Source organism: Hibiscus syriacus, unplaced genomic scaffold, assembly GCF_006381635.1.
Source record: "Hibiscus syriacus cultivar Baekdansim isolate YM2019G1 unplaced genomic scaffold, ASM638163v2 tig00112230_pilon, whole genome shotgun sequence".
Classification (NCBI taxonomy): Eukaryota; Viridiplantae; Streptophyta; class Magnoliopsida; order Malvales; family Malvaceae; genus Hibiscus; species Hibiscus syriacus.
The window spans coordinates 166,376-238,464 of NW_024063275.1; the positions used below are offsets into that span (position 1 = coordinate 166,376).

The window sequence follows — 72,089 nt, forward strand, 5'->3', positions numbered from 1 at the left end:
TGTTAATAGACTAATTCAGATTGAGTATTGCAGAGGCAAAAGTGATCATGTCAATCCAGTTTGCTCCACTCACAAACACCAAGAAACTTATATTTTATATACTAAACAAATTAAATTTTTAACCTAGTTTATATACTTTACCTTAAATTATAATAGTCGGAGATCATTTGTGTACTTTACCTTAAGTGTTTTAATTTCATAAATTTTAAAAATCTTTTTTATTTTCACAAATATGATAAAGTAATGTATAAAATTATAGCTTTTATCATAATCGTTTTTTGTTTCGTAAGCGGTATACATTTATACTTCTTGAACAATTTTTATTTAGGTGAAGAAGAATTTTGTTCTTAATATTAAACTCACAACTTAATAAAAAAAATGTTAACTAAAATCTTTTAATCAGCTACTCAATAAAATTATATGTATTTTAATGGTTTCGTGGTAAAAAATTGAATTGAGATAAATTTTTTTAAACCGATGATCAAAATCAAAGAATTAAAAAATAAAATAGACCAAAGATTAGGGATGAACACAGGTCGGGTTTGAGTCAACCCAACATAAAAATTTTATATCTTTCACCTGCCTTGAACCAACCCGACTCTAAAATTTTACATTCTTCACCCGACTCTGGCCATATTTTTTAAGATAAAATTAGAACTCGACCCTAAATAATATTTATTAAAAATGTTATTTTTATTGAATAAAAATATGGATTTAATTGAAAAAAATAATATATAGAGATATTATTGTAATTATCCCTAAATATATAAAATATAATTATATTTTTCGGATATTGTCAAATTTAGATTTAAGATTTAATCCGAATCATTTTTAAAAACTTAAATCAAATCTAATTAGATGGAAACCAGTTAAATTCTGGTCCATCCCTACCAACGGTGTTTACCAAAATAAAATTGGATTTGCAACGCGTTGCCATTCGTTAAATAACGACTTCTTTATCCAAAACAACTGGAGACGGTTAGAGGAGTGCCAAATGGCAGAGCCACTGTCACAGCTGAGCTGCCACTTAAAAGCTCCGAGCAAACTCCTCAACCACCGCAGTTGCCGTCATCCAATGGCTTCGTCTTTAGGCACCGCCGCCTCTTCCCTAATCTTAGGACCTTCCTCCTCCGAAGTTCGACTTTCTCTCAGTTTTTCCTCCTCTTATTCTTCTTCTCTTCTCCTCTCCTTTCTTTCTCTTCCTTTTTTAACTCTTCCTCTCCTCTTTGTTCCCATTTCTCTCGCTACCAGGTTAATTCTTCCTTTCACATTTCATTTTTCTCCTTTTCTTATATTAATGTTCTTACTTTTTTTTAATTAGTTTTGTTTATATTGATAAATTATTAGAGGAGATCTGCAGTTAATGTGTCGAGTAGAGGAGGATTCAGCTAAGTAGCCAGTCCGAAATGTGTAGCTTCGGATCCTGTTCAGTTGAAGAGTGCTAGAGAAGATATCAAGCAACTTGTCAAATCTAAGTTCTGCCATCCTATTCTGGAATTATTCCCTCTTCTTTTTCCTCAATTTATTCACTTTGTTCCTTTTTGAATAAATGTAGCTGTTTTCTTTTGATTTTTTATCGTAGAAAAATAATATCCTGGTTTATTTGAAGAAATTAAGTACTTAACCATTTGGTATGAAAGTGAAAGATGATTAAAATGATTTTTTTTAAGTGTGTTTACTGTTTAGTCTGATAGCTGAGCAATAAGAAAGAAAATAAGATTACTTTTCATCCTAATGCATAAAAATAAATTATTTCAAATTAGAATGATAAGAAAAGTAAAAATTGAGAGAGAAGTGAGTTTATGCATAAACTTCCAAGATTATTCATCATTTTTCAAAATGTATCTTTTTATCTTAATTGCAAAGCACATAATGCTAAGATAAATATAAATTTTATTCTCTCTCCCATATTTTTTTGTTCCAGTTTTCTGTAATTCCTACCAAGAACATCGTGTAAAGAATAATTGCGTTTCCTATATGCTCACTCTTGACTTCTCTCTTCCTTCAGTTTTCCTTCTTCCCCAAACTTCTTTATATCGCCAAGCAAAGCCTAATAAAAATATAATTGTACTTAGTTCAGTTGAGAAAAAAATTGTTTATTTTCATTTGTAATTTGTTTTTACACACACCAGATTCGCCTAGGATTGCATGATGCTTTCACCTACAATAAGAACATTGAGGAATGGCCACAGAGGGGTGGAGCGAACGGAAGTCTTAGGTTTGAAGTTGAGCTAAATCATGCTGCCAATGCTGGTAGCATATTCCTTTCCTCTTATAACATTTAATTAGCTTCGTTGGTAATTGTCAGCGCCGTTGTCTCATAAGCTTGCGTTTCAGGCCTTGTGAATGCATTGAGTCTTATTCAGCCTATCAAGGATAAATACTCTGGTGTTACTTATGCTGATTTGTTCCAGTTGGCTAGTGCTACTGCTATTGAGGTCTTGCTTGCTATTCTTCTCCAAGAATATCTTTGCATTTTATACATTATGTAGTTGTTGTAATCAGAATCAAATTGAAATTCAGGAGGCTGGAGGACCCAAAGTTCCCATGAAATATGGAAGGGTGGATGTCTCTGGTCCTAAAGAGTGTCCTGAGGAGGGAAGGCTACCCGGTAAGTGAACCTTATATTATTGCATGGTTTTTTCATGGCTAATTAAATTGTAGAAGAACATGGTGTGTTGGATTTCCAAAATTAAGAATTGTAACTAGAAACTTGAGGCACCTAATCCAATATAGGGGGTGAGCTACTGAACTGGCTTGAATGATTGGACAATTAATCCATGTAATTCTGGACTTTTGGGTGGGTCATTGAATTGTTGTGAAGTGTGTCATGGTTAAACAGATAATTTCTCTTTATCTGACAAAACTAAAAAATAAAGGCTACCTGTAGGCGTTCCATTATCTAAAACATATAGCAAATACCTGAAAAGATATCATTATAGATTAATAAGAATGTTGGGAACTTTAGGATTTTCAGAAGAGTAATACTAGGTTCTTATAAACAGATTGGCCATTTTTTGCTTGTCATTTGTGTGACGGTTGTTCACTTAGGAACCTAGAATATTATTAAGACAACTTTATGTTGCAGACAACTTTATGTTGCAGACTTTTGTAAGTAATGAGCCTTTAAGTTTACCTCTTCCAATATTTTGAAGCTCTAAAGTATGAAGTGCAATTTCATCTTCTCATCATTAGATGGCTAAAATTGGCAGTTTTCATACTTTTAGGTTGTTTAGGCTTTAGAACTGCTAGAATATATCCAAGTCATTTGGGCTTGCTTTTTGCCCCGGATTCCCTCATAGGTATCGATATGTTCACTTATGCTTTTGTCTACCACTAACATTTATAGCAATATCTCTGCTACTTAGATGCTGGACCACCTTCGCCTGCTGATCATCTACGAGATGTTTTCTATCGAATGGGACTAAATGACAAGGTAAAATTGATTGTAAAACATCCTTGATAATTATCTTCCTCATGGAAAAATTATATTAATCATCTGACCAATCGATATGTAGGAAATTGTTGCATTATCTGGTGCACACACACTTGGGAGGTCCCGGGCAGAACGTAGCGGTTGGGGTAAACCAGAAACCAAGTATATGGTATTTAAGCTACCTGTTTTGATTAATATGAAAAATATGTTTGTCTTACTATGTTCAGTTGGCTATTTGTCATATCCAAATCTTGATTGAGGCTAGAGATTTATGTAGCAAACGTTTAGCAATTAGCATTATAGTCCGTTATATTTGCCATAGAATTTAGCTAGTTCCTCGTAGAAGCAAACCCATTATCCTGGTTGCATTTTGCATCAACAGTGTCATAACCGTCCTTCGGGTAAGTCCAGAATCGGGCTTTGACTTAATTAAAATGTGTTAGAGCCGCCATCAATCATTTAAAAAAAAAATAGGTTGATCGGATACCTTAATTTATCATCTTACCTGATTTGTGTTTTTACCAAAAATATGTCGGATTCAGGAGTCGATTACAGTCAAGGAAATATTAGCACCCTTGTACTGCCCTTTCGGTACCAACCTAATTTTTCGGTTGTCTTAATTGTGAAAATTAAAAGTTAAATTAAAATTTAAAGATTCGATTTGAATTATTTACCTTTGATCGATTAAAATTACACCTGAAAGATCAATAATGTTAGATTGTAAAATAAATTGAATATTAAATATTAAATAAATCAAAGAGAAAAAAAATGTTAAATTTAAAAAATGTTTAAAAATGTTGAAAGAGAAAAAAATAAATAAAATAAAGAAGATATTAAATTTAAAAATAAACAAAATAAGTAAAAAAATGTTAAATTTTGAAAGAAAAAAATGTCAAAAAGAGCATGTTAAAATCTTTTTTTTAAATGTTAAAAAATAATACTAAAAAGAGCATGTTAAAATCTTTCTTTAAAAAAGAATAAACAAACAAATATATAAAAATTAAGGGATCAAATTGAAATGAATTGAAATTGATGGACCAAATTAATGTTAAAAGTGAACTGCAAGAAAAAAAATAGAGAGATAGGGGACCAAATTACAGAATACAAGAAGTATAATCAGGAACTAAATTGAATTAATTGAAAATTCAGAGGCAAAATTACAATAGGTGACCAAAATGAATTGTGCATCAAAAGTACAGGGACTGCAAAAATAATTTAACTTTCTTGTATTTATAACCTGATCCCCCCTATGAATAGCCCAAAATCAATAAAAAACATTTTCATTCCATTTCACAAAAAAACCAAAAAAAAAAACTCTCATATATCCTTTCCCCCAAAATCATCCGGACACTGGCCGACCAGCCCCCGACGAGCCCCCTCCGCCGCTAGTCGCCGTGTCGACCGTCGTTCCGACAGCCGAAAAAAATCCAAACCACACCCAAAAGCTTCTTCTTCACTCCCCGATATCGAAATCGAACCCCAAACCCCTTAAAACACCCTCAAATGGCGTAGATCTAGGATTAAAGCCCCGATTTTTACCTAGTGACTTTTCGTATTCTGGCATCCTTGGCTCCTCGCGGTTGTGCTTTCCTTCGTGTTGTCGAATCTCTTCTCTCCTTGAGTTTTCTCTTTGCAATGGATGTTCAAATACGCTTTATTATTTTTTTTTGTGTGATGTTTGGGTTGCCTCGGTCTTTCTTGTTGTTGTTACTTGATTGTTTTCGATTGTTATCTGCTTTTCGGCCTCCCCGGTGAGGCATTTATAGCCCCCAATCGGGGTCATTTTTCATTTGTTTCGAGGGTCGTTTATCCCGGTTTCTTGATTTAATCGGGATAGTCGATGTTGTTGCTGAAAACTCGGGATGATGCAGTCTCGGGCTGCCCCGATTCGAACTCCGAGAATCTCGGTCGGCTCGATTTAGGTCTTTGGCGACCCTTCGGTTGTTATCCACTATGCAGCGCTAGTGCTAGGGTTCCCGAAACCCTAATCTGTTGGACTGGTTTAAGCCCATTTTCCTCCAAATCGGGTTTGCTTTGCTGGGTCAGGCTAGCATGGCACGGTTGGGCTTCATTGGACCCGAATGAACTCTTCATTGGACCTAAACATAAAAACAAAAAAATGATAAATATATATGTATAATAAAATATTATATAATATATAAATATATATATTCACTATATAATATATAAATATACTATATCATATATAAAGTATAAATATATAATGATATATATATATATATATAATATAAATATACTATATAATATATATAAATATATAATAATATAATATAAATATATAATATAATATAAATATATAATCATATAATAAGTATATCCTATATAATATAAATATACTATAAGATATATAATATATAAATATATAATAATATAATATACTATATAAAAAGGGTCGAACAAAAATGTGTGTCTACAGTTGTCCCTCTTTTCCCATAGTCGTGTAACGAGAATAGGGCAAAGATTAAAAGGCACTATTTTTGTCCATCATAAATGGATCACCGAGCTTAACATCCTCCATTATAGGGGTCGATTCCTATCTTATTGAATATCCTCCGTCGCAGAGTTGAAATTCGATCTGAAAAACCCATGTTGTGATTGGTTTGTTGTAGTTAATTTGGACTAAATTACGGATGACTCTCTTACCATGAAGTTGAGTCGATCTTGAGATGACTGCTTGCACGATATCCGTCGTCATAACCTTGAAATCGTGGTTGACTCATTCGCTATGAAGTTGAGTTGAACTGAAAAATCTTGAGTACGATATCCTTCGTCGTGAAGTTGAAATCGTAGACGTCTTGAACGTGGTAACCTTCGTTGTGAAGTTGAAATCTAGCTCGAAATATTAACTTGAAAGTAGTTCCTGAATCTTCTTCTAGCCCAATATTCTTTGTCGTGAAGTTGAGTCCAGATTGAATAAATTTGCCTTGGGTCAGATATCATTCATTGCGAAGTTGAATTCTAACTTGGATAGGTTGCATTGTTTTTAATTTTGAGCTTCCTTTGAATTTAGTATTCTTGAAATTGATTCTGACAAAAATATGCAAAATTACGCATATATACTATGCTATGGATGCAATGATCTTATGTATGCCTAAAATGCATATGCAACATGTTATTTTAGGGTTTAGAGAGAAATCTCAATCTCCTGCTATCGGTCATAATGACTTTCGACTTTTTGACAAACTTGAATTTCTGATTCTTGATTTTAGATTCTCTGGTCTTTAGCAGGTTTTTGATCTAACACCCACTCTGGTCTTTAGCCTCAATGAACTAGAACTCATTATCTCAAGTATGGTGCAAAAACCTTTATCAGCTTCTGAGCACCTGTACCTTTCGGAAAACCTTTGTACAGTAATACACAATTATCTTTTCAAAAGTGAATAAATCATTTTTATTTAAATTCAATCTAAGATGCTTGAAAGGAATTGTTTTTTAGAGAAATTATCATATTTATTTATGAGGAAAAAGAAAAAAAAGAATACATGGCAAACATTCTGAAAAGTCAATACATAAAAGAAATACAAGTAGGTGCCCTAGATCTCGACAATGTAGACGCCTTTGAACTGACACACCGTTAGATGACTTTTGAGTACAACTTTTGTCAAGGGGACTTCGAAGATGTGACAACATTCGGGAGAGTGCAAAGTTTCTCCGAATTGTTAAGTCTATGGAAGACTTGGATGCAATGATGATTTACTGCCTTGATATGGAACCCTTCCTATGCGCGAATCCTGTATCATTATCCAGGCTGCCCTTTCGAATTTTCAACTTGGATCCATCCTTGGTTTCAAGACGCCCTTTGCGGGTTTTCATCTTAGACCCACATTGTTCTTGTTTTTTGTTTTTTATTTTTCAATTTAGAGCGCCCTTTCAGGTTTTCACTCTAAACGTTTTATTTTGCTTCAACTTAGGGTGTCATTTCTGGTTTTCATCCAATGCGAAGTATTTATTAACGTGATTAGGTAGTTCCGGCCCGTCCATTTCAGTCAGGATTAGCGCTCCTCCGGAGAAGGCCTTTTTTTTACGATATAAGGCCCTTTACAATTTGGCATCCATTTTCCTCTGAAGTCTTTTTGAATTGGCCAAATCCTCTTTAGTACAAGATCTCCTTCACATAATACTCTTGGGCGCACCTTCTTATTATGTGCTCGAATCATTCATTTTTTGTAGAGTTGACCATGGTGAATAGCCTTAAACCTCTTTTCTTTTATTATGTTCAACTGATCATATCGAGTTTGCACCCATTCTTCATCATTCAGTTTAACTTCCGAAAAAATCCGGAGTGATGGGATCTCTACCTCAATGGGCGATATTTCCTCCATCCCATATGCTAAGGAAAATAGGGTTACCCCAGTAAAAGTTTGTACCAAAGTTCGGTAAGAAAACAAAGCAAAAGGCAATTTCTCGTGCCAATCATTGTATGTCTCACCCATTTTCTCCACTATTTTCTTGATATTTTTGTTTGCTGCTTCTACCGCTCCATTCATCTTTTGTCTATAAGCAATAGAGTTGTGATGTTTTATGTTAAATTGTTCACAAGCAGCATCCATCATTTTATTGTTTGAGTTTGTTGTATTATCGGTAATGATTCTTTCGGGTGAACCATACTAACATATTATCTTTTTCAAGAACTTACAAATAGTAGACTGAGTGACACTGGCATATGTCGCAGCTTCCACCCATTTGGTAAAATATTCAATTGCTATAAGAATGAACCAATGACCATTTGAAACTTTTGGGTGGATTTGTCCAATGATATCTATGCCCCACATAGAAAAGGGTCATGGTGTCGTCATCACATGAAGAGGGTGAGGAAGAACTTTTATTTTATCCCCATAAATTTGGCATTTATGACATCTTCTAGCATAGTTGATCGCTCTCTAACGTGGACCAGAAGTATCCATATCTCATAATTTGTCTTGACATCATACGTCCATTTGCATGAGTTCCACAGACTCTGTCATGTACCTCTTCCAAGATCATCTTTGCTTCTTCTGCATTTACACATCTTAACATGACTTGATCATGGCTTTTCTTGTATAAGACTTCCCCATTAAGAACATATCCGGTCGTTATCCTTCTGATTGTTCTTTTATCAGTTTTGGTGGCTTCTTCTGGATAACTTTGATTTTTAATGTATTGCAGGATGTCGTGGTACCAATGTTTGGTATCTTTTATCTCTTCAATGTGGTAATAATGAGACGGGTACTCATATGACTGCATGTCAATTGGCATCATGTTAGATTCCCCGCCAGCCTTGAATGCTACTGTCAAGGTAGCTAAGGAATCGACCATTTGATTTTCTTCTCTAGGCACATAGTGGAAAGTGACTTCTTCAAACTCTTCAAGTAAATCCAATATGAGCTTTCCGTATTCCACCAGCTTTACATCATTTGTCTCCCACTCTCCTCAGAGCTGATAGATTAGTAAGGCAAAATCTCCATATACCTGTAAGGTCTTTATATTATGTCAAATAGCAACTCGAATCCCTAAAACACAAGTTTCATACTCAGCCATTTTGTTAGTGCAATCAAAATTCAATCTGCTAGTGAACGGATAATGATTTCCTTTGGGTGAGACTATGATAGCTCCAATGTCATGCCCTAACATATTTGATGCACCATCGAAATGCATTTTCCAGGCATCACATGTGGAAGTGCTCGCTTCTTCTAAAGATATGACCATCAAATCTTTATTTCAGAAGTTCTACTTACTAAGAAGTTCGATATGGCCTTTCCTTTTATAGCTTTTGGCTCACGTATTCAATGTCAAATTCTGATAAAAACATCTGCCATCGTGCTAACCTTCCAGAGAGAGCAGACACACCCAACATGTACTTAACGGATCTAACTTGGAAATCAACCAAGTGGTGTGGTACAATATGTATTATTTAAGCCTTTGTGTAGCCTAGACTAAAGCACAACAAACTTTTTCAATGGGTGAGTATCTAACCTCGCAATTAGTGAACTTCTTGCTCAGGTAGTAAATGTCTATCTCTTTCCTTCCGGACTCATCATGTTGGCCCATGAAACATCTCATTGAATTCTCAAAGATGGAAAAATACAGGAATAAAGGTTTGCTCGGGATGAGAGACATTAAGATAGGACTACGAGATAAATACTCTTTTATTTTCTCGAATACAGTCTAGAAGTCATCATCCCATGTTCCAGAGTTGTTCTTTCGAAGAAGGCTGAAAATTGGGTCGCACTTATCGGTTAACTGAGATATGAACCGCGCAATATAATTCAATCTACCCAGAAAAGCTCAAACTTCTTTTTGTGTTTGTGGGGAGGTAAATTCTAGGTGGTTTTGAATTTATCCGTATCAATCTCGATGTCTTTCCTGCTAACCACGAAGCCTAACAACTTTCCAGATATTACTCCAAAGGTACACTTGTTGGGATTTAGTCTCAACTGGAACTTTCTCAACCTTTAGAAGAATTTTCTCATATTCTCGACATGTTCTTCTTCTTTTTGTGCTTTGACAATCATGTCGTTAACATAAACTTCAATTTTCTTGTGCATCATGTCATGAAACAAGGTCACCATAGCTCTTTGGTACGTTACCCCAATATTCTTTAATCCGAAGGGTATCACCTTGTAGTATAAATTTCCCCACATTTTGATGAATGTGGTTTTTTCCATGTCATCTAGATGTATTTTAATCTGGTTATATCTTGAGAATCCGTCCATGAATGAAAAGAAAGCATTTCCTGCCATGTTGTCCACCTGAGTATTTATGTGCGGCAAGAGGAAGTTTTCTTTAGGACTTGGTTTATTGAGGTCTCGGTAATTGACGCACATATGTACTTTTCCATGCTTCTTTAGCACCAACACTATGTTAGCCACCCATTCCGGATACTTGGCTACTTGAAGAAAGCCAGCATCAAACTATTTCTTGACTTTTTCCTTTATTTTAAGGAGCATTTCAGGTCTCATCCTCCTGATCTTTTATTGTACGAGTTTGCATTCTGTCCTGATGGGTAGTTTGTGGACTACCATATCTGTATCTAGCCCATGCATGTCTTAATAGGACCATGCAAACACGTACTTGTACTCCTAGAGTAAGTCTATCAGGCTTTGTCTTGCTTCAGACGGAAATGTTGTGCCAATTTTAACTTCATTTCCTCTTTTGTGCCCAAATTCAAAACTTTGATTTTCTCTTAATGTGACAATATTTGTTTGTCTTCTTTTCCACCATCCTTAATAATTCAGAAGGTAAGTTGCACTATTCTTCATTTTCACATTCATCAATTTCCCCAAGACAATTGAGCTGTTCAAAATCTATCTTCGGGTTAGAATCATCATTGTCTGCATCATTAATATCTAGGGACCTAAAAGGGAAATAATAAGAGAAATGTGTATATGCGAGAGGAAGGTATCCTACACAGAATGAAGAAAAAATAAATACAAAAGAAAAGGAAATGAAGAATGAAGAAATGTTTGTCGGAAAATAAACTGCTTCTTTTATTGAATATGAATAAAATCAATTTATTAACCCTTACAAAAAATACCTATTGCCCGGGTATAGGAAAATAGAGAAAGTTTGAGTATTACTCTGAAAGAAATTTGAAAACCACATGTTAGTCGTCCAGTTGTTAAGCAAGAACCCCGACGGTAACGGATGGATTCTGGATCTATCAATGTTTTCACTGTTGTTCGTTGTTATGGTATTGATGCTTAAGTCTTTCAAAGCAACCTCCAAGTCTGGTAAGGTCGTTTCAAACACATAGCCACCATATCTAAATGTATCTTGAAGAGGAGGAAATATCATTGGTTCCCATTGAATTTCATCCTCAGTCAATCTTGTCAATCTTCTTTATCAACACTTCCAAATTTCATTCTTTTTTTATTGGTGATTGGGCTGAACCCCAAGCCTAAATTGATCTAGCTTTATGACAGGAAAAATGGGATCAATTCTACCCTGCAAAAGACTTTCAAATCATTTTCCTATCTCAGTACATTTTCCCAGGGTATGTTTTAGCTCCATCTTGGTGCATTCTGAGAACCTAGGTCTGAAAATCTTTCCACATTCAGCCACGAATGTGATATTTACAAATTTCAAAGAACGAAATGAATATTCTAAAATGTCTTCATCCACCTTATTGTATGTGGCATCAGTGGTCACACTTACCACTATATCTTCCTCAGTGTTGATGATGATAAGGGTTTCATCAATGACAAACTTCACTTTCTGGTGAAGTGTTGATGGCACCGCCCCAGCTTGGTGTATCCATGGCCTTCCTAAAAGGCTGATTACCTCCCTCTTTATTTCGTCAAATGCTCGGATCATACTCTGGCATGCTCGCATGTGGGAGGTATCCATTGGTAGTCTTTTCAAAGTGACACATTCAGACCAAACCTGTTGTTGATTAACACACTTGGCAAGGCATGTCCTTTACAATGAGTTGTAATGTGCAATGCTTTAGCCCAACCTCTTCCTCCGGATGGGATATTATCATCAGAAAATGAGATAATATTGTCAGCCTGAGTGTTGTTGACCAGACTGTCTAGTTTATTGACTGGTATGTCTTATGGTACAAAGGTCTGATTCAAGACCTTCAACAGTGCATCTCTATGTGCCTCCGAATTTAGTAGCAGTGCCAACATCAAAATACGTGCTGGAAAACTGTGTAGTTGCTCCACAACACTTTATTCACTATGCTTTAGGAATTTCGGAAACTCCATTACTTTCTCCTCTTTAATAGGTTTATTTACCACCGGTTCGTCTCCCTCTAATGGCTCAAGTGGTCTCTGGGGTGGATGAATTTCTGGGAATAATACTTCCCACTTCCAACAGCATGCCCCACTTCATGAGCATCTTCTTTCACAGTGCTCACTTAGAAATCGTATTTCTAAGGCACTTGCTGATCATTTTTATAGGGAAAGGTCTGGGTGCTACAATCACTACCTTTGTTGGTGTCTTTTCTATCGACTGCACCTTAGGGGTGATTATCAAAGGGCACCTAGCGCCATATCCTTGATCAGATACTTCTTTAGTTGCACATGTGTCTGCTTCCGGAGTGTTCTTGTTCTCTTCATAACATTCCAACTATTTTCTGTCCATCATTAGCTGGATCAAGGCTCTAAATTATGGACATTTCTGCACATCATGTCCCTCTTCATTGTGATAGTAGCAATAATTGATACATGTATCCTCTGTTGCATCGGGATGTGGTGCAAGAAATCCTACCTTCACCATTTGTCTCCACATCCAAGCCAAATGAGACTTTACTTCAGAAACAATGGTTTTAACTTTCCTACCTTTCTTTTCAGTGACTGCATTAATCCCAGACTCTTGATGATTAGGCAAAGGATTTTGTGCAACATTTGGTGCTCCTGAGTTGTTGAAGTGGGTCCAATTTTTGTTGTGGATTCTCTGCACAATCCTCTTGAATGTGAGGCAGTTCTCAATAGTGTGCCTTAGAACACCGCCATGATATTTGTAATGTGCGTTCTCATCATATCACATGGGGTATGAGGACTTCATAAGTTCCACCGAATATGGTGACACTGTATGAGTGTCAAAGAATTACTGATAAAGTTCTTTGTAAGTCATGTGAATAAGATCAAAATGTTTCTTTTCTTTTTCTTTCCTGGGTTCCCTTGTATCTAGTCTAGAAGTACATGATGATACAACTGCAGTCAATTTTAAGTTAGAGATTGTAACACATTTGTTGGTGTTGTAGGTGTTGATCTCTCTATCCCTCTTCTTTATAGGAGTTTCTTACTTGACTCCCTTCCTTCGATCTTGTCTTGTTTTATAGCCATTTATATCATCTCCCCGACCATAACCAAGTCAAAAAAGTTTCTAGATGTGATTGTAACCAGGTGCCCGAAGTAAGGAGCCTTCAGTGTTTGAACAAAGAGCTTTCTGGTTTCCTTCTCAACCAAATGTTGATGAACTTGCACAGTTAAATCCCTCAATCTCTGTGCATATTGTCTGAAACTTTTGTTATGCTTCTTCTCCATACTTTGCATCATAACTCAATCTGGTCTCATATCATTTACATGTTTGTATTGTTCTAAGAATGACTTGGCCAGATCCTTTCAAGTTTTGATATGAGATCGGTTCAGCTAGTTGTACCACCGGATGGCTGAACTTGATTGACTCTCCTGGAAGCAATGAATCAGGAATTGTTCATTTCCTACGTATCCTGGCATCTTTCGACAAAACATGGTGATGTGGTCTGAAGGGCAACTATTCCCATCGATCTTTTCAAAATCTAGGACTTTAAATTTTGGAGGAAGAATCAAATATGTGACTAGGCTTAACTCCAAGGCATCAACTCCATAATAGTCGTTATCCCCTTTAACCGTCTTCATCTGATCTTCCAACTGCTTGATTTTTTCCTCCATTTTATTTGCCTTGTCGTCTTCATTAAAATCCGGTATATGGTAGTTATTCGGATTATTCTAAGGATTGGATACAACAGTTTATACTTTTACAGCAGACGAGGCTTATGTTTTTGCAGCGGATGAGTCCCCTTGAAGTCCTGGTAGGATTCCCGGTGAGATAAACACCTGAGTGGTAGGTGGCACAGTTACTCCTTCAGATGTCTCTGCCCTAGGAGTACTTGCCTGATTCAAGCCAGATAACTTTGGGACGATTTGATCAACCAAAGACTCTTGGCTTTTAGTGATCGATTCCAAAGTGCTTTGATTATTCTGACTTATTTTTCTTCAAGCTCCCTTTGTAACCTCATCATGTTCTCTTCGAGTTGAGCAATCTTAGCTTCCATTTTCTTATTCTTTGAACAAATATTATGAGGATGAGGTGTGTCCAATGCTTGAGGTGGTATATCCAATGTTTGTTCCTTTTTTTGATGAGACATTTTCTGTTAGTTAATGTGAATGTAAAGAAATGAAGGAAAAAATAACAAATGCAAAGTATGTAAAAATGCATGATGTATTAAATTTTCGAGGCACTGATCCAAAAATGCGTATGTTATTATAAAATATTTTTTATTGGGACAAAAGTGTTATTTCTTAATAGACTAAAAACATCTCAAAGTTACATTCTGACTAAGTCCTCTAGACCCCGAACAACTTCTAACAGGTTGACAAGTCTTCTTCCTTCATTTGTCACCGGTTGAATACCTTGTCGGACTACTCCCGCTTCTTTCACCAAACTGTGCAAGTGTTGTGCTACTGTCTGTACTTTCTCTAAGAAGTCTCGAATGACCATATCTCTGGCTTTCACCCTTTGTTGAGCTTTCTCCCAACGAAAACGCCATTGAAACCCTCCATCAAAGGGAACTATTTAAAGCTCACTTGCTTGTTTCTTAAACTTATCCACAATGGCCTCCAACTTAGCTATGGTTTTGCCATCCTGTTCTTGTTGTCTTTGAAGAGACCTCTCCAGATTAGCTACCTTATTGTTCAACTGTTTGTTCTGATGTTAGCTTTCTAACAAACATCTTTGGGAAGTCTTTAAATGTTCTTTCAGTGTCTCATTTTCATCTTATCATTCATACTACCTTTTCAGGTTGCTGGCTTCACCTTTTCAGTATTCGGAAGATCTTTTCAGAGTGGAATTGTTCTGAACTTGCTCTTGATACTCCTTTCCCAAATCTTCCAACACAAAGCATACTTTATTCTGTTCTTTTTCTAACCTGTCTTCCAAATCTTTCTGAGTATCGACATCTAACTTCCATTGGAATCTTTCAGCCTCGAGTTCCCTTAGCCTTTGTTTCAGTTCCTCATTTTCAGCTTCGAATTCTTTCTTTGCTATCTCCGATTCGGAGGGAATTGGTTTAAGATGCTTTTTCATGGTCTGAGTGTCTTCATTATCTGGTACGGGAATGGTGGTGTTCTTTCTTAACTTTTGCCATTCTAAATAATCTGGTGTAAGCATGTCCTTAGCAGCCACAACATCTATATGAAATATCTTCTTCCATGACTCAACTACATCTTTGACCTTATTCTTGTAGTTATTCTCATGGTATGCAAATTCTGATTCAAATATTCCATGTGTAGTTGTGACAAATTGGTGTGCCCCATACTGCTGAAGTACCAAAAGTGGAGAATATCCGACTCCTCCCCATAATCCGAGTAACATCATGGTTTTTTAGTCTACACATCGATAAAGGATATCACTATGGGTTAACCAATGGGCTCTCCAGACAATGTCCTTATCTTGAAGGTGCGTGAATATCTTTACCCATTTTTCTTTTGGGATGCATTCTTGTCATTTTATTGTAAGGAATTCCCCTAAAAGAGAGTAAGTGGTGTTGAATCGGCAGTAAGAAATCCCGTCAGTCTTCCAGAAGTGACTATGGATCCAGACCTGAAGAAGCTGAGTGCACCCTATAAATCTTCCTCCCCAAGTATTTCTGCAATGGTTGAATGAACGAAAAGTTACACTAATATTGTTGATTCAGGGTTCACTCGCTTCGATAGTTATTCGAACAGTTCCACCACAACCGCCTCGATTTATCCCAAAGTTTTTGGGAAGATAACCAAGTCGTAGGGACCTAGTGTGAAATGGTTTATCACCTTCCATTCATCTCGATGATTCTTCATTAGTTGCTTGATATGGGTCCAAGCAATTCCCTCTCATTTACCTTGTGCTGAATCCGGATAGTTTCCCACTTTTCATCTACCCCAACAACCTTTGCCAACCCATTCTTGAAAGGTTAACTTTTAATGTGCTTGGTGTAGAATCGGTCCATTCTGATCCCTTCATAACGTAGTAAAGTAGTATAATCTTCGATTGTGGGCACCATGTATTCTTGATTAAATGCAAAATAGTTGTACCCCGGATTCCAGAATTGCACTAAGGCTCGAATTAGGGGCTCATCTATCTTGACATAGAGTAGAAGCGTGATATCACCATACCACTGGCAGAGTTTCCTTTTCTGGTCATTTTTCCAACTGTCCTAAATGCTTAGCAATTCTTGAACATCATTCTTCTTAAGGCTGACAGAAGCATAACTAATCAGATCTAACACATAGTTGTCTTGCAGACTGTCTCCCTTTTCCTTTTGAGTCTTTTATAGTCATAGTCGGACCTATGCATTTTTCACCTCTTGTATTACAACCCCTTTGTCCATTAATGCAAATTATTTATGTCTAACGAACACTTTTTATGGATCAATCACCTTTTTAAAATGATGTGGATGGACAAAAATAAAAGAAAACAAAAATAATGAAAGGAAAACAAGTTAGTAAGATAAAAATAACAATCAAAATAATAATGAAAGTAAAAATTCCTACCTTACATGATATCTACTCCACATGCTTTTATTCTTACCCGGACATGATTTCTATCCCTCATGTTAATTTTTTGAGCAATTCCTAACCCATATTTTCCTAGTTTGCATGCTTTGAACAAAAAATAAAATATGAAATAGCTCAAACATCCTAGGTTTTGAAATGAAGTTTCGGGGTGGGCCCTAATTCCTTGTAGTCTCCCGGTTTAGGTCCTAAAAAAGGTACCCGAGTTCTCCTTGCTAGTGCCCCTTAGGCTTGTCAGACCCTCAGTCCTAAGCCCATTACAAGCTTATGTGGACTGAGTTAAACTCGAGAGGACACATTCCCTTATGTCTGTACGGAGAATAAATTCACACGAAGACATATGGTATATGAATCTCGAAGGTTACTTGCTAGGCCTATACAGAGAATAAATTCCCACGAAGGCGTCGCTTTCACATCCACTTACAAAAGGGTTTGGAGCTCGGGTATAGAGCCTGTGATGAATATTTGAAAAGCTGAAATCATTAGAAAACATTAGTACAACTATTTATTTGAAAAATAATAATCAAAGGTAAAAAATAAGAATAAAAATGTTAAATTAAAATTTAAACTTACAATTTTCGCTTAAGAAGACAATCGAAAATTAATTTTGGCCTGACCCACTTACCTGACCCAGTGGAGCCGCCAAACTGTCGTAACCGTCCTTCGGGCGGGCCATGAATCGGGCTTCGACTTAAATAAAACGTGTTAGAGCCTCCACCAATCATTTTTTTAAAAACAAATAGGTTGATCGGATACCTTAATTTATCATCTTACCTTACATGCATTTGACCAAAATGTGTCAGATTCGGGAGTCGATTACAGTCAATGAAGGATTAGCACCCTTGTACTGTCTTTTCGGTACCAACTTAATTTCTCGGTTGTCTTAATTGTGAAAATTAAAAGTTAAATTGAAATTTAAAGATTTGATTCAAAATACTTACCTTTGATCGATTAAAATTGCACCTGAAGGATCAAGAATGTTATATCATAAAATAAATGAATATTAAATATTAAATAAATCAAAGAGAAAAAAGGTTAAATTTAAAAAAGGTTTTAAAAAGTTGAAAGAGAAAAAAATAAAATAGAATATAATAAATAAAGTGTTGGCACTGTCGGCGCACCCCATGGAGTAGCGGAAACAAAACTCAACGGTCTCACCAGCGATCCAAGTACGAAAAATTGAAATCGGGAGGAAGAGATGCGAATACTTACAGTGGGTTCCTTGAAAAACAGCAAGAACGACAGTGAATACTGGTTTTGTAGATCGGTTCGAATCTCAAGCCTCCACGAAATCACGTCTCGGCCTCTACTCAGTTCACCCGATTGAGAGTAATCTTTGTTTTCCCCCAAAACTCTTTTGAGAGAAAACGACTGAAGGTTTTGAGTGTGTGTTGTAACATGGCTGCTAGACCTAACACACCCTTTTATAGCCAAGTTACCCTAATCATATTAGGGTTTTATTATTTCAAGTTAATTAAATCTGTATTTAATTAATTGGAATTTAATAATCCTTTTATATCCAAGTTACCCTAATCATATTAGGGATTTTATTATTTCAAATTAAATAAATCTATATTTAATTAATTGAAATTAAATATTCGGGATTATTAAAACATATATTTAATTAACTCTAGATATATAATTTAGTAACATACAACAATTGTACATCTTTGCTCGTTTCAATCATAGGGTGTGACCTTGTAGGTTCTTGTAACGTTAGCAGTAATTATTAGAACAATTCTAATATTACATACAATGAGTGACATCTAGCAATATATCATTGTCGCCTAAGTTACAAGAAAATATGATTCGACATATCATCTTGGTGATTACTCTTTTATGTATTACATCTTTATGTCCTTTATATCTAGAATAGGCACAAGTATTGGAATAGTCACACTTGTATAGCCCATCTATTGTTTCTTGATATCAAGAGTAGACTTTAATTAACGATTAGTTTATGATATCTCATATCAACTTATTCGAGCATGGCCATGCGTTTCTAGTCTTACTCAATCAAGTGGCCTGTGATATATTTCCTATTATGTAGGAAGGACAAATCATATCTTAATCATACACACCCACTACATATATTGAGATATATTCAATAACATTCTTTATAGAGCAACCAATTACGGAGCTTGTTTAGCTGCATCAAAACATACAACAATATATGTTGGGATAAGTAAAAAAAATGTTAAATTTTGAAAGAAAAAAAATGTCAAAAGAGCATGTTAAAATCCTTTTTTTTAAAAATATTAAAAAATAATACTAAAAATAGAATGTTAAAATATTTTTAAAAAATATATAAACAAATAAATAGATAAAAATTGAGGGATCAAATTAAAATAAATTGAAATTGATAGACCAAATTAATGTTAAAAGTGAACTGCAAGAAAAAAAAGGGTTAGGGGACCAAATTACAGAATACAAGAAGTATAATCAGGAACTAAATTGAATTAATTGAGAATTCAGATGCAAAATTGCAATAGGTGACCAAATTGAACTACGCATCAAAAGTCCAAGGACTGCAGAAATAATTTAACTTTCTTGTATTTATAACCCGGTCCTCCTATAAATAGCCCAAAATTAACAAAAAAAAACATTTTCATTCCATTTCATAAAAAATCCAAAAAAAAAAAACTCTTATATATCCTATCCCCCAAAACCATCTGGCCACTGGCCGGCAACCCTCGACGAGCCCCCTCCACTGTTAGCCGTCGCGCTGGCCGTCAAAAAAATTCCAAACCGCACCCAAAAGCTTCTACTCTACTCCCCGATAGTGAAACTGAACCTTAAACCCCCTAAACGCATAGATCTAGGATTAAAGGCCCGAGTTTTACCTAGTGACTTTTCGTATTTTGGCATCCTTGGCTCCTCGCGGTTGTGCTTCCCTTCGTGCATCCGAATCTCTTCTCTCCTTGAATTTTGTCTTTGCGATGGATGTTCAAATATGCTTTGTTTTTTTTTGTGTGATGTTTGGGTTGCCTCGCTTTCCTTGCTTTTGTTGCTTGGTTGTTTTCGATTGTTCTCCTCTGCTTTTCAGCCTCCCCAGTGAAGCATTTATAACCCCCATTCGTGTTTGTTTTCCATTTGCTTCAGGGCTCGTTTACCCCCATTTATCGATTTAATCGAGATAGCATATGTTGTTGCTGAAAACTCGGGATGGTGTAGTACCGGGATTCCCTGATTCGAACGCCAAGAATCTCGACCGGCGCGATTTAGGCCATTGGTGACTTTTCGATTGTTATCCACTATGCGACGCTAGGGTTCCCGAAACTCTAATCTGCTGGGCTAGTTCAGGTCCATTTTCCTCCAAATCAGGCATGCTTTGGTAGGTCAAGGTGGCATGGCTCGGTTGGGCTTCCTTGGACCCGAATAGACTCTTCATTGGACCTAAACATAAAAACAAAAAAAATGATAAATATATATGTATAATAAAATAATATATAATAATAGTAATATATAATAAATAATATATAAATATAAATATAATATATATATATATATAATATATAATATATAATATATAAATATACTATATACTATATATAAATATAATATATATATATATATTATATAATATAATATAAATATATATAAAAAGGGTCGGACAAAAATGTGTGTCTACAAACACTATAAATATCAGACCTCCAAGTATTTTCTCAAATATGAGCTTTAACTAAGAATTGCTTACCTAGTCTGTCAACCTCTAGATGTTCTTGATGCTAAACTTGTCAATAGATGTGATCAGTGACTAATACATGAGGTTAATATTTCACAGGAATTGAAAGTACGAGAAGAAAACACCAACCCATTCCTTTTAGTTTAGTGTGACCAATATAAGAATCTAAGTACCTCTTAAGCTATCTTGGTTGTTTTCTGGGCTTATTTATCTGATCATTTATTAAATGGGAGAAGATGCTTCAGTCGATGGCTGAGTTTGTTTATAAGGAAAAATTTGTTGTCAAACATATTCCAACGGGTCGTAATTCAGCAGCAGATCAGTTGGCAAAATTGGCTTCATGATATTCCCCGGGCTAAATGTTTTCTGGTTTATGGTTGATGCTTTTCTGTTTTTTTTCTTCTGGTTTTAGTGCTTTGCTGGTTCTGTTTACTTTTTGATTGTAGGGTGTATTTAGGTTGCTTTTGGTTGTCTATTGAACTTGTAGGTGGTTGTCTTAGTACACTGCTCAGGTGCACTCTTTTTCCTCAATTTAGGGTTAGAGAGATTTTTTAACAAGGCCCTGAGTAGTATGGTATATTCATTGACGAATAATAAAGTATTATTTTTCAGGAGAAAAAATGAAATTGATACCCAAATCCATAATCTAGAAAGAAAAAAAAAGCACTATACCAAGTACATATGGTCGATTGGCCAAGCTACTCATTTTTGTTCCCTCATATTCTCTTAAGTCATGAGTTCTAAACCCATTAAGAACACTCATCCTTCTTATAGAGTTCCCCTTTTCTCCCCTGAGGTAGGAATAAGATTAGGATTAAATTTAAAATTTATAAAAAAATTAAATCACTAGATCATCCGCACATTTGGAAAGCACTTTACGTAAAGCATATTTTTTTTATTAAATAATACCACATTATCTCAGTGATGAAGGCTTATGTTAATTATGATTGAGTGTTAGATTTAAACTCTACTATTTTATTTTTATTATTATTTGTGCAAATTCTTTTGCTTCCTAAATACAATTTACTGTTAAAGTGATTTTATTCATGTTTTCTTCAGTTTTAGGAAGCAAAATTGTACGTTATTGCTGAGGTTTCCAGTTGTATTTTCTTTTGAAACAGTTTCCAGTTGTATTATATGTTAATGTCTAGAATGATATGTTACTTCATGTGGAACACAAATTCCGGTGGTTCTAGCAGTTATAGGCATACCATTTCCAACAATTAAGGATTTAAACTGGGTTTCCCTCTTGAATAACAGAAAGATGGGCCAGGAGCACCAGGAGGACAGTCTTGGACAGTGCAATGGTTGAAGTTTGACAATTCATACTTCAAGGTTTGAACATGAAATCAATCTCTTATTGAGTAAGAAGGCATGCAAAAGCGTAAGACTCTCTTTTATCCATACAGGACATTAAAGCGAAAATGGACGAAGATCTGCTTGTATTGCCAACTGATGTTGTTCTTTTTAAAGATCCTTCTTTCAAGGTAAATATATACCAAGAGTTCAATTTAAGCCAACAAGAAAACATAATTGCAGTTCTGGCTTAAACATTACTCTATTTGTAGGTATATGCTGAGAAATACGCTGAAGATTAAGAGGCGTTCTTCAAGGATTATACAGAGGCTCATGCCAAACTTAGCAACCTCGGGGCCAAATTTGATCCTCCAGAGGTTTGTTTGCATTGGATAGTTGCATGTCACTTTTATGAATAGGAGAAGTTTAATTAGTAAAAAGTTATAGGCTTTTGTTACCATTTATCCCACTTTTTCCATTAATATATAGCTGAAAAGTATAAAAACATGGATTTATCATATCCAAATTTATATTAAGAATATCAAAATCATTACTAAACAGTCAACTAACAAATCCATTGATTTGAGAAATAATAATGGTGAATATTGCATTTTTTAAGTACTTTAATATTGATTTGCTACATATGGTGATCAGGGTATTGTGTTAGATGATAGTCCCATTCAAGCTGCACCAGAGAAGTTTGTAGCTGCCGATTACTCAACAGGAAAGGTTGTAACATCAAATACCTTATCTGGGTAGTTTCTTTGAAATAATTATATCTTATACCCATGTTTAATACATATTTGAATATGATATAAAAGTAGCATAAAAAAAATTAGTATTGTTTTTCAATACCCATATCAGATACTTTATTTATGTTCAACACTCACTCCCCAATACAAGAACCACAACTAATTTCCTTATAGCTAATGACTTCTAAAATTCATTTAAGCACTCATGGTGCAAACTGTTCATCTTTGTTTGTTTTCCATGATTTTTATTTTGAGGAGCCTGGCTTGTAACAAATCAATTGAATGAATATTTTGAAACTTGAATTGCAGAGAGAGCTGTCAGATTCTATGAAGCAAAAGATTTGAGCAGAATATGAATCATTTGGGGGAAGTCCAGATAAGCCTCTACCAACCAACTATTTTCTAAATATCATCATTATTATTGGTGTTTTGGCCATTTTGACATCTCTTCTTGGTAGTTATTGATTAGTGTTTGAGCTCTCGTTTTACTACTTTTTATTTACCCCATTTTGCTGCTGTTTTGTATTTTATTCCGTCTGTGTAAATATAAACATAACACATTAAAGTTTTTAACACAAGATAGTGATTTTTTTTCTTATGTTTCTGAATTGTATTGTATTTTTATAGTATATTCAAATTTATGAGGCCCAGTTCAACCTCACCCCAAAAAAATTACAAAAATCATTGCAAGCAGGTTTCTAAAGGTACTTGAGATTCTAGGTTCAAATACCGTATATATAAAGATATAAATATTTATTGTTAAATGACTTAGAATTTTTCAGAAATCATCTTGTATTCACAGGGGGGAAAAGTCAACTTCAACTCAATTTATTGTTTTACAAGTTGAGGCTTTGAACGAAAACTAAAGTAGGCCAAAAGTCCAACGCCGAAAGCCACCACTTTGGAGGACCCAACGGTGACGAATCAAATACCAATTAAACATTTAAATGATTCGTGATAAAATTCAGGTACATTAGGAGTATAGTGTTGTTGTGGATGTAACCGTTTGTATTTGATCTAAATATTATGATCGAATTTTGGTGATTATATTTATTATTAATATAATTTATAATTATTTTACAAAATTTATAGGAATGAAAGTTTAGATATTTGGTTATTTATTAAGCAATAAACAAAATATACGTCAAATTCACGTATGCATTAGTGTAATGAAAAACATGTGTAAAATGTCAAAGTAATAATAATGATAAATTCATAGTATCAAAATCCTAAAAGTAAAAAATAAATATGACTGTCAACGATTTCTAAAAAAAAAACTGGGGTCAATATCCAGTGAGAGCAAAATTCCCCTTTCTCTTCTATTAGTTAGAAATTATTAAAAAAAAGAGTATGACCATAAAATGATAAAAATAATAATTTTTTTGAAAATACTAACAAAATATCTCATATTAAAAATATAATAAATAATATAAAAATGTCTTTACTATAAGACAAGAAAATTGAGATTATATTATTTCGAGTGACGAACAGAGTCTGAGTGAGTGATTTAGAAGAGAGACAAAAAAAAGAAGAAGAATGAATTATAAAGCTCAGTAAAATCTAAAAAATAAACTATAATAAACACATAAATAAATACAAAAAAAATCAATATAACAATTTAGATTTAACTAGAAATCAACATAACCCCAACCATCAACTAAGCTTCCAAGACAAAATTCCCCGAAATATCTAACAACAAAACACAGAAAAAAATACAGAGCCAATATAATGAATGTTACCAACCAATACATGGATGAATCATCGAAATAAAGTGGACGTTACCAGTAAGAGTATGGACGAACTAACAATCGTGATAGGAACAATGAATGTAACAGTAAAATTTTTGAGTCAATATATGAGAGTTGATCTGAGATAGCCTTGGATCGGTATAAGATCTTAATTGGATCATTGAGGCTAGTTGGGGTAAGAATTAGGCCCAATTGGGCATAACAAAAAGTTTTTTATGAAAACTTTAAGATTGACGGACTAAAAGGGTAATTAATCCATTAAAAAAATTTAACAGCTGAATTGATGAAGAAATTATGATGTCATTGTAGGAGATTATGAGGGGGGGTCATATTTTCTCCTTATTTGCTTCATCTTCCTCTTTCTCCCCTAATTTTAAAGCCCTCATTTTAGCATCTTAGATGTATAATCTCACCCTCTTCAAGGTAGGATGCATATTCCCCATATTGAAAGGTATGAGCTTGAAGATGGTTTTAATGAGGTTTAAACCATAGGGCTAATTAGTGAGTTCTAGAGCATGTTTATGTTTTAAATTCGTTTCTTAACATTTGCATGATCATTAGAGTAATTAAAAATCATTTCGATGTTGATATAAATACATATAATTCATTAAGTATTTTAATCAAAACATATAACTTTATCAATAATTAAAATATTTTTAATTTGATAAAATTACTTTAGTATAAGAAAGATGGAGAGTTTGATTATGATATGAATTTTGATTGGAATTTATATATTTTAATTTTGTTGTCATTTATGTTTTTATTTATTTTCCAAAGCACAATAACCCTTAAAAACACTACGGAAATCTTCACAACACATACATTAAAATCAATTTACTAGAAAAATATTACAGAGTTTATTACTTTTGATATATATATATATTACATTATATTTGAATGATCAAACTGTTGATCCATTGTTGCCAGAGAGTTCAACCTCGGATGGCTTGACGTCGTCGTTTTCATCATCGTCTTTCGGGGTAGACTTGAAGTAGCAAGCATACAGAATCAACTGTATTGCTCCAGATAGTGCTCCCAATCCATTTGCAATCTACATCATCAACCCACACACACAAATAACTTATTTAGTAAGAATATATATAAAAAATCCATTAATTAATTAATTTCTTTTGTTATTTTAGCTTACCAAGATGTAGAGATCCAGGCGAAAGAGGGCATACATGACCCAAATAACTCCATTAAGAAAGTTGGCCAATGAGAGATAAAATGGAATATATTTGACACTCTTTGTTTTGATCACTTTCCTCTGTAAAGTTCAATATATATATATATTAACTTTAAATAGGGTAAATTTCAGACCTTTACTGTCCCATTACTAAAGAGTTAACTGTATTACACATCTTCAAATTATAATCTTTATTCTAAATTAATCTTCACATTTTTTAATATTTTAATTTCATCTTCAAATTATGACTTTTATTTTAAATTGATCCCAAACTTTCATGCATTCCAAATTCATCCACAAGCTACGATCTTCATTTTATATTGACTCCCAAACTTTTAAATTTTCTAATTTCTCTCCCTCACTTTTAAATGGTTTTACGAGATGTTATTGGAAGGTTCAAAAGTTTGGGGACCGATTTAGAACGTGGGTCATAGTCTAGAGATAAATTTGGAACATTCAAAAGTTTGAGGATCGATTTAGAATGAGAGTCATAGTTTGAGGATTAAATTGAAATCTTTGAAAGTCTAAGGACTAATTTAGAATAAAGGTCATAATTTGAGGATGTGTGGTGTAATTAACTGTTAATTAAAGGAAAATACAGGGAAAAGGAAAAGATATGACATACCATAATGGTAAGAGGAGAAATATACATTACAACTCCAAATATGACAGAGAATGCCAACAATGGCCGATCTTTGGGCATGAGTTTTGCGCAATTTCAATGTGCATGCCGCTACAACGCCCAAAAATAATATCTCAATGCCAAGACATCCAATAACCTTCAACTGCAAATTCAAAATAAATAAATAAATAAAATATTTGTAGAGAGTACATGGAGAAATGAAGAGAATGTTGGGGGGGGTAGAGTACTCGGGGTTTGTTGGTGGAATAAAGGAAGAAAATGGTGAGATAAATGAGCTCCATCCCGAGTCCAATGCTGTTGATGGTCACCACAAGTGTGCTGCCTGGATGAACCATTGGCATACCATACAATATCCACAGCATGCAGTTCATTGCTGTTGCTATGTACGGATCCGGTTTGAATTGCTCCAATGTTTTTCTCTTATATATGTTCACAAATGTTGGTCTGACAAAAAAAAAACATGACAAAAGAGAATTCATTATATACACTATGATGAATCCATAAATATTTTTTAGATTAGACACATATATATTTACTATACAAAATTTTTACACGAGATCAACACAAATAAAATTTTAAGGTAATTACAATCATAAAATAAATTATTAATTAAAGAAAATTCGAATTTTAATGAAAATGAAGAGTAATGTAGGGAAAGATCAAGAGTTTTAAATTTTTAAGGCACATTTGAGACACAAATACAAACATACAAAAACCAGAAATATAAAAAGCATTGAAGTAGAAAGAGATTTTACATTGGTGATGCAAATAGAAAGAATGAGATGACATTTCCTGCAAAACAAAATAAAGATGTTACATGAAATATTGATCTTTCAAATATACAAAAGAAATTTAAGAAAAACAAAACTAGCATACTTGTATAAACAAAACGGCTCAATAAGGCATTGAAAAAAAATTCGTGTACTGCAATGGATTTTTTATTTTTCTTAATTGGAGAAGATGATCAAATGATATGGTGTCTTTTAGGAAGACGGTTGGACGACATGATATCTTTTAATTTTTATGTATGCAGAATACGTCATGTTGTCTGATCGTCTTCTCCGATACAATATAGAAAAATCCCTAATTGAGAAAATAAACTTTGACGGCCATTATTTTGAGATTTTTCCTACTTTGGTAGTTGGCTGATTTTGCATACTTGTATGGAACATATTTACTAAACTAAAAAATAAATAAGATAAGAGTGTAAAACTTCAAATAACTTACCAATGATCCCTGCAATTGTTCTTGCAATTTCTTTACTAACCATCTTGAAGCTTTACTTGGAAAAGAAGATAAAAAATGAAGAGTCCAAGGCAAGTGTCGGAAGAAGCTATTGAGTTTGCATGTGATATATAAAACCCTAAACGCACTCAATTATCTTTCCTTATAGAGAAATTATGTAGCCTTCATCTTTTATGGGTACCAACTTATAATGATACAAACTAAATTGGAGATTATGTAATGAGCAGATGCGGGTGAGTTCACAGTGGATATAGAAAAAGCAGCCAGCTAAATGCTTCCACGTCAGGTCGTTGGAGTTGATGAAAGTGATCAAGTTGCCTACTAAGGACTACGTGGTGAAAACTCAATCATGAGATTAAACTTGTCAAATCTTAGCAGGTCATGGCTGCAGGTACAAGCATTTTATTCTGTGCTGAATGGATGATGGCGCTACAATGCAATTTGAGTTAAATTTTACTTTCTCAATGAGGGACAAAAGATTTTGAAGTTAATAGTGCATGTTTTATGATTTTTGTTAAAGTATCTATGTTGGGTATATATTGGAATAAGGATATTTTATCATGCAAATACATTGTAGTTTATTCTTTATTGATCTTAACTTGATCCGAGAGTCATACAAAACCCATTAGTACTAACTTGAAGAACTTCCCAACAGTTTTTTTACTGTTCTTAATGGTTTTATCCATGGATTTAAATTGTGATTGCGGTTGTATTTTCAATTATATTGTGTTTATCGTAATTGCTGCAATAAAGGGTGTTAAGACAACATTACAAACATTCGATCGTTCAATAACAATTTCAAATGATATCTTTTTCTCTATATAACGGTAGTTATTCTTAAAATGAACTACTATTTAAATCCTTGATTTTATCTTAACTTGAACTAATAAACCTTGTTTTAATGCATAATCAAGATTATAATTAATATATCACAGTTAATAGAAAAAATGTAGACCACTTATGCTTTGGTTGACTGTAATATATGATGATTTTGGTTAGTTTTTGAGTAAGCATATTTGGTTGATTGATTAAATTGTTTATCTTTATTCTCCCATATTCTCTTAAGTCATAATTTTAGATCTATTAGAAGCACTTTATTCTAATAGAATCCTTCCCCTCCACTCTAACCAAAACTAAGATTTATATTTAAAATTTATCAAAAGAAAATAGTTAATTTTCTCTTTTGCATCCTATGTTGATTCTTTCATTGTTGTGATGATAATATGTAATTGATCGTGTCAAGTGTCATACACGCCACTTTACACTATAGTTTTCGCATAGTAAACTGATACCTATATAATTTACTAATTATTAATTGTTTACCATAAATAAATATTAGGTTTTTAAATAATATTTAAAGTTAATATTTTTGTATCATAAATAAAATAAATTAAAAAATATTATCTTCGTCATAAATCTTAAATATTTGATCTATATTAATCATTTAATGAATCAAATATATATGGTTATAGAAAAATTCTTGTATCATTTTAAAAAAGGTAGAGACTGTGAGGAACTAATAGATGAAAATTTCAAGTATGTGAACATTATTATGGTTGAATGATAATTGTTAAAGTAGGAGTTAAAGGCAGGCATGCATTACCCCAAAGTTTGACCGTATGTAGATGGTTGTAGTTGTAGCCTGGTAGCGATGAGAGTGTCGCGTACCGTAAATGAAGATGAGATATTTGACAGGATTATTGGGCTCCCACCAAACCTAACCATTTTCTTTTCAGTTTGGATTTCAAAAAAATCTAATATATCATCGGCTCGCTTTACGATGAATAATTTTAATATGAATCTCCCTTAATATTCATTTCATATTTCATGAATATTCAAAACATAATGTTATTTGATTCGGATTTATATTCTAAGTGTAATCACCTAATTTTATTCGGGGATCCTTTCAATTTTTTAGTATCAATATTATATATATATATATATAATTTTTATATTATATGTTATTTATATATATTATATATTATATACATTATATAATATTCGTATTATATATATTAGATAATATTTATATTATATATTATATAGTATATATATATATATTAAGTATAGTATTTTTTTAGTATATAATATTATATTATGCATTATATATATTATACTATTTATATATAGTATACTATATACTATATAGAATATTATATTTTTAGTTTATATATTTATATATATTACAGATATAACGTATATACATATAAATTGTTTTATTATATACATAATATATATTACATATCATTAGTATATTATTATTGATACTATTGTTTTTATATGTAGGTCCAAGGTCCAATCCAATCCAGCTAAGGTCCAAGTACAAAACCCAACCAAGCAAGCATGCTTGATCCAACATACAAGTCTGGTTGAGGGTCCAATAGTTGAAGCCTAATGGAACAAGCTTGCCTAACCCAACGAGCAAGTACAATTGGAACCCATCAGTGAAGGCCTATTCCATCACCAAAAGCTAGGTTTTTTTGTATCAAGGTTCAGCGTCGCATTTACCAGATTCGTCGAATGCAAAAGAAAAATCAACAGTTCAGATGGCAAGAAAACTAGGGTTTGAAAACTCTAGCAATTTATGTCACTTGCACAACCTATAAAGGACCGTTGGATTTGGCCATTTGATTTAACAATCCATATCATATCTGAAAACAACGAACACCATTGACCGATCGATAAACGTCGCGTGAAGACCACGCGCCAAACAAAAGCTATTCCCAGATAATTTTCAAAGGATTCTGGCAAGAAGAATTTTGGGAAACATTCCAAAAATATGAAAGAAATAAACTAAATCGGAATAAGCAACATAATCAAATCACCTAAAAGGTAACACAATCAAATCCATAACAAAAAGGAAAATAATCCCTTATCAACAATCCAAATCAACGAAAATCATGCAAATGCGCAACGAATCAAAATGAAAAAAAGTATCTATTTTTATTCAAATCTCGTTAGTTTTGAGATCGCATGAACCACTAGTTTAAAGAAAAGAGCTTCCCCTCAAGCTATAAAACTTCTTTCAAAAACCAGAGAAAAGGATAAGTTTTCTAAGCATTCAAAGCACCAAAAACTCACCCAAAAAAATCAAAAGAGAAAAGAGGAGAGACTACTTATCTTTGCATTCATTGTAGTGGAAAGTAGATGGTCGTCGAGAAACTAAAGAGAAGCCTTTGAGAAGGTAAAAAATTGCATGGTATATTTATGCCGTTGGGATTGTTCATAGGATATTTAGACATTATTTTTGGGATTTTGGGGTTAAGAGGGAGCTTTTGGGTAATTTTAGGGGTCTTCGACCACCATGGGTGGTGGCCGGAGCGACGATCGAAATGATAATCGTCGAGGTTCATGGTTAATTTTTGGGTTTGGTATAAGAGAGGAGTATGGAGTTTTTGAGGGAGTTTTTGTTTTTTTTGGGTGAGAGTTAAAAATGAAACAAAATGGAAAAGCTAGGTTTTATACCTCCACCATTTTTGAGTTTGGTGAAACTTTATCAACCAACCATGTTTTCCATTTAATTCATTTTAGTCTGCTCTTTGGATTAATTCGTATTATTTGTAATTCAACTCATGAATTTCAGTTCATCTATAATTTAATTCTCATAAATAAAATCGATACATATATGCCTTTTTAATCCTTAATTACTTATTATTTATTTAAATTTGTGCTTTGATCTATTTTTAGTTGTTTTGTAGCATCTTTTTATTTTCTTTAGGTTAAAATACCATTTCTTTTAAAGAAGTTCTTTAATCCTGAAATTTCTTTGATGGTAAGTAAATCAGATCTATCTTTTAAATTTTTACTTAAATTTTAATTTTCACAATTAAGACAACCGATAATCGTGTTGGTATCGAAAGGGTAATAAAGGGTGATCATCATTCCTCGTTTGTAATTGATTCATGAATTTAATAATTCTTTGGTAAGACGTAGATTCGATAAATGGATAAGTATTAGATATCCAATCTACCTAACTCAAAAAAGATCAATAGAGACTCCATTATACAAATCAAATCTAGATACGTACCCGGGACCACCCGAAGAACCGTCGCGATAACTTGGTGGCTCCTCTAGGGACTTAAAGAGATTCAAGCCATAATCGATTACCATGTGTCTTTTTAGACGAAAGTTGAAAGTTTAGGCCTCAATTTATATTTTTGATCCATTTCACTCACCTTTAAATATTTTTACTTATAATAAATGGTTGGACTTACGGTTTTCTAATGCTTTCATTTTTTTTTAAAAATAGAAAAATAGTACATTTCATAAGCTTTATACCCGAGCTCCGTCCCTATTAAGTGGGGGTGAAAGTGACGCCTTCATGAGAATTCATTTTCTGTGTCAAGCTAAGCAAGTAGCCTTCAAGGTTCATATACCTTATGTCTTCATGAAAATTTATTCTTTATGTCAGATATAAGGGAATATATCCTCTCTAGTTTCACTCATTCCATATAAGCCTGTGATAGGTTTAAGACCAAGAGTTTGATAAATCCCAAGGGGGTACAAAAAAGGATAACTCGGGTCCTTTTATAGAACCAAACTATGTTGTTGTGAGATTAGAACCCACCCCCAAAGACATGTTAAAACCCTAGGATACTCGATTCTTTTTACCTTAACTTTTATTTATCACTTGAGGCATGCAAACTAAAAATGTACGCGATTAGAGTTTATATTTCTGTGAGAAAGCATGCGAGATAGAAATCATGTTCGGGTAGGAACAAAAACATGTGGGTAGGAATTGTTATCTTGATTTTAATTATTTTTTACCTTACTAATTTGTTTTTTTTTATTTTTCTCTATTTTTTCATCATTTGCATCATAACATAGAGGTGTTGATCCGTGAGGTGTTTGCCAACTTGAAACAACTTTCAACAGTGGAGAAAAAAGGTTATGATGCAAGAAACATAGAATATAGATGTACGATAATGGTTAGAGAAGACTCAAAAAGAAAATTGTGACAATTTTTAGATGGTTACATATCAGAGTTTGTTGATTATGCTTCAATTAGTATTAAGCAAAACGATGTATAGGAGCTACAAAACGTGTGAGACAACTAGAAGTACAAAAAGAAGCAAAAGTTCTATCAATGCTATGGTGACATTGCACACCTCCTCTTTGTCAAAGTGAATGATGCTTTAATCCAAGCTTTGGTTTAATCTTGGAACCTGGGATATAAATACTTCACCTTAAACAACGAGGATATGGTGCCCACAATAGAGGATTACACGACCCTGTTGCACTATGAGGGAATTTAGATGGATTAGATCTTTTTTAAGTTCATAAAAAATTAACCTTTCAAGAATAAATTAGCAATGATAACAGGGGTAGATAAAAAGTGGATAACCGATCAGGTCAAACACAAAGGCAAATGAGAGAGAATTGCATGGACTCATATCTAAAAATTGATGTTAGACCATCCCAATGATTGGAGGATGATAGATGTCTTTGTATTAGGGATCTATGGCCTGGTCATTTTCCTAAAGACTTTGGAGTATATCGAAGTTGCAGTGTTAGAAATGTTCGAACAACCACCTAGAAAGGTGAATCATACTCTGGCAATTTTGGTCGAAATGTTTCGATTATTAAGCTATTATCGAAGGGTATGAAGAGGTCGTTTCATAGGACGCGTATAATTATTAGAGGTCTGGACCGTAGTCATTTCTAGAAGATCGATGGGATATTTTATCATTGATTTAGTATGAAATATTAATCTTTGAAAGATATTCTCACACAAAAATGTTGAGAGAATACCCTGAAAGAAAGATGGATAATGATGTTCAAGTACCTTTAGGACAAGGAAATTATATAGAGGTTTCCATGACTGACACATAGTGACATCCTTTATCGATATGAGGATTTTGATATAGTGATGTTACTCAGACTGTGGGAAGGAGTTAGTTGTACTCATCTTTTAGCTTTACAATAGTATGGAGCATGACAGTTTATTTCAGTCACACATGAGCTTATAAAGTATGAGTTACTATTCCAAGGAGACAATTATAAGAAGAAGAACAAAGATATATCAGAATCATGAAAGATGTTTCGAACTGAGGTCGTAGCAAGATCATATGGAATTGAGTCAATATGAAATTATAAATAAAGACATAATGTGGAAATTGAATGTGTATAAGATTCAATTATGACATCCAAATTCATGGGGGACTTGATGATTTGGAAGGAATTTCACACCCTTCATGCATTGTCACTACCTTCGAGGTCCTCTCGACAGAAGCTACGCTCAAGTTATTCTACGGAGTGCCAAGTTAAAGGTGTCTATATCTATGATAAATAGGGAACCTATTTTCTTTTTATTACATTTTCCTTCAAATGCTCTCTGTGTACTTGTCAAAAAACTCATTTCATATAAATAAAAAAAGACATTATTGAACCATGTTTTATAATATTTTTGATATAATAAATTAAGGTAAAATGTTTTTGGACTTGATTGAATTTGTTCAAAGTTTTCAAAAATAATTCAAAGTCCATTAAACTAGAATTTAACCACAAAACAATTTTTCTAGGTACTTAATACCGATGCTGTTCTTACAATATCGATACTACATGAATAATATCGACACTGTAACCCCCTCAGACAGATATGGGTGGCCTGATCTGATCCGAGTGTCACATTAGAGCCACCGGAGCGACAAATTGTAAAATCTCAGAAAATTTAAAATTTTTATTAAAACATGTAAAATCATAAAATGATTTATAAATACAAAAGTAAAATTTACAGTATTTAGAAGTAAAACAAATTTTAGACTCACATGTAAAACAAATTACAACCTATATGCCCCCTAATCACCTACATCGTACTTCACAAGCAACGCCAGTGGAACTCCCCTTCTGACGTCGATAGCCGCACTAGTACGATTCTTTTAACCTGAAATGGTGAGTAACAGAGTGAGCTTTGGGAAGCTCAGTAATACAATACTACCAGTTGATACTATAAGACATGTAAATAATTGTAGAACAATGAAATTTCCTTATTGAATCAAACGTATACATGTTTTCGGAATAAGTTGGGGTTCCACTGGTAGTTCATCGAGTAGCAGCCATGAAGATATCAGTTCATAGGAAACATTCATAGTATCAAGTTTACAGGAGATCGAATAGGATGTCTAGTGTGTTCCAACCAAAACCAGTAAAAAGATATAAATCTATTTAAAACAGTAATTGTTTACAACATATTTTCAAAACCATAGTAGAACCCTCCAACTGAATACCTTTATGCAGTTCCCCAAAACTACATCCATAAGGGCTTACCCTAAGAACACAGTAAAGAAAGCTAATATAAGGGTATACCTTAGGGCCTATAGGCCTACCCAAGGGTATCCTTAGGTCCGTAAGGATTTACCAGCTGGATCAAGGTTGTACCTCCATACTCCAGAATCCTATCCATATAAAAAAATCCAATAGAAATCAGTTTTAACCGTAAATCGTAATATCTGGATCGTGATCCAGTCATATGTCATAACCGTGATAATAAAATAAACTGTATAACTGATCTCCACATGTACACCATATATTCCCATGATTAACCCAAGGGAGTGCCTTGGGGCCTCAGAGCCTACCCAAGGATCAACTTAGGTCCGTAAGGATTTACTAGCTTGATTAAAGCTGTACCTCCATACTCTAGTCTACATAGATAATATCCCAATAAAATAGTTCGAGTATAACCCGTGAAAACAGGAAACCATAGTTCATAAACCAGTAAATTCCATGATTCCATAAATCATGAACAATTCAAATTTTTTGATGAAACCCATAATCGGAGAACACATACCATGTTATCATGGTTCATAAACTAGTAAATCAATAATTTCTTTAAAACTTAATTCAAAATATATAAAATCGTCATGTAGTACATGTGGAGCACACTAGAGGATCCAAGTATTTTTCAGAGGTACTTGGTAGTTTATCAGCAATGGAAAACATGAAACTAATGTAATTTGATCGGATTACAGGAACAAGGTCCTATTGAAAGTGATTGATTACTAATATATCTAATAAAACATTTAGAGTTGATACTTTAGAATCCCACTATGATCCAGGTGCATCAGGAAGGTGTTCAGGAACCTTTATATTGAATAACTTCTAGATTCATATTTACAGAGGGTGATTCCATTACTCAAACAATCTGGGGTATTCAGGATTTTATATTGAATTATCAAGATTTTAAGTCCAATGAACCAAATGGGGTATTCAGTATCCTTGCATCTGAGTTACTTGTGTTTTCAGATATGACTGGAGTGATTTGAGCTGATATGGGAGAAACAAAGATTCAGGAAATTTACAATCTGTGTCGATCTATCGGATTATCGAAATAACTCGAGCTGAACAACTCCCAGAACTAATGCATGTTGATCGATCAATTTGTTGCACTTCCATGGTATTCACTCTTGTATACCAACAATTCTTGTCCATAGATCACCTTTAGAATCATCGCTGAATATATCTTAAGGAGACGAATAGATATTCCAATACTCTATAACTCATTCCCATGTTACAACACTATCAGGAAAATGTCAATATACTTGATTCGTGGTTCACAACCCATGAGGATAATGCATCATATAAGCTCATCAGTGTTTCCAGACTTATCCAAGTCACTCACTTAGTCCTAAGTCATTGAGGTTACTAAGGTCATTTACACTTTAGGGCATTTTGGTCATTTTATACTTTAGGACATTTCTATAAATCCAATATAGATCCGGAATTTAAATTGATGATTCCAAGATTCAACTGAATCAAGATATGAGCTCTCAGGTCGTTCCCATTATCACAGTCATACATATTTCTTTTTACTCTTTAAGGGTATTATCGCAATTTCATTCAATTCTGTCAATGACATTACTTCGAGTATCTTAGGCTTGAAAGTGTTTCAGTTTCATTAAAGTTCAGATTACTTTGCTCACTTGCTCACTGGAGATTAATTTCACTACTAGGGGAAGTCTTGGTCCTTTTCCAATATAAGGGCATTTTTGTAATTTTACCCCTTAGGGCTATTTTAGGTAACGTATTACCAAATATTCCCGGTATTTAAACTTAAAAGAAATTAATCAAAATATACGGATCTTGAAGTCAATTTATTCATTATTAAATCACAGAGCTTAGTATTATTATTATTTTCGATTGATTTCCTACTTTCTTAAGTGAGCCATATAAGTCTTATCTGGTTACTGATATTTTATAGTATTCATATTGAGTTTAGGAAATAATCACTACATGCATATGACCAATTATAATTATCCATGCAGGAATCAATACTAACATGTTTCATAAAGCATGAAACATGTAGTGATGTATTACCTTAATTTCCTTGCCATACCGATCGACCATTTAACTCCTTTCGACTCCTCTCGAACCTTAATTCAACTTCCAATAATCCCTCGGATACAAAGAAACCTAATTACGTCAAAACCTAGACTTAATTTAAAAACCATATTTAATCCGAAAATAAAACATTGAAAAATAACTTACCGGGTGCAAATTTGGCAAAACAGACTTCGGATTCAGACTCAAGACGTCGAAAAACATAAAATGGGACCCTTTTGAAAAAGTTAACTTTTTGGTCAAAGTCAGTGGGTTGACTCATACTGAATTGACTCAGACGGGTTGACTCAGACCAGCCGTGTCGGTTCAGGAAGGAGGGTGGGGTCGACCCAGTTCTGGAAACTACCTTGGAACCAAAACAATGTCCATACGCACCCGGCGACGCGTGGGGCGACGACAAGGGTGATTCCGACTGGCCATTCACTCTCGAAGCAACCTAGCATCATTTCAGACCAATTCAGATCAATAATATCGACCAAAATCAAGCCAAAACTGGATAACAATAAAATAACCAAATGATCTCGGCTTACCCATGGCGATGGACGGTGACGGCATAACCTAGGAAGACGAGATGGGTCAGTTTTTAATCGGAATCACTGGGGAAGGCCATGGTGTGGGCGGTGAGGTGTTCTGGTCACCAGTTCAGCCGGAAACGATGAAAAACAGAGGCACTCGAAGTGGTTTCATCGAACTTTTTGACAGCTCTCCACGACGAACAGCGGTGGTTTTTCGATGGATAAGGGTTGGGTTTTGATCAATGTTCGACGGTGAGTTTATTGGTGGCGTCGGAATGACGAATGGTGGCCGGACGGTGATAGAATCGAGTGACAAAGAGGGTCGGTCGAGGATTTTTTTTTTGGAAATGGGTATTTGGCAGCTAGTTTGATTCTGATCGGGGGGAATAAATTTTCACTGACCATTAAAAATGGTCAAATCTAGGACTGGGTCCCTATATTTCCAGCACTTCTTAAAACTAACCCAAAAATTTCATAAACTTACAATTTGGTCCTAAATTTTCCTTATTACAACTTTAATTCGATACTTGAAATTAATAAATTCTTGCCACTAATTTTTGGGGTGTGACAGATACTGTTCACGTGGTATCGATACCAAAGGTAAGAGAAGTATCAATACTCTCTAGGTAGTATGAATATTACCAGCTGTTTTCTGAATGACTCAAATTCCATAATGCAAAATAGGTACCGATACTCAAAGGGGTACCAATACTAGTTTACACATTGGTATCGATACCATGAAGCATAGTATCGATACTGGTCAAGCCCAACGGTCTTTAACGACTTGCTTATTTAAATATTACAAAGGTAGTACTGATACTTATTAAAGGAGTAGCGATACTCCCTATCTTGGGTAGTTTTATTTTACAGAAAATTAATTCCTAATGGATCCAAAACATCCCAACAGCTAGAAACGGCCACGAACTCATTCCATCATATAAAAGCAAGTTGAGGACATTTAAAGAAAGTTGGAGAACACCTATCCAAGCAATCAAACAGAATAGAAGATTGTTTTCATTCTTATTTTCCTTTCTCTTGTAAATATTAGTGTTTTAGTGAGCCTAATTTCTGTAAACATATTTCTTTAAAAGGTTTTCTTGTTTACATCTTTTATTCATTTATAAAGGGGATGGGTTCTAGCTTAGTCCGTGAAAAGCTAGGGAGTTGTAAAGGTTATCTAATTATCTTAGAAAAAGAAAGAACAAATTAGTGTATTTGTTAGAAAATCCTAAGTAAGGAGCTTAGGTAGTGGATGTAGACTTGGTTAAGAAGTCGAACCACTATAAATCCTTGTGCAAATTGTCTCAACTTTATACTCCTTACTCCCTAAACTCAAAAAGGCAATTCCCCCCTCTTGACAAATTATTCGGTTGATCATTTGAGCTTCATCGAAATCCCAACAAACATTTTTCTTTGAAAGCCCAATTCTCTTCTCATCTTGTATTGAAATTAAGTACGAGTAATTTATTCACTTTGAAGAAAGATCATTATGTATTATTTTACAAAATGTTTCTGAAAAGTGCAAGTATTTAGAGGCTTATAGGGGTTTTGATACAAAACTTATGGGAATGGCTTGTATACCTTTTTGATGGCGCATTTTGTCCAACTTTCAAAGGGGAATAAGTGGTTTGCACTACATAAAAATGCTTTTCATTTAATATTAAGGTTAAAAAAGGATTCATTTCTTCACAGAACACAATAACTGAAGTCAACAATACATCAGAAATTCTAAAAAAGAGAAAAGATCAAGATCGACAGAAAAAGATCAAAACTTCTCCCAAAAATGAAAATGCCAAAATAACACATTTGCATATACATTTTAGGCATACCTAAGAACATTACATTCATAACATTACATATATGTGCATAACTTTACATATTTTCGAGTTAAATTTAAACTTCACGACAAATGATATTAGACTAGAAGAATGCTCATATTCGACTTTACTCGCAATAAAGGAGTCATTCACATTAGCTTAAATCAAGAATGAAGAGCTAATTTTCATCTGACTTAACCTACAAAGGGGATTCATTCAATTTTGACTTAATTCGCAATGAATGAGTCGTTTGCAACTTAGCCTAAGTCCACAATTAGGAGCTATATGCCTGCCAATTTAAAAACTCGATGAATAAACAAAATAATTAGAACATTACAATTTGACCCACTTTAAATAACGACATTTACATGCCCACTATGTCATTATCATTGTATTCTAGTTCTCCACTGAGACTCCTCCAACGATATTATTATCCCATAATGAACAAAAACATATTCCGAGCGCTGAACTCGTAAGACCCATCATACAATAACTCTACTGTACTATATACATTCATAACATAAGCATGGAACAAATATAATCAAAGAACCAATGCAACTATTTCATCGATACTACCAAACTATCTATCTAAGGTACATCCACTATCACAATGTGTTGGTATTTTTGAAGCTCATTCTGAACAACCGAAAATGTACAAGAGGGGTGAATTGGCAAAAAGTGTTTAGGGAGTAAGGAGAAAGAAAAGATAGACAGTTTTACACATCGACGGTTCGACTTTTCAACTAAGTCTACCTCCACTATTTTAGCTCCTATTGCATGTTGTGAGTACTATAAAATTATACGCAAATAATGTGCAAGTATACACAATCGCTTAAGTAATAAAGTGATGAGTGAGTATCATCTCCACAGAGTTGGGTGAAATTACAAAAGTTTAACCAAAGCATCTACGTATAGTTATTGTTTATATGTACTAATGAAAAATGTAACGGTAATTGAAAGTGTATGTGATGGATATGGATTGATATTCTGATGTGGTAGCAAATGGAAATGTAGCGGCAAGAGCAGATTTTTAATATTGAAAATGATGTAATATCGAGGCAATGAAAAATAGTAAAAAAACAACAAATAAATGATAGTTTAATAATCCTCACACAACAAACTTCCACTGGAATGAATGGTAGGGATTGATTTAAAGATGCTATAACTTATCTCTCAGGCAGATTTAATCGATCTAAACTTCACTTGCTCGACAGTGTTTTCTGAAAGTGCTCCCGCTATCTCTAATAAAAGGAACCTAACAGAATAGAATGCCACGGCATCTCCTCTCCGTCTCAGTTATGGCAGCCTACACTATTGATAAAAACTACATTTTTTAATCATTGAAATCCTATCTTAGTCTCTCTCAAGTATTAAGGGATTATGATAATGATATAATATTACTAGGTCGGTTCAAAGCTTAAAAAAATACTATAGCCCATTGCTTATGTGGATCTTTTCTTATGTTTCTCTCGAATACTACAAGTAATTTTAGCTAAGTTTCTGTCGAACACCTAGCCTTCACCTAAGGAATGAACACTCTCATGTAAACTTAGATGATGAAGCATTCATAAGCAAAGCAAGCAAATATAAAAGTTAAACATAAATATACCATTAAAATAAAGTTAAACATCCATAAAACAAACCCACCAAATAAAGTTAGTTCATGGTGGGGTTTGAATCATCCATGAAACAAGCCATGAAATATTTTCGTTCCAAACAACCCAATAATAAATGGAAAAATAGCACCAAAAGGAAGGGAGAAAACGCCTTCGACGCGCACATCCAAAGCTCTCCTCAACCACCAAGACTCACCTTAGCTCACTAGCTCCTATTGGATGTCTAGCTCGCCACTCCTTGGAGCTTATCAATGGAGAAACACCACTCAAGGAAGAAGAAAGGGTTATGGAGAAGAAGATAAGAAAATGTTGCTGAAAAATCCTCCATCTTTTTTCTCTCTCATGTGAGGTATCTTATATAATAAAAAAATCTAAGGGTAATGATGAGGTTGTTATGCTAAAAATACCCCTCATACCCCTAGAGTCACTCCTTAGGCGTGAGTCTTATCCTTCTAAGTGGAAGTGGTCCCCAGCAGGCGGTTACAACCATTATTCACGTGCTTTGCCAGTTGTCCTTTTACAAAAATATCTTTTTATCCGTTTCTGTGCCAGAAATGCCAAGGCATTTCAATTTGCTTCATCAGCATGTGATGTCATGACATTCCTTCCCAGTGCGACCTTCTTCTTGCTATTTCCTGCACACCACAAGCAATTGAACCTTTATCTCATACAACATCCTTACAAGATAAAATAGCAATACCACCACAAATGCAACTATATATAACTACATGTTCCTAAAATGACTAAAATGAGCTTTTAAACAAACAATAACTTAAGTGAAAAGGGCTTTAAAAGTAGCCTTTTTAGGAAGTTATCATACCCCAAACTTAAGGTATTGCTTATCCTCAAGCAATGTATAACAATTAACATAAGCAGAATGTCATGGCAATTTTCAACAATAGGACAGCAAGACAAAAATTGAATTTCAACCCTTAGAAAAATTGTCCTCAATCTATACTTAATATATTTAAACAATTTCTAATCAAGTCCCCTAGTTTTTTCCAAGGCATTTACTCATTCATTAAGCACATTTTTACTGATATTTTTCAATTGCTGCTACGAAGGGAGTCAGCTCATCACACCTACCTTCCCACACTCTAGGTGAATGGGAGCTTACCTTCCACCCTAAGTTAGTTAAGTAGAGTAATCCTGTGACTACTTTTATTCACTCATATGCGCGTGGCTGTGATTTATTAAAGATAGTTTCAGGTAATGCCACGGCAAAGCGGAGTGTCCCTCTACATCTATGCCTAGGCATTTATTCACAGTCTCATATATAAGAGAGTTATTTTTTTATTTATCTTTCAATTCCAAAAATAACTAGAGTTCCTTCATAAATTTTTTTCTAAATTTCCTAAGTATAGAGAACATACAAATCGTGTAAAAATAATTCATAAAACATCAAGCCCTAGAGTCAGTTCTATCATTCTCAACAGTCATTTATATTCAATTTCTAGCCTAACAAGTTCATCATCGTCGGGTATCATCAAGACATTTTATCTAACTGTCATATCACTTACTGATGCAATGGCATAATGTTACGCTAATGCTATCATGTACATGTTCTACTGAGAACCCTACCTCCCCCAAACTTAAGGGAAGCATTGTCCTCAATGCTTAGGGAGAACTAAAATAAATAAAAACTATATGCCATGCAATGAAATGCAAAATGAATGCAAATGGATGCAAGTAGAGGTACCTCATAATTTATGTGGTGGTGTTGCCGTGGAGGTGCTGGAAGCTCCTCGTCTAGTGCACTTTCACAGTGGTGCAGGGTTGGACTTTGAAGAACTAGAGTAGGACTACGAAACATTGATGCGTCCAATCGATGTTTTGGTACGTCGCCCATTGCGTCGTGCAGGAGAGGGGTCATGCACATGAATTGGACTTGGTGTTTTTTTAGTAGGAATAACAGGTGAGTCAGGGGTCTCGAAACATTGAGCTTTTGGAGTCGGTTCTTCAACTAGAGGATCAATGCCATCGTGCTTTGGATCGGGAAATGCCTCAGCATTGAATGCCGGAAGAATTTCATCTGGAAAACATGGAAAATTCTGTTGGACGCGGGGAAGGATTTCTTGAAACATCGTTTCCTCCACAACATCTCTCTATTTGACATAACCAAAGAAATTTCGAATATCACCATGTAAATCGTGTAAATGAGTCCGATTTTGTATAACAGCTTCTTCGAGAGCAAGCACCCTTTCCTCGACATTTGATTGTGCATCCTCTGCAAACTTCTCATGAGCAGGGTCCTTAGATTTTGGGTTTTCAAGACCCAACAATAATGGTAATCTAGCCCTAGTAATACCCGAAACTCCAGATAAAATTTCATCAAAAGCATTTTCACTTACCATTTTCTTTCGACACAAAGCAGTAATCACATTTGGAAATACTAAAGCACTCACCTTTTTTCCTAAACATTCATGCACTTGTTGAACAATGATCCTACCCACTTCAATAAAATGAGTTTCCATAATCGAATGTAAGAGCATTAAACAGGGAAGAGATATCTTCATATTTTGGGATGTGGGCATTAACTTGTGCTTTTGGAAATGGTTCCACAATTTGGCACGCGGTTGTAGATGTTCACAGTTAACCGAGTAGCAGCTGGTTTGGCAACCATTCCATGAGTTATTTGCAAAGCATAAGTTCTCTGAAACTCCATTATAAGTGGCACTGTCAACTTCATTTTCAAACTTTGCATGTTGGTCTTCAATACCCTGCTAATGAAAGTATCGATTAATAGCAGTTGGTGTAAACCGAACATACTTACCTTACACAAAAATAGAATGCTAGTTCGGTTTGAAAATGTTAGCATAAAACTCTTTCTCCAAATATGCATTCACTGAACTAGGGTGCCTTGGAAACTTGTGCCATTTGTGTGGAACAACTATATCCATCACGTCTGGTCCAAAACCACTATCCACTTTATATGTAAAGATGAACCCCAACTCAAAGAAAAGCTTACTATTTTTGAAGTTTTGAAACCTTACTTTGGCTTCATCATTTTTGAACTGCTGAGAAATGGGAGCTTCGGCTTTTGTGGGTCTCGTACGCACTATTTGTTTCTCAATGTTGTGTGGTAAGAAAAATAAAAAAAAGGAAAAAAGCTTTGTTTGCTTGAAAAGCTTGAGAAATTTTGGTTATGGGGGAAAATGAAGGAAGAATAAGAAGAAGTGAGGAAAGATAAAAGGAAAAAGTAAAAATTAATTGAGTGATAAGACAATCAAAAGAAATGAGTGGATGGGGGTAAATGAGTAGGTGGGAAAAGAAAAAGTAAACTGTAAAATTTATGGTGATGGGACAAAACAGTGGAGAGAGAAAAGTTAAAATAATAAATAAAATAAAATAAAAAGGAATAAATCAAAAAGAATCTTTTCCCCAATTAATTGATTTATCCTTTATTCCCTTGGTAACCGCTCTTTGCACAGTTGTAATACTGTGGTCCCCTACAAAACAAATTAGAATTATCTACAAGATAAAATAAGAATAAAAATCAAAGTAAAGGAAAAAAATAAAATTATTATTTATGCACAGTCAACTGAATTCAATGTCATGGCATCGAAATTTGGTTCTCAGTTGGGCACACTTAAGCATCGTGCAGATACAACACTGCATTGTTGTGCAGTGGTGGAACTCCATTATAAGCTTTCAGAAGCTGGCCATTGACTTTGAAAAGCGTCCCATAGTCTATATTTTTTAAGTCAACGGCTCTACGGGGATAAACGTAACCTCAAATGGTTGACCATTGAGATTTAAGCTTCCGAGGAAAAAGTTTAAGTCTGGAATTATAAAGCAATACTTGTTGGCCAATATGAAAATGTTGTGGCATCAGTTTTTGGTCGTGCCACTTCTTGGTTTTTTCCTTGTATATTCATGCATTTTCATATGCTTATGCTCTAAGCTCTTCCATTTCATTAAGTTCCAGTAATCTTTGCTCCCCAGCTAATTGAGCATCAAAATTCAATCACTTAATGACCCAATACTGTAACACCCCCAACCCGTACCCGACCGGATACGAGTTTGAGATGTCACATTGACTTTTTAAAACAATATTCTTAACAAAATAACAAAACATTTGAACTTATATTACCAAAATACGATAATATACATAAGTTTATACAAAGTTCACAAAATGCTCAGAGCATGCACAACTTAACCATTTGATTACATGCCAACATTTATTTACACAACAAAATGACCTACTGCTTAAGTTGCTTCTGATCTAATAGTTGCAGGAGTAATGCTGTCCCAACTACTTAACCTTGCTTGTCTATTTTCTCAAATCCTACGTGTGAAACACTCACACGCTAAGTCATCGACTTAGTGAGGCATAATAATAATAATAACAATGAAATATAATGATAATGCCATAATGATATGAAATGTAATGAAATCACATATTTAATCAATGAAATTTACATAACCATGTTTCTTACCTATAAGCTTGTCAAATTAACATTCATAAGTTCATAGTAATAAGTTCACTAGCCCATGATATCATACTGAGAACCTAAGGTATATAAGTATAGTGAGGTTATGCACTATGTTGTCACCATAGCTCATATAAATGCACCGAAGTGCCACGTATAATTGCACCGAAGTGCCGCATAGAGATACGCCGAAGTTCCATATAAGATGTCCCTAAGGACCACATAGAAATTCCTTAAGAATCATATACATATGCCAAGGATCAAGTATGTGTCTCAAAGGACCTCATACATGTTCCAAAGAATACATATATATCCCGAAGAACCGCGTAGACCCTCTACTCTTGGCATGCCAACTATACCTATAGTTGTCATCTACATAATATAGGCTTTTACAATTCACATAGTGTATCTCATAGACATATAATTTCTTACCTTCATCGCATAGCTCATGTAACCTTTCATGCATATTCATTTAAAACATGTCACATAATGCATATGGTATGAATTCATATCATGTAACATAATATGGAATGAATCATGTATTAAGGTATTGAATTTAGACTTATAACAAGTTTAAAGTTGTAATATACTATTATAATCATGTTATGCATATACACTCACCTAGATCTCTTTGTCTTTCGCTCGATGGATCTTACTTCCCAAATGTTCCGGAACTGTTTTAGGCTTAGTATCTACATAAATATAAATTTTAAGGCAAATATCAGATGTCTAAACCTTATAATTCAATACTAATAACTTAAGCTAATTTAATGAATCAAAATCACTTTTTCCTTTAGGGGGTATCGGTACAATAAGGGTGTATCGGTACCCAAATTAAGTTCAAAATTCACAGGTATCGATACTTGCTTGTGTGTATCGATACACATGTATCTGTACACCCCTGGATGTATCGATACACCATGAAGTTGTTCTTTAAAAATTGGTATTAGTGTATCGGTACCTATTCCTAGTGTACCGATACACCTGGCCAGAACATATTGTTTCCACCCGAAAATCATCAACACTTCACCCAAATTTTCATGTATAAGACCCTTGTTATGCTACCAAACTCATATATAACTATTTTAACTAATATCTATCATTCCAACACCTTATTATCTCCCACTTCTCGTCTAAATTCTTAAAGCTAAGAATCTTACCTAATTTTGCATGTTATCCAAACTTAATTCTAACACTTATAACTTCTTATTCTCATATATGACAAGTCAAATTCATTTAAACCTTCTTATTCAAATTTTCACTTAGCCACTCCATATCTAAAATCATCCATAACTCAAAACTCTTTGAGTTTCTAAGTTCTTTTTTGTTTCCATCATCTTTTCTAAAGCTTCATTAACCAAAACCATGCTTGACTCTTACGAATTAACCAAAAGAAAGCCCACTCACCTTTGCTTAAGTGCTTCACGGTGGAGAAGAAGAAAATGAAGAACAGAAGTCTAGAAACTTTTGTTTCCTTAAAATGGATTCCACATGAGTTATAAAATATCCACAACCAATATTTAAATATTTCTTTGCTAAAAGACCCATTTTCCCCTTTAATCCTTCATTCTTTGCTAATTCATCCTACATAAAATATTTTCAATCAAGTCCTTAAACTTTTTAACTTATCTACTTTGGTCACTAAAATTTTAAAATTTAACAATTTGGTCACTAACCCAGTATTGAGCATGTTACAAATCTCCCCTTATGAAAATTTATCCTCGAATTTTCATTGCACGAACAGGTGGGGGTACTGATGACGCATATCCTCTTTACGTTCCCACGTTGCTTCCTCTACTTTGTGATTTCTCCATAGAACTTTGACCAACGGAACCGTTTTATTCCTTAATTGTTTGACTTCATAAGCTAATATTCTCACTGGTTCTTCTTCATAGGTTAAATCAGGTTGAACTTCTACTTGTTCTGGTACAACGATGTGAGAGAGATCAGATCTATACCTCCTTAACATGGATACATGGAAGAAATTATGAATTTTCTCCATTTCTGGAGGCAAAGATAACTGATATGCTACTGGTCATATCCGCTTAACAACCTCATATGGTCCGATAAATCTAGGACTCAACTTCCCTTTCCGACCAAACCGTAATACTTTCTTCCAGGGAGATACCTTCAAGAAAACTTTATCTCCGACTTCAAATTCAATTTCCTTTCTTTTAAGATCAGAATAAGACTTTTTCGATAAAATGCAACTTTGAGGTTATGTTGAATTTCATGAACTTTATCTTCCACATCTTGAATCAAATCTGGAGAAAAAACACTTCGATTTTTGAGCTCATACCAATTCAATGGAGTACGACATTTCCACCCATATAACGCCTCATAGGGTGCCATCTTGATACTGGACTAATAACTATTATTGTAAGTGAACTCTGCCAGTGGTAGATATTTCTCCCACGATCCTTTGAACTTAATTACACATGCTCTCAACATATCTTCCAAGATTTGAATTGTCCTCTCTGATTACTCGTCAGTTTGAGGGTGAAAAGCCAAAGTAAAATTTAAGTGAGTCCCTAACGCTCCATGTAAGGATTTCCAAAATCTCAAAGTTAATTAAGGGTCTCGGTCAGAAACTATAGAAACAAGAACTCCATGCAATCTAACAATTTCTCTAATATACAACTCCACTTACTTTTCCATAGAGAAATCAGTTCTGACGGGAATAAAATATGCTGACTGGGTCAATCGATCAACAATTACCCATATTGAATCTCTTTTGTTTGGAGTCAGGGGTAACCCCGAAACAAAATCCATCATCACATTTTCCCACTTCCATTGAGGAATGGAAAGCGGTTGCAATAATCTTGACTGAACATGATGCTCGGATTTGACCTGTTGACATACCAAACACTTATACACAAACTCGGTGATACTTCGTTTTATCCCTGGCTACCAATATCGATCTTTCAAATCCATATACATCTTGGTTCCACCCGGGTGCATCGTTAACGGACTACAATGAGCTTCAGTCAATAAATCTTTCTTCAACTCCTCATCGTCTTGTATCACAGTTCTTCATTTATAATACAAATTCCCATCCGACTTAACCCCAAAATCCTTAATATCTTTATTCTTTACTTGCTCTATTCTTTTCAAACACATTTCATCTTTACTTTGCAATTCTCCAATTCTATCAAACCATGCTAGTTTAAGATTTAACTCTGCACATAGACCACCGTATTTAGTCAAAGATAACCTTGCATCCATAGCTCGTAAGGCTACAAACGTCTTCCTTCTCAAAGCATCTGCTACCAAATTAGCATTTCCAAGATGAAAATCAATACGACATCATAATCCTTTAAGAATTCTACCCATCTTCTCTGCATTAAATTAAGCTCTTTTTGAGTCATCAGATATTTCAAGCTCTTATGATTGGTATACAAGTAACAACACTCTCCGTACAGATATTGACACCAAATCTTGAGAGCGAACACCACTGCAGCCATTTCTAAATTATGAGTAGGGTAATTATTTTCATGAGGATTCAACTGTATCGATGCATACGCTACCGCTTTTCCCTCTTGTATCAATACACACCCAAACCCATTATGGGACGCGTCACTGTATACTACAAAATTCTTGCCAGATTCAGGTTGAACCAATACAGGAGCTTCTGTCAGAATTCTCTTTAAAGCTTCAAAACTTTCTTGACATTCAAGAGTCCAAACAAATGGTACGTTCTTTCTCATCAGCTTGGTTAAAGGCAACACTATCATTGAAAAATTCTTAACGAATCTTCGATAATAACCAGCAAGTCCAAGGAAACTTCAAACTTTCGATACATTCTTTAGAACCTCCCATTCCAGAATAGCTTTTATCTTTTGAGGATCCACCCAAATCCCATATGTAGAGATCACATGCCCAAGAAAAATCACTTCATTAATCCAAAACTCACATTTAGACAATTTGGCATAAAGTTTCTTATCTCTGAGAATTTGCAAGATTATCCTCAAATGAACGCTATGATCTTTATTGGATTTTAAGTACACCAGTATGTCATCAATAAAGACAACTACAAACTGGTCCAAATAGGGTTGAAAAATTTTGTTCATGAGATCCATGAAAGCACTAGGTGCATTCGTTACTCCAAATGGCATGATGATAAACTCATAGTGACCATATCTCGTTCTAAAGGCTATCTTCGGAATATCTTTCTCCTGAATCTTAAATTGATGATAACCAGAACGTAAGTCAATCTTCAAAAATATTGAAGCTCCCTTTAACTGATCAAACAAGTCGTTGATTCAAGGAAGGGGATACTTGTTATTGATTATCACTTTTTGAGTTGTCGGTAATTAATACAAAGACGTATTGGACCATCATTTTTTTAACAAATAAAACTGGAGGTCCCCACGGTGATACACTTAGTCGGATAAATCCTTTTTATAACAACTCTTGCAATTGATTCTTTAATTCTTACAGTTCTTTCGGAGCCATTCGATAAGGTGTCATTGCAATAGGAGGTGTTCCCGGCATTACTTCTATTTGAAACTCTACCTCTCTATATGGAGGTAATCCTGAAAACTCAGCAGGGAAAACATAAGGGAGCTCTCTAGCTATTTGAATCTCCTCTAAACCTTTCTCTTTAGTTCTTATATCGACCACATTTGCAAGAAAACCTTGACATCCTTGTAGCAGCAACTTCTTGGCTGACATCATTGATATTACATTTGCTAAAGAATTAATTTTTTCGCTGATCACATTCACTTCTGTTCCTTTTGGACTTCTCAGAGTTACCTTTTTCAATCTACAATCAACATTCCCATAATAACAAAACATCCAATCCATTCCCAGAATCACTTTGAACTCATTAAAAGATAGTTCCATTAGATTAGTAGGGAATTCAATTCCCTAAATCCTTATGGGACATCCCTTACATACCTTATTTACCTGAGCACTGTGCCCTAAAGGGTTAGTTAATACTACCTCATTACTCGTAGCTTCTAATGGAATTCTCAATTCCTTTACTAATTTACTGGTAATATAAGAATAAGTGGAACCCGGATCAATCAATACTAGTACTAATTTATCAAACAGCTGAAAAGTACCAACTACAATATCGAGATTGTCACAATATTCACTTGTCTTGAGATTATATACATGTGCAGTTGAGCGGACTTCAGGTTGTGCAGAGCATTCAGACTAATTCCTCTCTCTACCTCTTCCTTGTCCTCTTTGTGAGGTAGAAACATTCCTCTCAAATGTTACAGGCTCACCAATCATTAATGGGTAATCCCGGATAAAATTTTTGACATCACCACATCGAAAACAAGCTCTAAAAGCCATCTGACATGTCCCAAAATGATTCTTCCCATAATGCTGACACTGTCTCACTTGGCTCTGATTGGATCTCCCAGCACCAGATCCCACTGACTATTTCTGTCTAGATCTCGTCTGACTTGCTCCTCTAGCAGAGGATACAACTGATTCTGATCTAGTTTGTGATCGAAATCCTAAATCTCTTTCTCTTTTTGGTGGTGTTAAACTAAAAGAAGCACCTGTTCTTTTCGAAGTTTGAACTCTTTGATCCCTAAATCTTTCATTCTAAGCTATCTTAAGAGTTTTAGCACGATTAATCACCTCTTGGAATGAGGATAAGTTCAATACTATCAACATCTCTTTCAATCTAGGGCGCAAGCCCTCCATAAACCATTAACACGCGTATTTTTCAGTAGGCACAAGTTCAGCTACAAACCGACTCAGCTTGTTGAATTCACACTCATACTCATATACAAAGTGATTCATCTGTTTCAAGTTTATAAACTCCTACTTCATTTGCTTGATGAATTGGTCTCCAATATATTTATGTTTAAACTCCTCCAAAAACAAAGACTGTGTCAATTGCTTGCTTGACATTCTCATGGTGATGTTCGTCCACCATATTATCACTTGTCCCCTTAGCAAAGACATATCTCCATCCAACTTCTCCACTTCAGAGCAGTGGAGACCATCTAACATGATTTTCAAATTATTCAGCCAAAGATCCGCTATCATCAGACCTTCCTCGGCTTCTCCCTTAAATTCAGAAGCTCCTAATCCTCTCAATTCTTTTGCTACATTCACTCTTGAAGTTGATGGAGCAGGAGGTTGAAGGTGCGTCAGAATAACGTCCAACGTCCTAAAAAAGGTGTCCTGATCTTGCACAGGCACTCCTTGAGATACAGGTCCTTCAACTTACCTAGCCAGGGCATGTGAATTACTACTTTCAGATGGCCTATTTTCTCCCACTTAACTTCAGGAGCTACTATGTCCGGACATCTAATAAGAGTAAACACATCGTTCTATTAGCAAAACAACATATTCATTACTATACCATATCAGAAGTTCTTACTATATGTTGTCATGTATTCAATTTAAAGACACTCTAGACTCTGGTTTATGCCTAGAATCGGCTAAACCATACCTCTGATACCATTATATGTAACACTCCCAACCCGTACCTGAACCGGAAACGAGTTCGAGATGTCACATTGACGTTTTAAAACAATATTCTTAACAAAATAACAAAACATTTGAACTTATATTACCAAATTATGATAATATACATAAGTTTATACAAAGTTCACAAAATGCTCAGAGCATACATAACTTAGCCATTTGATTACATGCCAACATTTATTTACACAACAAAATGACGTATTGCTTAAGTTACTTCTGATCTGATAGTTACAAGAGTATGTTGTCCCAGCTGCTTAATCTTGCTTGTCTATTTTCTCAGATCCTACTTGTGAAACACTCACACACTAAGTCATCGACTTAGTGAGGCATAATAATAATAACAATGAAATATAATGATAATGTCACAATGATATGAAATGTAATGAAATCACATATTTAATCAATGAAATTTACATAACCATGTTTCTTACCAATAAGCTTGTCAAATTAACATTCATAAGATCATATTAATAAGTTCACTAGCCCATGATACCATACTGAGAACATAAGATATATGAGTATAATGAGGTTGTGCACGCTATCACCACAGCTCATATAAATGCACTGAAGTGCCACGTAGAATTGCACCGAAGTACCGCTTAGAGATGCACTGAAGTGCCATATAAGATGTCCCTAAGTACCTGATTGCTTGTAAATATATATGCTAAGGCAACCAATTTTGTGCAAGTATACACAATTGATGCAAGTAATGTAGTAGTGAGTGAGTTATCGTCTCCTCAGGGATTGGATTAGAAATTTATCTTCACCACAACTAGAACTAATCGTCACAAACTAATTCCTACTATCTTGTCCACTTAGAAACTAATATTAATAAAACAAGGAAGTGATATAATGATTGCAGAAAAGTTTAGTCGAGGCAAAATAAATATGCAGAACATTGAAATAAACAAAAATAAAGATAACTGTTGATTTAACTATAATTCAAACAACCTCACATATTCAGACTTATCATAGAGCACTTATGCTAATCTTTTGTATTGACAAAATTACTCTAAGTCTCGAATGAATTATTATGACTTGCTTAAGCTACCCAACATGATTACTAGGTATTCTAGATGGTTGCTACGATAATACTACTCAGCATTAACTACAACCCTTGGTTTGTCAGACTGTTGTTGTAGCAATACCTCTCAACGTGAACTATATGCATTGTCTATCCTACTCTAGCGTTTATCCCTTTTAGTCGATTAAAACCCGCTCCTTATCTTTAAGGTAGACAAGTTAGAACTTCACTATCCCAATTCATTCCTTTGTTCACGTAGATCTATCTTAATTCTCTTGAATCTAAGAATCACTATCTAAATGAAAGGCTATCTCTCGATGCTTTTACATTGCCAAGACATATTTTACCAAAATCCCAGGCGATATCTCGATGCTTTTACAGTGTCAAGGTAAAATATTTAAACAATGAACAAGACAGTCATGAGCAAAAACATAATTCATCATTCCTAAGCAGAAAATAATTTTCTAGGCAACACAGAGATTAACACCATGTAAGACAGTCATGGTGATATAAAAAATATTCAAGATTCAGCGTTTAATACAACCCCAAACATATAAAGAAGTTAAGAATAAAGGAAAAATGAATCCCAAAGTTGGGGGCTCTGTCGTGACAATTCTGATCAGTGTCACGCCTGTCTTGGTGATTAGCCTCTCTCGAGACCTGATCACCGCTCTGCTACAGTCTGGCTATGGAGAACACCAAGGAAGGTTGGTTGGTAGATGGTGGGAAAGCACTGCACTTACTTGCTCACGCCTTAAGTAAAGCTCTTATCTCTTCTTATTTTTCTCTCTCTTTTGATGGCTACGAATGGTTATTTATAGGGAAGAATCTCCTAGGGTTTCGCAAGATTGGAGATTCCTTAAATAACAGTTACTTTTTGTCCAGACTTAAAAATGAAAGGCGACTATCAAAATATTTAAAGCTTGCTTGCAGGTGAAGGAGGTCATCCAACTGGCGTGTGACATAGGCAATTTCGTCATACCCACTTCAGACTCTTCAGATAAACCTTGCCTCGGTGAGATAAATCCGCTCCTTACGTTCTTCTATGTTCCATAGGCCATTGCAAATTACGTTGTAACGACTGATATGTTCTTCCTTTGTAAGTTCCTACACATACACAATTTACACAACCCTTTCTCCTCAGCAGCATCAATTAAACCACATAAATCTTTTTGAAGCAAAACGTATCCACTAACATAACCTACATGCAACTAAAATGTTGTGCATACTTTGTTTAGACGAGAAATAACTTAAGTGAAAAGACTAGAAATTGAGTCTTTTTACGGAGTTTTCACAACCTCAAACTTAAGCTATTCCTTATCCTCAAGCAATGTATAATAGCTTGAAGCAAATTAAAATGGTCATGGTAAACCAGTGTTAGAAAAAATCATATGGCTTGAGATTTCAGCCCTCAGCAAAAAAAAAAGTTGGCCTCAACATGTTCGACCTTCATATCAGTCAATTTCCTTCCCTAGTCAGGATTCCTCATTATTGTGTGTGCGTGACTGTAACCAGTCTATGGATAAAGGTAAGTAGAAAACTTAAAGTAAGCGCTTCTGGTTTGTCAAGGCATCAAATTATTTGTCAGGCTTAGTTTATACCCCTAGTTGTTTATCAACTTTTTATTTTTCTTTTTTATATAGGGGGTCATCTCATCACACCTACCGTCCCACACTCTAGGTGAAATGGAGTATACCTTCGACCCCCAAGCTAGTCAAGCATAGTCATCATGTGACTACTTTCATTCACTCATATGCCTCGGCTACTCTTGATTTCTTATGGAGTTTTCTGTTTATGCCCTTGCATAGAGGAGTGTCCCTTTTTTTTAAGTTTTAAACACTAGGGAGTTTCACCTTAACCTTACAATATTTTTGAAGTCTTGAAAATTAGAAAGTTCTTTCCTAATAATTTTACACATTACCTTAATTAGGGACAACCTACATTCGTGTTTGTAAATTTCAAAGAATCAGGCCTAGGGTTGGTTATCTTCCTTATACAGTCTTAACAGTAATTCTGGCCTAGGCAATCCGATTATATATTCATCATCGGGCATCCTTAATTCATTCCAAATAATAATCTTAACATGCTTATGTCATGACAACCAAATTTTTTAACCAATTATCATCCATTGCTTTTTAACAAAGTACGACAAAATATGACACAATACCTCCCCCAAACTTGAGGGATGTATTATCCTCAATGCATGAGAACGAAAAATACATGAATCTATATACAAATGCAAAAAAAAATTAAGATGCAAACTTACAGTGGTGGTGTGGCTTAACTGGACGCCCTCGTTCGGCATCATTTTAGAGGAGAGAGACTCTCTGAACCGGAGTCTACTGCTGCTATTGTCGAGGGTGACGACTGACGTATACGACCTTCTGTTCACTTGATGCGCTTCTTACTGGTCGAGGCTCATTCTGGAGTTGGTTGCTCGGTAGTAGGAGTAGGTTGTGCAGGAACTGGTGCTGGACTTTGAGCTACTTCTGGAACTGGTGGTATTTGACTAGCAGGGGACTGAATAGGACCATGATCGAGTTACTTCAGGGATGGGGTGAAAGCTTCATCGGAGAAGAAGTTAGGTGGGCTCTCTTGACTGCTCTCGGAGGTTGAGAAAGATGAGGAGCTGAGGAACTCTTCGATGTCGCCCTGGCCTTCCTCTGGGATAGGCGAGACATGGTTTGCCAGTGGTGGCATGCCTATGGGTACTTCTGGAGGGACCTCTGGGGGGACATTTGATGTCAAAGCATGGAATGTGCCGCCTACATTGTATTTGAGAATGACACTGGGGAAAGACGGTAGATTGACAGTTGTGATCGGGAGCAACTCCTTGAAAAAGGCGTTGAGTTGCACGTCCCTTACCTTGACATACTCGAAAAAGATCTCCATGTGATCCTCTAGGTGCCCTATCTTCTCACATGTTTCTCGTATGTACGTAACCACTACGGCCATTCTGGTCGCGACAACGAATTTTGATCCCCTCTCTAAACCTTCCTGTGGGGAGTTGTCATCGAAACTCATCAGCTTGGGTACTTTCTTCTTGGTGATACCCTACTCGGATTTAATGAAATCCTTAAAGGGCTCCTCGGGGACTTTATTTTTCCTGCATAAGGCTATTATCAAGTTAGGAAATAATAAATTGCCTTAGTTTCTATTAGCACACTCGTAGATTCGCTCGAAGATGAGTTCTCCAACATTGATCTTCCTCCCGTATACTATCGAGTGCAAGAGCATCAATCTTTTCACGAGCACAGTTGTGTCGTGAGATATTGGCGTCAGTTTTCCCTTGATAAAATGGTTCCATAATTTCACAATCGGTTTAAGGGCTCGACGATCGACTCTCTTCCTCGTTGGGGCATTCCGTTCGAACTTGGCCCACCCGAAGCATAAATCTTGAAGAACTCCGCTGTATGTTTCCTGGTCTACCTCAGCTACAAATTTCTTGTGTTACTCCTCTACCTCCCTAACTTGAAGTATTTGTTGAGTGTTGAAGGGGAAAATTGAAGGAGCTTCCATCAGACATAAATAGTGTGGTTGGACGGGTCTTCGAGATGGGCGTAGTGAACTTCTCCCAATTATGCTTCTATATCACGTCCATTACCTCTGGTCCAAACACACTTGTCATTTTTTGAGGATTTTGAAGTGTGCTTCGGTTTTGGCTGTTTGGAAGTGCTTAAAGCTCGGTGTTGAGGCTGGGGTTTTCTTTGATCTGGCCGTGATACTTGGTTGGTGTGGTGAAATCAGTGGTAAGGATGGGGAAGATTTTGTTGAGAGAAAGAAAAAGTTTCTTGCTTGGTAGAGAAAGAGTGAGGTACGATGAAGAAGAAGAAAGAGTTGGCAGTTTTTTTCCAAAAAGTAATGGGTAGTTTCTGGGTAAATTTGTCCTTACACAAGGGGAAAATATTTTGCATTGAATGTGGGATATGTGATTGGACGTAAAGTTGGGGAAAAGATTTCTTTCTCTCTCTAATTCTGCCGCCTAAACTCTTACCCTATGGTTTCCTTTCTTTTCATGCTTGCGCTAATTCCCCATGCTACCACGTGTATTCTGCATGCCTGCAAATAATAAAGAAAATAAAACTAAACGAATAATGAAAGCATAAAATAACTGAATTTATTTATGTACAGAATTTAAATTTTTCGTTACCTAGGCAACGAATATTGTTCAAGTAAGTAAAGCAAACTCTTGGGCATCATGTGCCATCGATGCCAGTTTGTCGTACATGACTGGGGCTCTTTTGTACTCCTTCAGCCTTTGCCCGTTCACCTTGAAGATGGAACCATCATTTTGGTTCTGGATTTATATTGTCCCATTGTTTTGGACTTGATGTACGATAAACGGTCCTGACCATCGTGATTTTAGCTTGCTTGGGAATAACTTGAGACGTGAATTATAGAGCAGTACTTGTTATCCAGAATAAAATTGCCTCATCAATATTTTTCTGTCATGCCATTGTTTTATTTTCTCTTTGTATATGCGGGCATTTTCATATGCGTGTGCTCTGAATTTATCCATCTCGTTCAGTTCCAAGAGTCTTCTTTCTCCAGCAAGCTGAGCATCCATGTTTAACTTTTTGATGGCCCAGTAGGCTTTGTGTTCAAGTTCCATCAGTAGGTGGCATTCTTTTTCGTAGACCAATTTGAACGGGGATATTCCCAACGGCGTCTTGAATGCTGTGCGATAAGCCAATAATGCTTCATCTAGCTTCGGTGACCAGTCCTTTCGACTTGGGCTGACCATTTTCTCAAGGATCTATTTGATTTCTCGGTTAGACACTTCGGCTTCTCCATTAGTCTGAGGGTGGTACGCCATAGCGATCCAATGTCGCACTCCATATCGTTTCAGTGGCTTGGCAATCAATTTGTTGTCAAAATGTGTTCCCTCATCACTAATGATATCTCTTGGTGTTCCGAATCATGTGAATATATTTTTGTGCAAAAATTTTAACACCGTCTTGGAATCATTTTTAGGTGTTGCAATGGCTTTGACCCATTTGGATACATAGTCCACTGCGAAGAAACTGTACAAATCTCCAAATGATGTGGGAAAGGGTCCTATGAAGTCTATTCCCCATTCGTCGAAGAGTTCAACTTCTAGAATATTTTTCCATGGCATCTCATATCGTTTTGATATGTTCCCTATTCGTTGGCATCTATCACATGACTTATAGAATTCATGCGCATCCTTGAACAAGGTTGGCCAATAGAATCCGGACTGAAGCACTTTTGCTCTTCTTCTAGAATGCATCTTCGAATTAATTGTTCTCCATATTGCTTGAATAAAAATGGTTCATCCAAGTAGTAATTTCGTACATCATGTCGAAACTTCTTTCGGCTCTGGCTAGATAAATTAGGAGGAACAATACCACTAACAAGAAAGTTAACTATGTCAGCATACCACGGCACAGCCGTGACAAATAATATTTTCGCATCAGGGAAATCCTCTTGAATTTCTGTTATGTCATGACAATCAGATTTGTTATCTAGCCTAGACAAATGGTCTGCCAATTGATTTTATGTACCATTTCTATCATTGATCTTTAAATCAAACTCTTGTAGTAATAATATCCATTGAATTAGCCTAGGCTTTGCATCTTTTTTATTGATCAAATATTTAATGGAAGAATGATCTGTATGCACAATTACCTTAGTGCCTATTAGATATGGCCTAAACTTATCAAATGCAAATACTACTGCTAAGAGTTCTTTTTCAGTGGTGGTATAGTTTACTTTTGCATCATTAAGAGTACGACTTGGATAATAGATAACATGAAAGATTTTACTTTTTCATTGCCTTAGCACCGCTCCGACTGTATAGTCACTAGCATCGCACATGAGCTCAAAAGGTTCATTCCAATTGGTGGGATAACGATTGGTGCTGCCGAGATTTTCTTCTTCAAATCTGTAAAGGCATTCAAACAATCGTTAGTAAATTCAAATGGATGATTTTGTTGAAGCAAAAGACATAAGGGTTTAGAGATTTGAGAAAAATCTTTTATGAACCGCCTGTAGAAGCCTACGTTTCCAAAGAAGCTAAGTACACCTCTCACGTTGGTGGGTGGGGGAAGGTTTGCAATTACGTCCACCTTGGCTTTATCAACTTCAATGCGTGGAAATGAAATTTTGTGGCCCAACACTATTCCCTCGGTTACCATAGAATGATATTTCTCCCAATTTAGTACTAGGTTGGCTTCTTCACGTCGTTTCAGTACCTTGGATAAATTACCGAGACATCAGTCAAAATCATTACCTGAGACGGAGAAGTCATCCATAAATATTTCCATACATTCTTCCACCATGTCTGAAAAGATTGCCATCATGCATCTTTGGAATGTAGTTGGAGTATTACACAGCCCAAATGACATTCGTCTAAATGAATAGGTACCATAAGGGCATGTGAAAGTAGTTTTCTCTTGATCCTCTGGTGCTATGGCTATTTGATTATATCCTCAGTATCCATCGAGGAAGCAATAAAATGCTTTTCCCACTAACCTATCAAGCATTTGGTAGATAAAAGGGAGGGGAAAATTGTCTTTCTTTGTGGCCTTATTAAGCTTCCTGTAATCCATACATATACGTCAGCCCGTGACTATTCTGGTGGTGAGGAGCTCATCATGTTCGCTTTTAACCACGCTCACACCACCCTTCTTTGTCACACACTGCACCAGACTGACCCATGAACTATCAGATATAGGATATATCACTCCCGCATCTAGCCATTTTATAATTTCCTTCATGACTACCTTTTTTATGATTGGATTGAGTCTTCTTTGGGGTTCTACCAAAGTACTATGACTATCTTCTAGATTGATCTTGTGCATGCATATGGTCGGACTAATTCCCTTCAAGTCAGCCATTGTTCATCCTAGGGCCTTTTTGTGCTGTGACAAAATATTCAAGAAACTATTCTCCTGTTCGGCGGTTAGATTGGCAGAGATTATTACGGGTAAAGTTTCATCAACTCTTAGGTATGCATACTTCAAATGTGATGGCAAAGTTTTAAGCTCCAGTTTCGGTGCATGTTGTGAGGATGATTCTCGAGAATTAACTTCATCATAATCTAAGGGTTCGAATTTCATACCTGGTCTATTATGAAGAAGCCTTAGTTGATCCCTTGTCTTTCCTTCGTATCTTACATTGTTGTCATTTTTTGGGCACTCATTGTTCAGATTTCTATTGTCAGGACCATAATTCTCAAAATCGTCTTCTGAAAATAATTCACTTGGGCCAAAATTTTCTTGTTCAAGCATCTCGATTGTAGGGTCATGGTGAAAAGCGATGTATTTGTCGAGCTTTAAAGATTCACCGCGTCTAAGGATTGTCTTTTCTTCTACTTTGTTAATGCATTGACATTCCTCTGAATCGTCCACATATTTCATGGAGTTGAATACATTGATGGTGACGCTTTACTCTCCTACCCGTATTGTGAATTCTCCCTTTTCACAATCTATTAGGATTCTTTCAGTGGCTAAGAAGGATAGTCCCTGATTGATCGGTGCATTTTCATCAGCTTTGCAATCAAAGATTAGAAAATTAATTGTAAATACGAATTTGTCCACCTTTACTATAACATCTTCTATTCTACCCTCGGGCCGCACATAAGACTGATCGGCTAGCTGTAGGATGACTGAGGTTGGACATGCGTGATACCCTTCTAGTTTCATAAATATGAATTTTTGTATCAAGTTTACACTTGATCCCAAATCAACAAGAGCTTGTCCTACAAAGTCATTACCGATTGAGCATGGTATTGTAAAACTGACAGGGTCTTTTTGTTTTGGTGGGAGTTTGCTTACTGCCGAACAGATTTCTGTTGCTGTGGCAACATGTTCTGCCTTCCTTTTCTTCGTAATGATATCCTTGAGAAACTTGGCATAGGAAGGCATTTGCTCGATGGCTTCAAGTAAAGACACATTGATATACAGCTGATCCAGAACATCAACAAATTTCTTGAACTGGATGTTGTCATTATGCTTCTTCAATCGTTGAGGGAACGTTTGTGGAGGTCTCACATCATCTATTGTTAGTGCTGAGAAATCTTTGGCCATGAAATTCTCGTTATCTGGTCGATACTTTTCCGAGCCTTCATTCCTTTCATTCTCTTCAGAAGCTTCATCTCTTTCCTCATTTTCAACTCGATCCTCTGGTTGTATTATGTCATGGCAATGACTATTTTGGTGTTCTCCCCCAAACTTGTCATTTTGGTTTACCTATTTTCCACTCCTTAGTGTGAGGACACTGCATTGCTCCTTTCCATGATTTTTAGTGATCTCAGTATCACTGAGGACATTTCCTTGTGGGCGAGAGTGTAATACCGTAGCAATTTGTCACACTTGATTCTCCAATGATCTTAGAGATAAACTATGGCTTTCCAAAAGTGTGGCTTGGCTTTGTAGCAGATTTCCTTGATTTGTATTGTTGCAGAGTGTTCGTGCATCAAGGTTTTTGTTGAAGCCATGAAATCTTTTATTGAAGCCATAAATTCTTGCAATGATAACTCCAAGGAGTTAGTATTGTAATTAGTATTAGAGGAAGAAGCTATATCTTTATTGTTTTGCAGGGCTGCTGATGATGTTGATTCTGAAAATGTTGCTGATATGAATTATTCTGTTGTGGCCTGTAATTTGCTGCTTAACTATTACTGTTCCCTTGATTGCTCCATGAAAAATTTAGGTGTTGTCTCCAACCAGGATTGTACATGTTTGAGTAGGGGTTAATATTGCTCCGATTATAGTTGCCCACAAAATTGGTTGACTCATAGTTTTATGGACATTCACTCTCATGATGGTTGCCGTGACAAAACATGCATGCATTATTGGTCACCTTGACTTCTCTTACCTCATTAGGACGTTGCAAAATTTTCAACATATTAGTTATGGCAGAAAGTTGAGCAACTACCGAATCCTTAGCGTCAAGTTCATATGCTCTAGATATTTTTTTTCCGGTTCCCAATCTTGTGTTTGGGAATTGATAATCATTATTTGCTATCCTTTCGAGGATGTCAAAGGCTTCCTCGGGTGATTTGTCAAGTAAGGTGCCATTTGCTGAGACATCTAACATAATTCGAGTTGGTGCATTAACTCCATTATAAAACATCACTACTTGCGTCCAGTCATGAAATCCATGATTGACACATTTGCGAAGCAGACTTTTGTACCTATCCCAACATTCGTACATTGATTCATCATCTCATTGGAGAAAACTTGTGATGTCATTGCGAAGTTGTGTATTCATATTGGACGAATTATATCGAAGTAGGAAACTCTTGCATAAAATCTGCCCATGACTCCATTGAGCCAGAAGGAACTCCGCTGAGCCAGGCTGTTACTCTATTGTGTACGGAATAAGGGAAAAGTTTTAGTTTAAGCACGTCTTCATGTACTCCTTGTTTTCGAAACGAGTCGCAAACTTCAAGGAAAGCACGAATATATTGTCTAGCGTTCTCATTGGGTGAACCACCAAATTGGTCAATAGAGTTTAGCATATTAAACACCACCGGTTTAAGTTTGAAATGAGTTTCTTGTATTTCAGGTGCCATTATGCATGTATTGAAGTCATCGAGGATTGGGTTCAAATGATCTCGTATCGCTCTTGGTCTTGCAACTTGAAGATTAATTGTTGCGTCAGGATCTCTCAGATCTCCCATGTTATTGTCTTGCATTTGAAGTTGGTTTAAATGTTCTCTGGTTCTTTGGGCACGTAACCTTTGTTTGAACGATTATTCAACTTCCGGGTCGAATGGTTCCAAAGGTTTACCAGCATATCTCAGGGTCATGCAATAAAACCCTACAAAAGAAAATAGTAAACTATGTTAGACTATATAAATATAAGGTGACAAAAAAACTTGTTATGGCGAATAAAAATTTTGTCAGTTGCCAATCCCTGATAACGGCACCAAAAACTTGATCGCTTGTAAATGTATATGCTAAGGCAAGCAATTTTGTGCAAGTATACATAATCGATGCAAGTAATATAGTAGTGAGTGAGTTATCGTCTCCTCAGGGATTGGATTAGAAATTTATCTTCATCACAACTAGAACTAATCGTCACAAACTAATTCCTACTATCTTGTTAACTTAGAAAATAATATTAATAAAACAATGAAATGATATAATGATTGCAGAAAAGTTTGGTCGAGGCAAAATAAATATGCAGAACACTGAAATAAACAATAAAAAAGACAAGTGTTGATTTAACTATAATTCAAACAACCTCACGTATTCAGATTTATCACAGAGCACTTATGCTAATCTTTTGTATTGACAACAATTACTCTAAGTCTCGAATGAATTATTACGACTTGCTTAAGCTGCCCGACAGGATTACTAGGTGTTCTAGACGGTTGCTATGGCAATACTACTCAACGTTAACTACAACCCTTGGTTTGTCAGACTGTTGTTGTAGCAATACCTCTCAGCGTGAACTATAGGCGTTGTCTATCCTACTCTACCGTTTATCACTTTTAGTCAATTAAAACCCGCTCCTTATCTCTAACATAGACAAGTTAGAACTTCACCACCCTGGATTCATTCCATTGTTCACGTAGATCTATCTTAATTCTCTCGAATCTATGAATCACTATCTAGACAAAAGGTTATCTCTGGATGCTCTTATATTGCCAAGACATGTTTTACCAAAACCCCAGGCGATCTCTCGATACTCTTACAGTGTCAAGGTAAAATATTTAAACAATGAACAAGATAGTCATGAGCAAAAACATAATTTATCATTCCTAAGCACAAAATAATTGTCTAGGCAATACAGAGATTAACACCAAGTAAGACAGTCATCGTGCTATAAAAAATCATCCAAGATTCAACGTTTAATACAACCCCAAACATATAAAGAATTTAAGAACAAAGGAAGAAAGACTCCCAAAACTGGGGTCTATGTCGTGACAAATCTGATCAGCACCACGCCTGTCTTGGTAATCAGCCTCCCTCGAGACCTGATCACCGCTCTGCTACAGTCTGTCTATGAAGAACACCAAGGAAGGTCGGTTGGTAGGCAGTGGGAAAGCACTGCAGTTGCTTGTTCACGCCTCAAGTAAAGCTCTTCTCTCTTCTTACTTTTCTCTATCTTTTGGCGGCTACGGCTAGTTATTTATAGGGAAGAATCTCCTATGGTTTCGCAAGATTGGAGATTCCTTAAATAACAGTTACTTTTTGTCCAGACTTAAAAATGAAAGGCGACTATCAAAATATTTAAAGCTTGCTTGCAGGTGAAGGAGGTCATCCAACTGGCGTGTGACATAGGCAATTTCGTCATACCCGCTTCAGACTCTTCAGATAAACCTTGCCTCAGCGAGATAAATCTACTCTTTAAGTTCTTCTCTGTTCTATAGGCCCTTGCAAATTACGTTGTCAAGACTGAAATGTTCTTCCTCTTTAAGTTTCCTACTTGTACACAGTCCACACAACCCTTTCTCCTCAGCATCATCAGTTAAACCACATAAGTCTTGCCGAAGAAAAACTTATCCACTAATATAGCCTACATGAAACTAAAATGTAACTAAAATGTTATGCATACTTAGTTTAGACGAGCAATAACTTAAGTGAAAAGACTAGAAATTGAGTCTTTTTATGGAGTTATCAGGATCACATAGAAATTCCTTAAGAATCATATACATATGTCAAGGATCAAGTACGTGTCTCAAAGGACCTCATACATGTTTCAAAGAATACATATATGTCCTGAAAGACCGCGTAGACCCTCTACTCTTTGCATGCCAACTATACCTATAGTTCTCATCTACATAACATGGGCATTTACAATTCACATAGTGTATCTCGTAGACATATAATTTTTTTACCTTTATCGCATAGCTCATGTAACCTTTCATGCATATTCATTCAAAACATGTCTCATAATGCATATGGTATGAATTCATATCATGTAACATAATATGGAATGAATTATGTATTAAGGAATTGAATTTAGACTTATCACAAGTTTAAAGTTGTAATATACTATTATAATCATGTTATACACTCACCTAGATCTCTTTGTCTTTCCCTCGATCGATCTTGCTTCCCAAATGTTCTGAAACTGTTTTAGGCTCAATATCTACATAAATATAAATTTTAAGGCAAATATCATATGCCTAAACCTTATAATTCAATAATAATAACTTAAGTTAATTTAATGAAACAAAATTCACTTTTCCTTTAGGGGTGTCGGTACACTAAGGGTGTATCGGTACCCAAATTAAGTTCGAAATTCACAGGTATCGATACCTGCCTATGTGTATTGATACACATGTATCAGTACACCCCTGGATGTATCGATACACCATAAAGTTGTTCTTTAAAAATTGGTATTAGTGTATCGATATCTATTCCTAGTGTACCGATATACCTGCCCAGAACAGACTGTTTCCACTCGAAAATCATCAACACTTCACCCAAATTTTCATGTATAAGTCCCTTGTTATGCTACCAAACTCATCTATAACTACTTTAACTAATTTTTATCATTCCAACACCTTTTTATCTCTCACTTCTCGTCTAAATTCTTAAAGCTAAGAATCTTACCAAATTTTCCATGTTATCCAAACTTAATTCTAACACTTATAACTTCTTATTCTCATATATGACAAGTCAAATTCAATAACCAAATTCATTTAAACCTTCTTATTCAAATTTTCACTTAAACACTCCATATCTAAAATCATCCATAACTCAAAACTCTTTGAGTTTCTAAGTCTCTTTTTATTTCCATCATCTTTCCTAAAGCTTCACTAACCAAAACCATGTTTGACTCTTATGAATTAACCAAAAGAAAGCCCACTCACATTTGCTTAAGTGCTTCACGGTAGAGAAGAAGAAAATGAAGAAGAGAAGTCTGGAAACTTTTGTTTCCTCAAAATAGATTCCATGTGGGTTATAAAATACTCACAATCAATATTTAATTATTTATTTGCTAAAAGACCCATTTTCCCCTTTAATCCTTCATTCTTTGCTAATGCATCCTACATAAAATATTTTCAATTAAGTCCTTAAGCTTTTTGACTTATCTACTTTGGTCACTGAAATTTTAAAATTTCACAATTTGGTCACTAACCCGGTATTGAGGATGTTACAAGTATGCCTTATGTTCAAGTTCAACCGGGATATGACAAGCCTTCCCATACACCGGCTTGAATGGTGACATTCCCAAAGGAGTTTTGAACGATGTTCTATAAGCCCAAAGTGCTTCATCTAACTTTGGCGACTAATCCTTCCGCCTTGGGTTCACCACTTTTTTCTAAAATCTGCTTGATCTCTCGATTGAATATCTCTGCTTGGCCATTTTTCTGCGGATGATATGTCATGGCAATCTTATGCTGAACTCTATATCTCCTTAATTCCTTGGCAGTCAACTTGTTATCGAAATGGGTTCCTTCATCACTAATGGTAGCTCGAGGTACTCCAAACCGAGTAAAAAAATACCTGTGCAAGAACTTGAGTACGATTTTAGAATCATTCTTTCATGTTGCTATTGCTTCTACCCACTTTGATACATAATCCAAAACAAAGAAGATATATAGATTTCCTCCAGAAGATGGGAATGATCTTATGAAATCGATGTCCCAAACATTAAATAGATCTATTTCTAAAATATTTTGCAGTGGCATTTTGTGTCATCTGGATATGTTTCTAGTGCGTAGGCATTGATCACAGGATTTGTAAAATGCCTGAGCATCACTGACCAGAGTTGGCCAGTAAAAGCCTGATTGCAAGACCTTAGTAGCAGTCCTTGATCCTCCAAAATGGCCTCCACTTGGGGCTGAATGACTATGGTGTAGAATTTCACATTGTTCTTCTTCAGGTAGACATCGTCTAATGAGTTGATCAACATAATGCTTATACAAATATAACTCGTCCAAAAACTAATACCTTGTATTGTGCTTGAACTTCTTTTTACCCTGGCTGTTCAAATCAAAAGGCAATATTCCACTAACAAGAAAATTAACAAGGTCAGCGTACCACGGGATTGTCATGGCATATAAAATTTTCTCATCAGGAAATTCCTCTTGAATGTCTACAGTGTCATGGCAGTCAAAATTGTTCTTTATCCTAGATAAATGAACATCAACTTGGTTTTTAGTACATTTTCTATCTACAACCTCTAAGTCGAAGTCTTGCAAAAGTAAGATCCACCTAATAAGTCTATGATTTGCATCCTTTTTATTCACTAAGTATTTTATAGCCGAATGATCAGTGTGAACAATAACTTTAGTGCCTATTAGATATGGTCTAAATTTATCAAAAGCAAATACCACAGAAAGTAATTCTTTCTCAGTGGTAGTGTAGTTCAATTGTGCTTCATTCAATGTGCAGCTATAGTAATATATAACATAAAAAAGTTTACCTCCACGTTGCCCCAAAATAGCTTTTACGGCATAATCACTTGCACCACACATCAGCTCAAATGACGATGTCCAATCGGGAGGAACTACAATAGGATCCGAGATCAATCGTTGTTTCAACTTAGTAAATACGCTGAGGCATAACTTGTCAAGCACAAAGGGCTGGTTATGTTGAAGCAATGTGTACAAGAGCTTAGAAATCTTGGAGAAATCTTTGATAAATCTTCTATAAAATCCAACATGTCCAAGAAAACTCCTTATACCCTTCAACGAAGTTGGTGGTGGCAATTTTTCAATTACTTAAATTTTTTCTTTATCGACCTCAATGCCCTTATGAGATATTTTATGGCCTAACACAATGGCTTCAGTTACCATGAAGTGACATTTTTCCCAATTCAAGACTAAATTAGCCTCCTCGCATCTTTTGAGAACTTTTTCCAAATTGTCGAGGCATCGTTCAAAATCGTCTCCAGAAACAGAAAAGTAGTCCATGAAAATCTCTAAGAAATCCTCAAACATGTCTGAAAATATAGCTTGCATATAACATTGAAATGTTATCGGGGCATTACAAAGTCCAAAAGGCATCAACCTAAAAGAAAAAGTGCCATAGGGATAAGTAAATGTAGTCTTTTTCCTGGTCCTCTGGTGCGATAGTAATTTGATTATACCCTGAGTACTCATCCAAAAAGAAATATAATGCTTTTCCTGCCAATCGATCCAACATTTAGTCGATGAAAGGCACAGGAAAATGGTTCTTCTTTGTAGCTTTGTTGAGTTTACAATAATCCATGCAAATTCTCCATCTAGTAACAGTGCGAGTGGGTAATAGCTCATTATCCTCATTGGTAAGCACTGTCGTGCCTCCTTTCTTCGGAACATGATATACAGGGCTCACCCATGAGCTATTTGAGATAGAGTAAATCACTCCAGCATCAAACCATTTCAAAATTTCTTTTATTACCACCTCATTCATAATAGGATTGAGTCTTCTTTGTGGTTTTATCGAATTGTCGTGGCAATCTTCGAGCAGAATCTTATGCATACAAATCGTAGGACAAATTCCTTTCAAGTCAGTCATAGTCTAACTAATTGCTTTCTTATGCTACATCAAAACACTTAACAAACTTTTTAGAGGAAATAATCATTGGTAAAGTGTTATCGCTACCCAAGTAAACATATTTAAGATGCCCTGGCAAAGTAAACATGCAATAATGATGGCTTAGGAGGAATAAATTCACCAAAATTTAAAGGTTCAAAATTCATACCTGATCTAGCTTGTAGTAAGCTAGATTACTCCTCCGAAATTGGGAAGTTATCATACTCCACTGAGCTTTCATCATCCATCTCATAGTTCTTTTCTGCTAGCTGAATAAAATTATTCTGGCAAAGTTGTTCAGATTCTTCTTCAATTACCGAGTTCAATTCAAAAATGCCTTGGCATTATTCAGTGTCATCGACATACTTAAGAGTTCGAAACACATTGACAGTTACACACTGATCAACCATTCTCATGGTGAGTTCACATTTTTCACAATCTATCAAAATACAACCAGTGGCTAGGAAAGGTCTTCCCAGAATGATGGGTGCCTTGGCATCAACTTCATAATCCTGAATTAAGAAGTCAACTGGAAACAAAAACATATCCACCCTTACTATGACATCCTCGACTCTCTCTTCAGGTTTAACATTGGATCTGTCGGCAAGTTGTAAAATAACCGATGTGGGTTTTGCATCTCCTATGCCAAGCTTCAAAAATATAGATTCCAGCATTAAGTTTACACTTGAACCAAGATCACATAGTGCCTTTCCAACGAAATTAGCTCCAATAGAACAAGGAATAATGAAGTTGTCTAGATCATTTTGCTTTGGTGGCAACTTACTCAATGAAGATAAATTTTTGTTGTCATGGTAATTATCTCATAAGTCTCTACTTTTCTCTTCTTGGTATAAATTTCCTTGAGAAATTTGACATACTTGGACATCTATTCAATAGCTTCCAAGAGAGGTACGTTAATATGGAGTTGATCAAGAATGTCCATAAACTTCTTGAACTGAACTTTATCATTATGCTTCTTCAATCTTTGCGGGAAGGGTGGTGGGGTTCTAGCTTCCTTAACTAGGAATAGGAATCCCTTTTGCCTTGGCATCAAAATTTCGTGCCTTGGTAGGATCATTAGTATAACCTTCCTCCTTGTCCTTCTCAGAAAGGCTATCATCATGTAATTCAGCTTCATCCTTGTTAGTAGTGGGAGTAGAGACATCATGTTGTGTTCCACTAACCTTGACTTGTTGGTTAATTTGTGTTCCACTCCTAAGAGTTAACACATTACAATGCTCTGTTCCATGCGTTTTAGTGACTTATGGGTCACTTGGCAATGTCCTTGCTGACGCTCTTGCAATGCCGTAGCAATCTCACCAACTTGACCTTCCAAAGCTCTTAGAGATGAGCTATGGCTTTGAAGTAAGGTGCCTTGACTATGAAGTAAAGCCCCTTGATTCTTAATTAAAGTAGAATGGTATTGCAACACTGTCTTCGTAGTAGATATAAACTCTTGAATTGTAGCTTCCAATGAACTCATGCTCGCTGAAGATGAAGCTCCTTTGTTGGAATTATGACATGGCATAGCATTTTGGTAACCTTGAGCTCATTCTGATTCTGTTGTCGAGTGGGTTGACTGGTATTGTGAGCTCCATTATTTCCCCATGAGAAATTGGGATGTTGACGTCATCCAGCATTATAAGTGTTAGAGTAAGGATTACTATTTCCTTGATTGAAATTACCTACAAAGTTGATGGACTCATGGTTGGTCGGGCATTCACTCTCGTGATGATTGCCTTGGCATAACAGACATGCCAAGCTAGTTGCTTTCACTTCCTTTATTTCAGTGAAACGTTATAAATTTTATAGCATATTAGTGATAGCTGAGAGTTGAGCAGACACCGAATCCTTGGTATCTAACTCAAATGTTCCAGGTGATTTCCTCCCACTCCCAAGCCTTGAGGAAGGAAATTTATAGTCATTATTAGTGACTCTATCCAAAATAGTAAATGCCTCAGTAAGTGATTTATCCAGTAATGTCCCATTTGCTGAGGCATCTAACATCATCCTTGTGGGTGCATTGACTCCATTATAAAACATAACTACTTGAGTCTAATCGTGAAAACCATGATTTGAACACTTTCGAAGTAAACTTTTGTAACAATCCCAACACTCATACATAGATTCGTTATCGTCCTGAAGAAATGATGTTATGTCATTCCTTAGTTGAGTATTCATGTTCGATAGGTTATACCGTAATAAGAAACTCTTGCAAAGATCGGCCCATGATTCCATCGAACCGGATGGAACACCACTAAACCAAGCCCTTGCTCGATCACGCAATGAATACGGAAACAACTTTAATTTCAGAAGATCCTCATGTACTCCTTCTTGGCAAAAAAAATCACAAACTTCCAGAAAATTTTGAATATGTTGCCTGGCATCTTTAGTTGGCATGCCCCCAAACTGCCCTATAGAATTCAACATGTTAAACATAACTAGTTAAGCTCGAAATATGCAGCTTGAATTTTGAGTGCCATAATTCCAGGATTCAGATCATCTAGTATCGTATTTAAATGATCACGAATAACATGAGGCCTATCAGTAGGTTCAACATTTTGTAATGTCTTGGCATTCGGAATTCTATCATCCTGATCAATGCCCTGATTTCCAATTGATACATATTTCCTCGAGCATGTTGAGCACGTCTCCTTTGTCTAAAGAGTCTTTCAATCTCAGGTTCTATCGGTTCCAATGGTTCTTCAGAATTTCTTCTAGGCATACACTAACTAAACCTAAAAAATAATAAAACAAAAATATCAAGTAAACTATACACAAATAAAGATGCAAAAATAAAATACTATGGCAAAACTAATTAACTTCGAGCTGTCAATCCACGGCAACGGCGCCAAAAACTTGTTGTGTGTTGTGAGTACTATAAAGTTATAGGCAAATAATGTGCAAGTATACACAATCGCTCACGTAATAAAATGATGAGTGAGTATCCTCTCCACATGGATTGGGTGAAATTACAAAAGTTTAACCAAAGCAAAGCACTACTCTATCTAGATATAGTTAGTGTTGATATGTACTAATGAAAAATGTCACGGCAATTGAAAGTGTATGTTATGGATATGGATTGATATTCTGATGTGGTAGCAAATGGAAATGTAGTGGCAATAGCAGATTTTTAATATTGAAAATGATGTAATGTCAAGGCAATGAAAAACAGTAAAATCAACAAATAAATGATAGTTTGATAATCCTCACAAAACAAGCTTTCACTGGAATGAATGGTAGGGATTGATTTAAGGATACTATAACTTATCTCTCAGGCAGATTTAATCTATCTAAACTTCGCTTGCTCAACAGGGTTTGTTGAAAGTGTTCCCACTATCTCTAGTCAAAGGAACCTAATAGAATAGAATGCCACAACATCTCCTCTCAATTTCAGCTATGGCAGCCTACACTATTGATAAAAACTACCCTTTTTAGTCGTTGAAATCCTATCTTAGTCTCTCTCAAGTACTAAGGGATTAGGATATAATATTACTAGGCTGATTCAAAGCTTAATAAAATACTATAGCACATTGCTTATGTGGATTTTTTATTGTGTTTCTCTCGATTACTACAAGTAATATTAACTAAGTTTCTCTTGAACACCTAGCCTTCATCTAAGGAATGGACACTTTCATGCCTCTTATAAACTTAGATGATGAAGCATTCATAAGCAAAGCAAATACAAAAGATAAACATAAATCTACCATTAAAATAAAGTTAAACATCCATAAAACAACCCCACCAAATAAAGTTAGTTCATGGTGTGGTTGAAATCATCCATGAAACAGGCCATGAAATATTTTCGTTACAAACAACCCAATAATAAATGGAAAATAATAGCAAAATGAAGGGAGAAAAAGGCTTCAACGCGCACAATCGGAGCTCTCCTCAACCACCAAGACTCGCCTTAGTTCACTAGCTTCTCTTGGACGTCTAGCTCATCACTCCTTTGAGCTTATCAATGGAGGAACACCACTAAAGGAAGAAGAAAGGGTTACGGTGAAGAAAATAAGAAATATTGTTGAAACATCCTCCCTTATTTTTCTCTCTCATGTGAGGTGTCTTATATAATAAAAATATATAAGGGTAATGATAAGGTTGTTGTGCTCAAAATACCCATCATACCCCTAGAGTCACTCCTTATGCATGAGTCTTATCCTTCTAGGTGTAGTGGTCCCCAGCAGGCGGTT

The 72,089-nt window shown here is 35.3% G+C and overlaps 1 protein-coding gene and 1 pseudogene across 1 annotated transcript; one reads left to right on the forward strand and one right to left on the reverse strand.

The window, feature by feature from the left end:
* Positions 1-994: 994 nt before the first annotated feature.
* Positions 995-34,840, forward strand: LOC120176159 (annotated as a pseudogene).
* Positions 25,078-27,275, reverse strand: LOC120176160 (bidirectional sugar transporter SWEET4-like). Its single transcript, XM_039182650.1, is given in 7 exon segments — positions 25,078-25,227; positions 25,324-25,443; positions 25,988-26,030; positions 26,032-26,147; positions 26,233-26,449; positions 26,761-26,797; positions 27,233-27,275. Coding segments are annotated over 7 exon segments (726 nt in total).
* Positions 34,841-72,089: the final 37,249 nt, after the last annotated feature.